Source organism: Heloderma suspectum, chromosome 3 (assembly GCF_057233095.1).
Source record: "Heloderma suspectum isolate Gila_16-S chromosome 3, 16-S_ref, whole genome shotgun sequence".
NCBI lineage: Eukaryota > Metazoa > Chordata > Lepidosauria > Squamata > Helodermatidae > Heloderma > Heloderma suspectum.
Window position 1 is genome coordinate 224,553,642 of NC_139460.1, and position 71,472 is coordinate 224,625,113.

Here is a 71,472-nt window from a genome sequence, read left to right on the forward strand (position 1 = left end):
GATGCTGACGCTGATGATTCTAGATATTAATAGCAAACTCATTTTCCAAGTACCGATCTTTATGTAGCCAAACAGCACCATCCATGCCCAAGAAGTGGGTGTGAACAGGCTTGGGGGAACCCCAAGAGTTGTAGAAGTCCAATAAAGGTTTAGGGAAAGTGTGGGGCCCAAAACAGCCCAATAGGAACTGAACGTGCTCAGTAGCCAGAAAATGCGGAGTGTCTGGGGGAGGAGCATGGGCACGGGAAGGGAATATTCTGCAAAGGGGCATGGTTAGCCGGCTGGGACCCTAAACAGGAGCACTCCCCACTGCAACATTTTGTTGCAGGTCCCACTACTGCGAAGCAGCAGCAGCAGCAGCAGCAACATTTATATAATTCTTTTGGAGTGTTCAAAGCAATATTTACATACATTTGCTCAGTAGCAGAAAGTACCGGTATAATAATCGTGATTTTTAGAAAATGACAGTCATTAAAACTTTTTAGATAGTTTAGGCCAACATCGGGCAGCGTGATCCTTTCTAAGGCAGGCCGAGCATCGACTCCCTGATCTCCTGGCTTATTTATCACAAACAACTTGGTCTTCCTCTGAATTGGGTTTAGTTTATTAGCCCACATCCAGCCCATCACTGCCTTTAGGTTCCTGTTCAGCAATTTTACTTCCACACTAGGGTTGGAAGAAAAGAGGAGGTATAACTGAGTGTCATTTACTCTAAATCCTTGTGTGACCATAACTAGTGGATTCATGTAGATTTGGAAGAAAGAGAAAGATGTTCTACACGTCCTTAAGAGAGATGCTTTCTTTATTATTACTTAAAAACAAAAAACACCTAAGCCCTGTCACTGGAAGTAGGTTTCAGGGCTTAGTCCTAGTTGTCCCTTTATCTTTTTCATCATTGTAACAGCCTTGTGAGTTAGGTTGTTATAATTTCTAAATCATAGATTCAGAACAGAACACCCCCAACCCCAACCCCATTATTAATTCAGTGTGTCCAAGGCTGCTCAAGAAGTGACTCCACGATCAGCATTTGTACTCGGACCTCCCAAGCCAACATGAGATCATCCTGGCTCTGACACAAACTGCTGTAAACCTTAAGATGAAATCATCAATGGAGAGCGGAACTCCGTGAGCCACCAGTGAATGTGTCATGCTGAAGAAGTAATAGTTTGTGTTGCCTTTCTGGGTTTTATTAGCGGTGTGGGAAAAGAGTTTTTCTGTGCTGAAAATCAGCCTCAATCACTATCAAGAATGTGTTCAGGGAAGCAAGTTGTCTGCTCTTCCCAAAGGCAAAGGCACCATCTGGGTTTGGTTTGGTTTGCATGGGCTGCAGCAACACAGAGACAGGAAAGCTGCTATTGCATCTTTCCCCTTGAGATATATATATAGAGAGAGAATGTGGCCAGGGCACAACAAACAATGCCTAAACAATTAGTAAGATTGGAAGAAAGAAAAGTGGCCTCGTGGAAGATGCTTTCAGTAAAGAGGTCACAACAGGACAGTTCCAATTTTTAAATACTGAGACAGTCGTTGTTTTATTGTGGCAGCTGGACAGTGCCAGGAAACTAAGGACGGACTTTAGTGCCAGATGTTGGTTCCTATAAAATGTCCATCAGGAAAACCAGCAGATAAATGTTTAGCACTAGAAACTCCCTTTATGTCTCTGCAAGGTATGGCACAGGGCTGGGCCAGCCCGCCACTAGGCAGAACGAGGGAGCTGCCTCAGGTAGCAGATGCTGTCGGGGGCAAGAAGCAGCAGCAAGGTGTTGGTGGACAGAACTGTGGGTGCCACAAGGCCTGTGCTGCACCACCTAAACTAACCTGCTGCCCTCAGGTGTAGTGGAGGATGTGGTCCTGTCACCTATATTGAAGTAAGATTCAACGATCAGTCTGGTTGGCTTCTGTATGCAGAAGCCATTTTGTCAATTGGCGCAGGCAACGCAATGGGCATCACCCATTGGCTCTTATGGAAGTCAACATGGAATGGAGACCCAGCAGAGAAATTTCACTATGTTTTATACATAAGCTCAGACACATGTTCTTTCTGATTTCATATCTACAGTGGTGAGAAAAAGTTTGTGAACCCTAAGGAGAATGATGTAAATTCCATAGTTTTACCATGATAGCCTTCGTGAATCAAAACCCGTCCTTTTCTAAATATCCAATATTGTTTATATTAACCAATTCTGTGACTTGTGAAATAAACGATGTATAAGGGTGCAATCCTATGGGGATAGGCAGCCGCCTATCCAATGCAGGGTAGGAGAAGCAAGGAGGGGATAATTCCTTCAGCACTTCTCCTGCTCTGCATTTGTGGCTAGACAGCCGATTTTGGCTATCTGGCCACGGGAAGGCAGGGCAGGGGAGGATGCTGCTGTCGTACCGGCATTTCCACCTTCCCCGGCCTGGAACACCCCCCCCAGAATGCCCCATTTTGGCTGCTCCACACTCCTCTTCTGAGCGTGGAGTGCGGGGTTGTTCCATGCTGCCTGCAAGGCAGGGCAGAAGGGGAGGAAGGTCGGTTCTCTGGGAACTGACCTTGTAACGCGGGCTCCAAGATCGGTTCCCAGAAAACCATATATCCTATGGCTGTCTAGCCACTGACTAGCGGCCATAGGATTGCTCCCTAAATTAGGCAACAATGAGTACTTCAGAGTCAGGGTATATGCAAAAGTAAATGAAACCCTGGTTGCATCAGTTCAATTAAAGGGAATAATTAGAATCAGGTGTTTAAGTAATAAGGTAGATCTTCAGGTGTGAGATTGGGAGGCCCCACCCTATAAAAAGGTCAGAAACTTTGCGAGTGTGGTCTTCACCATACGGTTTTGTGGAAATACGTTATACCACAATCAAGAGACATCTCTGAGGACCTCAGAAAAGCAGTTACTGCTGCTCATCAGCCTAAAAAGGGTTACAAAACCATTTCTAAGGATTTGGGGCTCCATCAATCCACTGTCAGACAGTCTACAAATGGAGAAGGTTCAAGACCACAGTCACTCTACCCAGAAGCAGTCACTCTACCCAGAAGCAGTCATCCTACCAAAACCCCTCCAAGAACAAACTGGTACATCATCCAGGAAGTAAAAAAGAACTCCAGAGTAACATCCAAGGGTCTGCAGGCCATTCTCGCCTTGGCTAATGTGAGTGTTCATGACTCAATGATCAGAAAACGACTGAACAAGAATGAAGTTCATGGGAGGATAGCCAGGAGGAAACCACTGTCCTCTAAAAAGAATATTGCTGCTCTTCTGAAGTTCAGTAAAGATCACATAAATGATCCCCAGGACTTCTGGAACAATGTTCTCTGGACAGACAAGTCAACGGTAGAACTTTTTGGCCTTAGTGAAAAACATTATGTGTGGCGAAAAACAAACACTGAATTCAAATGGAAGAACCTCGTCCCGATCATCAAGCGTGGTGGTGGGAATGTGATGGTTTGGGTCTGCTTTGCTGCCTTAGGACTTAGATGGCTTGCCATCATTGACACAACCATGAATTCTGCAGTGTATCAGAAGATTCTAGAGGAGAGTGTCAGGCCATCCGTCCGTGAGCTGAACCTGAACCGAAAGTGCGTCATGCAATATGACAGTGATCCTAAACATACAAGCAGATTGTGACATAACCCTCCCTCAGGTCCATCTGCCTCCACTTTGGGTCAGCTGTCTTCTCACAAGCTTCAGCTCCTAAATTTACCAGATAAAAGAGACATCCAATGTGCCTCATTGGTTCCCTTTACCCAACCAGGAGAAGTACCCAGGAAATATGAAGACCATTGATGGCGCAGAAGGATGAACAAGACATGGGATTTTATAATTTAAAAACAAACAAAAGGTTATTTAATATAAGAGATGTTATATAAACAATCACTTAGTTCTCGGTCTTACCCTGCCTTCTCTGCCCCTTCTAAATTACCTCATCTCTGTTCCCGCCTCCTCCTCTTGCCCATTCCCCCCTCCCTCACCCCCTTCTGCTCGGTTCCAGTTTCCTGCTCTGGTCAGTCTCCCCCTTGCCTTCCCAGCCCTTTTGTTTTGCTTTAGAGAAGGAGCGAAAAATCAAAGCGCTGTGTCTGGAGCATCCCCCACCCCTTTAAACTTTCTTTCTTGCCCCTAAAACAGGTGCTTATGTGTGTATCTTTTCATCTCTGCCTGACTGCTCCCTCCAGGATCATCTCCTCCTCTCCTTCACACAACTTCCTGCTGGTGACACCCCCCCCCCCAAGGGCCGGCTACATGCCCCATGGGCAGGACTAGGGTACCGAACCCAGTACAGGTGTGGAAACAGCTCCGTACTGGAGCCGAAGTAAACAGGAAAAGTCAGACTATAAGCAGTCTCAGAAGAAGTGGTTTTTGAGCGATAAAATATGGCACTGGTGCTAAATGGCCACGACGTCATGGAAGCACAGAGACCTCACCGTGCAGCCAGGTTGGAGTAAATTGCTGGTGGAAACACACCCTCAGTCTCCCCCCCCCTCTCTCTCACACACACACACACACACAAGCTCTTCCCACCTTTCACTTGCTCCCTAACACTCTATTAGCCCTCACCTACCTGGGTTATATGAAACAATATAGGGACATACATCATAATAACAGGCATATGCTATACAGATGTACAAAAGAATGGCTGCAGAAGAAGAAATTCCGTGTTTTAGAATGGCCTAGTGAAAGTCCAGACCTAAACCCCATCAAAATGTTGTGGCAGGACCTGAAGCGAGCTGTTCATGCAAGGAAGCCCACAAAAGCCACTGAGCTGAAGCAGTTCTGTAAGGAGGAATGGGCCAAAATTCCTTAAAACTGATGTGAGAGACTGACCAATAGTTGCAGGAGGTCATTGATGCTCAAGGGGTTGCCACCAGGGGCTGAATCTGAATCTAAAGGTTCAGATACTTTTTCACACATGGAACACTTAATCAGCTGTGGATAAATACATCTTGAAAAAGCATTGTGTTTGTGTTTCATTTCTTTTCTCAGGTTATCTATTGTTCTTTATTTAGGGTTATGGGGTTAGATTAAGATCTAATAACATTTTAGGATGGAAATATGTGGCAATCCTAAGGGGTTCACAAACTTTTTCTTGCCACTGTATACCAGATCAGTTTTTTCTAGCTCTCTGGTTGCGTGCTGCTGTAGTGGGGCTGGTGCAGCAAGGCCATGAAACACCTGTGGTTTTTAGAGTGGTCTGTGGGAGGCAGTGGTGGGAAACGTATTCTAAACAAAAGCCAAACTGGCAGGAACCATCTCAGGCAGCCTTCTGCAACCTGGGGCCCTCAGATGTGTTGGGTTGCAACCCCTGCCCCCGTGCCCAATGGCCGTGCTGGATGGGAATGATGGGAGTTGCAGTCCAACACATCTGGAATGCACTAGGCTGGGGAAGACTGATCTCAGGTATGTCCAAGGATGGCTGCTAAATTCATGCAGGGTACCGGCCAGCTCTATGCGTGCATGAACTGAGTGCACACCATAGGTAGGACAGTCCCCAAACCGGAGGCAGTCTTATCCTTTAGGAAACCTCCCCACCTCATTGCAAACCCTCTGACCAGCCTCCAAGAAACTCCAGGCAGTGTCCAAACCACAGGGGAGCTTGAGGGCCCCCAGATTCCTTCCCTTTTGTGCTGGCTGCCTTAGCTACCTTTTAGAGGGCAGTGGGGAAAGGGGAGGGATGCTGGGGCTAAATTTGGGGGAAGTCAAGGAGGGGGCAATGGTGCATTTCATTAAGCTCCCCCTCCCTCCCTCCCTCCCACCCACCCACCCACCCCACAATTCAAGCACTGACCCCAGGGTTTGCTAAAAATGTAGGAAGCTGCCTTAAATCTGGGGCTAGATCTACACGAGTGCTTTTTATTGGTATTGAAGTACACTGATAGCTGTTTGGGCACGTTACACATGCCGTATACTACTTTTCTAGCGTTATTTCCTGCTTTTTATTCCGTATTATCCAAAATACAACAGATGTCATTGTGTGCCCTATGAGGCAGCAGTGTGCAAGAGGGATACAGTGTCACCATCATGAGATCGTATCCATAGGACACGAGGTGTAAATCTTTGTCTGTGGAGCCCAGTATTGCAAAGTTTGTTTTAAACTTTTCTTCCCACTGCAGAAGCAACTGGTGCAGCCCTCCAATCCATGACCACCACTCTGAGTTTTTTCAGTAAGAGGGGGGGGGGTATGAAGGAAAATATGGCTGTCTTACTGCTGTTGTTTATTCGGTCAGTCGCTTCCGACTCTTCGTGACTTCATGGACCAGCCCACACCAGAGCTTCTTGTCGGCCGTCGCCACCTCCAGCTCCCCCAAGGTCGAGTCCGTCACCTCCAGAATATCATCCATCCACCTTGCCCTTGGTCGGCCCCTCTTCCTTTTGCCTTCCACTTTCCCTAGCATCAGCATCTTCTCCAGGGTATCCTGTCTTCTCATTATGTGGCCAAAGTACTTCAGTTTCGCCTTTAATATCCTTCCCTCAAGCCAGTCTGGCTTTATTTCCTGGAGTATGGACTGGTTTGATCTTCTTGCAGTCCAAGGCACTCTCAGAATTTTCCTCCAGCACTAATCCATCTAATTCTTTGATGAGCTTCCCCCAGGCTTTAAAAACCTGGCTGTTCAGGTGGGCATTTGGGGTGAGTTGTGTTTTTTTAGACCAGTGGTGTTGTTTTTTGGTTTTTTTTGTTCAGTTGATTATGTAAATTTGTTATTAGTATTGTACGCCGCCTAGAATGGCAGGGTAGCCGGCCAGATGGGCAGCTAATAAATGAATTTTTTAAAAAAAAATCTACCCCAGCATTGTATTCCGTGCTGGCTGGGTAATGAATGCATGCTGAGAGTCGTAGGACTTTTTATCTGTCTAAACATGCATAAGATTGCGCGCCCTTATTCATTTAAATCCAAAATCCTTGGTCTAAGCACCGCTGCCGTGCCGTGCCGTGCCGTGCCGTGCCGTCCCGGGGGGGGGGGGGGCTAGCTGCTGTTGTTGTTCAGTCGTGTCCGACTCTTCGTGACCCAATGGACCATAGCTGGCTGGCAATTCCTCGCTAACTGAGAAACGAAGCAAAGGGGCGGTCTTGGCCAGAGAAAACTACACTTCCCAGCATGCCGCGGGACGTCAGGGCGCAAAGCCTGTCCTCTCTCGGGTCCGACATTCCCCCACGTGGATTCAATATGGCTGGGTTCGTGGATCTGAATATTTCCCACTTGCCGGACAAGGAGTCGTTGCAGAAGTTGGTGGAGTCTGCTGCGCACCGTGAGTCCGAAGCGGCGACCGGGTCAGGGTGCGAAGCATCCAGTGCCCTGAATAAGTCCCGAGCCTGGGCGGCCTGGCTGAGAGAGGAGGCGGCTGGCAACTGATTTGCAGGATGTCCCCGTCGCCGTCTAACACCTAAAGCCCCCAGCCTGGCCAAGAGGTCGCGGATTCCCTGTACTGACCATTAAAGTGCCTCGCCTCTTCCTTTCTTTTTTGAAGATAACGAGCCATGATATGCGGGAGGGCGGAAACAAGATGTCTTTCGGCCACTAAAATCAACAAAGAGTCTTGTGGCATATTGAAGACTAAGGGTACAGTCTTATGCATGTTTAGACAGAAAAAAGTCCTACCACTCCCAGCATTCCCCTACAACAAAAGTTATAGGTCTTTTTTCTGTCTAAACATGCATAGGATTGTGCCCTAAGTCATTTATTCTGGCATGAGCTTTAGTACGCTATATAGACCACCTCATCAGATGCATGGAGCATTACTCCCATCTGCAATATGGAAATAGTGATACTAGTCTACCTGTCAAGTTTGTTGTAAGGATTGCTGAAATGATATCTATGGAGCACTTGGAACAATCACAAATTGCTACATAAGTGATAATTGTTATTGCTGTGAACAGCCAGTCAGAACTGAATTGGTCTGGCCTGAATTTCATTCCCATCTACGTGCTTGGGATGGGGAATACTCTGCACATGCTCAGGGGACCACAATCCTTGCATTAGCTTGTTTAAAAAGCTGATTACCATCATAGGAAGGTTGACTGTGATGACATCTGTGAATCTGGCATAGACTAGAATGGTCCTGATATTATCTACTTAATATAGGTGGAGAATGAATATGTGGTAGTGAAGCTTCATAGGCAGGCAATATAGGAAGGATAGAAACAAAACACTGCAGTCTGGGAGCTTTTTATCTACAGAATGTTTTTAGGAATACATTAAGAAACAGTTCATCCCTGCCCCCTTTTCACTGAAAGTGTCTTCTGTGGCAAGATCAAATGAGGCGCTAAGGTGCAAGTGGTTAATTTCTTCTGTGCATATACAAGAGAGAATTCTTTCAGGCTTCTTTTTGTTGGGTACAGGCAAATCCTGATATGCCAGAAATGAACACATTTAGTTTAAACATGTCAGGATTTCTGTTTCCAGTGGAAACAATTGGTCTTAAAATTGTATGTAACATGATCCAGGTTCTTTAATAATTTTTTGTATTTGAAAATAAATATAAGTTGTCCCTAATTTGCCGCTTTCCCCTCTCTGGTAGTCTGTCCCAACCTGGTGCCATCCTGATGTTTTGCCCATCAGCCCCAGCCAGCATAGCCAATGGTTACGAATGCTGTAAGCTGTAGTCCAAAACATCTGGAAGGCAAATAGCTAACTAGTCTATGTAAAAAATATTGAAAGAGTAACTGACAGAACTGTGGGATCAGGTCAAAGGTCCATCTAGTCTAATATTCTTTTTCTGCCAACAGCAGACAGATGTTACTGGGAAGTTCACAGCCCCCCTCCCCCATATATGAAAGCTCAATTCCCCCAAACACGGCTGATGGTTTGTTTGTTTTAATGGTACTATCGATTGAATTGATTTTATTGTGTGCTGTTTTGTTTTGTTTTAGTTGGCTATTCAACAGTAGCAATCAATTATATCGTTGACTATGAAGAGAAGAAAAAGGTAAGGCTCCTTTGAACGAATGCAGGGTGACCTTCCCCAACCTGTTGCTCTGCAAACTACAGTGCCAATTGGCCTGTGGAAGTGTATCGCTTCACATCCTTCATCTTTAGCTGGAGGTGACGGGCCTTGCAGTCCAACACATCCGCAGGGAACGAGGTTGGGAAAGGCCGATCTAGGGACTCATACAAGTGATGGTCTCTATAGGCCATGGACGTTACCTTCCCTACAACAGCACAATGCACTAGTTCCAATCTGACAGCAGTGTTGTGATTGCTGTGCAACCCTAATAGAAAAGTGTGAAGGTCTGAGGCCTGCAGAGGCAAAGAGGAAAAAGGTCAGGCTTAGCAGCCTGGAGTTTTTTTGTTGGGAGGGGGTATCCCTGAGAGGATTCATTCCATTCCCCCAGTTAAGTTTCATATCTTCAGGTTTGAAGCAGTACTTTTGGTTTTGGGGGAGGAGGGTATAAAAAGAGGGAGTTGGAAAGACCAGAGCATCAAGAGTCAGAGTCAGGCAGACCAGAGCCTGAAGAGGGAGCAGGAAGGAGCAGCTTGGAGAAGTCTCTGTATAGCTAGGGTAAAGGAACTTGCGTTTTGCAACTTTTCTTTTCTCCTAATGCCTTTTGTATCACTCAGCTCGGTTGTGATTTGCTTGCTTTAATTTACCAGCAAACTGTTGTGGTTAAATCCCGTGTCTAGAGTGTCAATCACCCCATGTCTACAGCCTAAACCCCATGTTACTGGGAAGGGGAAGTTTAAAAGAAGGAAGGTGAGACTCTTAAGGAGGCAGGAGATCTTTAAGGAGTTGCTCAAGGGGTCCAAGTAATAAAGGGAACCCTGACAAGAAGATAACAGCAGGGGGAGCCTGTTTCTTGCCTTTTTTAAAAAAAGGAAATGGGTGTTGTAGCATCAGGGGAGGGAATGCAGTGCATATCCTTTAAAGGAAAAAGTACACTTTTTTTTAAGGGCTGCATCACAGATGCATGTGGCAAAGCAGATAATTCCTAATGTGTTGCTGAACTAAGAAAAACAAGTATTTTTAAGTGTGCAGATGTGGTGGGAAGATTGTGTCTCAGCTGTTATGTCCTCAAGTCTGTACAGATCTTCCCCTCCACCACCACCACCACCCCAAACATATACTGACTGTGCACAGGGGAATGTGCAGACTGAGCCCCCATGCATTCAGCATTGAGTGCAAAAGGTGCCGATGCGTGTACAGCTGTGCGGGTTCCTTTTATAACAATGATGTGGTAGGGAGCCACCATTCCTTGCTGTGACTGTGGACTTTGTCCATTTTCCCTTCCTCTCTGGTATATTTTTGTATTGAGGTCAGCTGAGGATCTCTGAAGTGCAGACAAAACTTCACAGTTAATCTCGGTGGGGAAGTTCTTTTGAGTATGCAGATTCCATAGCTCTGGTGAAATGAGAGGGGCGGGCAAAGAAAAGGCCCATGGGCCCATCTGAGCACACAAAGGGGTCATGGACATTATGGGCTGAACTCAGCCCCATCCCATGTGTTAAGTGAATATGTGAGGGATGAGCAAGTGAATGGCTGTTATAGCCACTAGTCGATAGGTGCTGATGGCAATTACATCCAAATATGCACACTTATATCACATACGTTCTATGAGTTATACATGAGTTAAAGATAAAGTGCCTTCCAGATATTAGAAGACTCGTTCTGGGGCTTTTAAGAAAACTCTGAAAACCCAGCTTGCTAGATATGTAACCGCAACAGAATGTGTGAATGAGCATGCTAAGCACATTTGAGCCATCAGTACGTATCAGTTCTATTGGTTTTAATGAGAGAAAGATTGGTTTTAATGAGACAAAGATAAGCATGTGCTCAACTTGCTTTGAAATTGTCTAGATTTCAAAGATGTGAAGTCTGCTTGGATTACACCCAGTGTATGACACATGCACAGGAAGACGAAAGGAGAGCTTCCATGGGTCTGAAAACTTACAAAGTCTGTAGAAGCCCTAACTTTCCATGGTTTTGTTAGGATACCCTAATCCAGCCTTCCCCAGCCTGGTGCCCCCCTGCCAGATGTTTTGGACTTCAGCTTCCATCAGCTTCAGCCACTATGGCCAAGGAATTCCATGAGTTGTAGTCCAAAACATCTGGATGGCACCAGGTTGGGATGGCTGCTATAATTGCATGTTTACGTGGATAAGGTGTTAGAAGCAAAAAGCTGATTAAGGCTGCAGTGTATTCCTGTTCACCTCGGAGTAGGCCCCATTAAACTCAGTGAGACTTACTTCTGAGTAAGGATATAGGATTGCTCTGTGTATCACTTCACAACAAAGGCTTAGGTAACCTATTAATCAGAAGCTGTGTAATTTAGGCCTGTCCAGCAATATTACAGCCAGGTTTTTCAATCTGTCCAGCACAGTGTATAAAAATATCTCCGGCTTTGTTTGGTTTTTACTTTACTGTGTGGTTTAAATATAGCTCCATCTGCATTTGCTTACATGCTCCTCATAGCTACTAAACATTTTTGTGATTTTCCAGGAAATTGTCAAACCAATATCTCCCGCGGAATTGTTTCCAACCTTGCCTCTTGTGCAGGTATGTCCAGACACGTTTTGCAACTTGTTCTAAAATGCATATATATTCTGTGAACGTTACTGAGGATGTGATCCTAAGTTCACTTCCTTGAAAGTGAATCCCACTGAATGAGTAAATGTGGCCTAGTCTACACATGCACCAGATATGAGGGGGCAGAAACCTGAACACATTTAGGCTGAAGTTGGGAGGTGCCATTTTTTTTAAATGCTCCCCTGTGTGAAAATTCCCTGCAAATCAAAACCGTCTAAGAGCAAGGTTCTAGACCAGCCTGTTATCTGTTATACTGACTCTCTATTTGTAGGGAGGTATTGTTTTTTGTAAACATGATCACGTTTTAACGTTCTCCTCTTCAGCTCCAGTTGGATGAGGTACATCCGTGCTGCCACCTCATTATCACCCCATTCTGTGGTAGGTTTTGGTCAGGCTTATGTTTGGGACCAGGGTGTAGAACTCTATGTGAATATTTTTCAGACTTGACCCTACCAGGTTAAAGTGACCACAATAGATATTCTGAGTGCGCTGGGTTACATTTCCCCCCCACGCATCTCTACTCAGGAGTAAGCACCATTGAATTCAGTGGGACTTCCTCCCAGGTATGTGTATATAGCAGTATGCCTGCAATTGCACAAACTTTGATCCCAAGACTCAACAAACTTTGATCCCTTGTTCCATCAAGGGAGAGCTGTTCTATCTGCTCCATGCACGCATGCATGCACTTCACCTGGATACCATATATGGTGGCGCAGTTTAGGAGACCCTGCTTAGGGCGGAGACAGCTACTCCCACCAAGGGCAAGTTTTTCTTCTGCTCTGCCCAGCCCCCTGCTTGGGAACTCTTATTAGGAGCCTTGCGGTTCCTCCGCCTCTCCTTTGGCGTTTTTGCTTATTGGTTTTTGCTTTTGAACCTGAGGAAGGATGTGGTTGGGCTTTCAGATTTTTTTTAGTTTGAAAGATTCATTGCAACTTTGTTGCTTTAAATTTGTATTTTACTGTATTGTTGGAATGTTATATTTATATACTTTTGTGAGCCACCTTGGGGGGCTTTTTGGCCATAATGGCAGCACAGAAACAAACTTTTAAAAAAGAAAGAAAATCAGCCCTCCCCTTTCCTTTATTATGGATCGTAGAGGCATTCTCCCAAGAAGGCCCCAGACGCCCCAGTGTGCATGATGGCTTTGTTGGAGTTCTTCTCTTTTGTGCTGCAGCTCCTCTCTCGCATGCTGCAGCTAAGCCGGGGTGTCAAATGTCTTTCAGCCTGATGGCCGGATTCAATTTCTGAGAAGATCTTGGGGCCCGTGTTCCAGTCAAGGCTGGAGCCAAAGGCAAAAGGGGATGAGGCCAAAGGCAAACAGGGTGGGAGCAAAAATACCAGCATGTTTTAGTTAAAGCTAAGGAGAGGCACTGCAACCTTTTAGAAATTGCAACCTTTTAGAAAGGGGCTGGGTGGGGGCGGGGAGAGAAAGCTGAAAGGCCAGGAAACCAACAAACGAGCGGTGGTTGAGGGAAAGGGGTAGGGCTATTTGGGGAACCCCGGAGAGCTGGATCAGGGGACCCCAGGTGGGCAGGATTTGGCCTGTGGGCCTGACTTTCAACTCCCCTGAACCAAGGCCTAGTTTATCCAGGATGTGGGCCGCATGAAGTTCCCTTTCCCACAGAAGCTTTCCAGGTGTGACCACATTTAAATGCATTTGCCCAACGATTGAACATGACCAGGCATCCATGGAAAGCCTATGCAAGTCATTACAATCTGGACCAAAGCCAAAGCAAATACAGGTGAGCCACGGCCGTGCACAAGCAAGGAACTCTTCCGGAGCCTTTGCTGCTGCTTCCCTGAGAGGCGTTCAGTAGCCCTGGGCCTGTGAATGGATGAGTGGAGCTGGCACTCTGGAATCATTAGTCCCTGTACTCAGTTCATCGCATGGCCCCTCTTCACCATTTGTTGACCAGGACCTTTAGGGGTGGCCCACAAGCTAATCCTGCTCGCTCATCCCCATGAGCTGCCTCTGTGTAATGCGGAGAGAGGCGAGAAGCTGTGAAACAGGAAGTGTGGGTCAGATTTGGAAGCACAAGGGAGAGGTGCGATCAAAGGCATGATGTGCGCTTGTGAGCAAGGAGAAAGAAGCAAAGCAGGTAGCAGAGTTGCTCAATTTATTTCATCTATTCATTGCATTTATATTCTGCCTTTCCTCCAAGAAGCCCAAGGTGGCATACATGATCCTCCTCGTCTCCGTTTTATCCTCACAACAGCCCTGTGAGGTAGGTTAGGCTGAATGCCAGTGACCCGCCCAAAGTCATCCAATGAGCTTCATGGCCAAGTGGGGACTAGAACCAGGATCTCCTGCGTCCCAGTCCTATGGTCTTAACCACTACACCACACTGGCTGATGCAATTCAATGCAACTCTCCACTTAGTTGCAACTTAAGGGTTGTTCCTTGGTGGGGGAGTCTTTAGTAGCGGGCCTTCCACAAGTACATGCTCAACATCTAGCAGGGAAAATCAATTGACTTTCTAGAGGAGGAAAAAAGTCCTTGAATTGTTAGAGGCTCTGTGTAAGGGCCAGTTACGTGAATGTGAGCAGTGCAGTTATGATCCTTTTGTCTAACTGAAAATAGATCTCGGTTGCCAACACCTCTTATGAACTGAAGAAGGGCAAAGATACATTTTGCTTCTGTGGCGACAAGAGGGTTTGTGTAGGCACCAATTTTGAACGCCATGCTGTTCTTCAGTTGTAAGTTAATGATGAGTAGGAGGCATGTTGCCTAGGTTTCTGCTTCACTCCTTTCCTCATTGTCTCTTCTTTACAGGGGAAATCCAAGCCAATTAGGATTTTATCGCGGCTAACACTTGTTGTTTCTGATCCATCACATTGCAATATTCTAGTAAGTTTATAATGCACTTCACAAGCAGTTTTGTTTCATGGTAAAAATAGTGGCTTAGGATCAGTTGTGCTTCATTGTAATAGATGACAGCTGAGGGGCTACTTCCAGAGTATAGTGCTGATCTGTGGAACTCTTTTCCACCAGAGGTAGGAATGGCCCAAAATGCATAATTTTGTTGTTATTTTTAAAGGTCTAATCGTATCTGCAGAAGATAAAAATACCCATGCATTTCACTAATGATGCTCCAAAATTGGCAGTGCTGGTAGTGGATAGCGGTCAACAGAGCACCTCTGCCACTCTTGCAAATGCCCACAAAAGTTACTAGCCCAGAAACGAATTTTATTACTCCATCCGCTAATGCATCTGTTAGTTATTTGTGGCACAAATGACATACTGGCAATCTGAAGGAAACAAAACCCACAAGCTGCCACACCTAGTCATTTGGTGGCATTTACTTGTCCCAGGCAAATTTCCAGGTCAACTCTGTGCTGTGCTACACCCCTTGAAGCAGCTGCATCTAGCTACTGTTGGAGACATGATCGTGGGATTGATTGGCCAACATACTGGAAGACGCTTGCAGAAATTTCGATCTCTTGCTCGTTTCTCTTGCTGGGATGCCCATGAGTAGATCTTGCATTGTGGAGAGACACCCTCCTGTTCCCCATTTTAAGTCCTAGTAAGAACTTAATTTTAAAAAAATTACTTGGTGCAATTAATGATATGAACTCTTGCAAAGATACCGTTCCTTTATTTTAGGAGCAAGCAAATTATTCCACACGCTTGAAGGATGCTATAATCTGTGGGACAATAGCTTGTGCGCAGATACATTTCCACAGGCCTTTTAAGGATGCCACACCCAACAAAAGACCTGTGGAAGTATGTCTAAATACTCAGAGTACTCAGTGCAGGTGAAGTACACTATAATTTGCTTGCTCCTAAAATAAGGGATGGTATTTTTGCAAGAGCTCATATAATCAATGACACCAAATAGTTTCTGGCAGATTTATGGCTGGCTGGGGAATGCTGGGGGTTGTAGGACTTTTTTCTTTCTAAACATGCATAGGATTGCACCCTTATTTCCTTTTGTCTAATGCTACCATTTATAACTTACTCCATTCACTACTGAAGCTGTAGCAACTGAATGAGGCTGGTGTCTCCTTCATCCAGATGAATTTCCGAACAAGGTATAGATCAACAAGACCTCTTTAATGCATAACCCAAAATATTCAACATCTCCAACTTCTCTCAGAATCCTATGATGAACTTTCAGTCAAAATATGTGAAAGTCCCTAATATGGGAACTTTCCTTTTTATTAGTGGTGCTTGAGTAATCATCAGCACATAACCATTATATTTTCAACCTCTTCTTGCATGGGCTCAAAACTAATATGCTCTGGGTGTATTTTGAAGAATTTAAATCCTCTTAAGAATTCTCTTAAGAGTCTATGTTCTGCTCAGAATTATTTGAAAGGTCGCATATCGGCTTCTACAGCTTCAGTAGCAAACGGAATGAGTTACAAATATTGTCTATAGAATTGTTGTTTGACCATGATGGGCACATTATACCACATGAGTACAAAAATTCCTTCTTCCTTTTAATATGGTTGGTCTGATCAAGGTCTCCTATGTTGTGCTTTGTTTCTCCTTGCACCTAGAGAGCAACGTCAACAAACATAAAATTTTACGATATCTTTGCTGTATTTCCTAAGAATGGGAAACTCTTTCATGTAAGTTGGAGTGTGTGTGTGTGTGTGTGTGTGCGTGCGTGCGTGTGTGTGTGTGTGTGTGTATATATATATAGAGAGGGAGAGAGAGAGAGAGAGAGATATTTCAGAGAATGTGAATTGGAATGTACTAGGTGCAATGCGATATTGCAATAGTAATGAAAGAAATAGTACTGGTGATAGCAAATACCCCTCTGTGTTATTTTTTCCTATACTATAACTACTGCAGTGGAGTAAATCTGTCATTTTGCAGAGCGGTGATTGACACCCAAGGATATTGCCTGAAGTGAAGCAACTTTCCCCAAGACCCTTCCGAATTATTGACTTGATAGAAATGTTTTAAACATAAGCTGTACCCACCAGATGGTGCTGTTGCCTCTGCTAAGGAAGGCAGATGTGAAATGATAAGGAAAATGCGCAGGCAGTCGTTGAGCATTCTTCCCAGCTCCCCTTCACCCCAAAGGTTCATTATTCTCTATGTATGGCCTTCTCCATCCTGGCGGCCTCCAGATGTGTTGGCTACAACCCCCGCCATTCCAGCCAGCATGACCATTGGCCATGTGGTGGATGTTTCAAGAATAGAATTAGTCATGCTTTTTTCCTGTCTGTAAAGTTGGTTCGGGGGGTGAGCCTCTGGGGGGCCTTAAGCCAGGTGCTCCATCTCACCCTCTTATCTACTGTGTGCTGATAATACTGTCCTACCTTGTGTGTGAAGCTCAAAGAACCCTCCCTGCCAATAAATGCTATTTTTTATATATATTATGAGAAGGGGCTGCACCCTTTCCAAATTCTCTCCAGCCTATCTTTAGTTAGATTTCTGTCTTACTTTCTCTTGCCCCTGGTGATAAGACTTCCTGCTCATAGTTCTGGGGCTCCTTCACAGGGTTTGAGGTTTATTCCTAGCACCACTACCACCCCTGCCTGCACCAGGGTGTTTTGAAGAGAAACCTTCCTCATTGTCTGGCTCTGGAATTATTGCCTCCCACCTCCCAGTAATTGAAAGTACTGACAGCTGGCTTTGGCATTTCATGTGCCTGTTGTGCAGTCTGTGAGATACTGTGCAGCAGAGGCTGGTTTGATGAACATCGTTCTGCTTTGACCCAACCAAGCGGGAAGCCATGCTACTGTGTAGTTCCAAAAGAATATCCTAGCTCTACAGCAGGGGTGCTGAACCTCAGGCCTGGGGCCCCATTCCGGCCCTCCAGGATTCCCCAAATGGCCGTTCCCCCTCTCCCCAGCCACCAATCATTTGGTAGTGTCCTGTCTTCTGTGCATTTTCCCCCATTCTAAAAAGCTGAAGTGCCTGTCCTGAGGCGTAGTTACTGGCAGTCAGAGCTTTAAGTAAAATAAGCTGGTAGTTTGGCCCTGCCCCGTTTGCATTCAGCTCCGCCCCTTGCCTCTGGCCCCACCGCCTTTTGCATTTGGCCCTGCCCAACAGTGGAATGCAATCCCACAAAGCTTCTCTGACACTGAATTCAGCCCTCCGGCTGAAAGAGGTTCGACTTCCTGGCCTACAGCCCAGTAGTTAAACCCCCAACTCTTTATAGTAGAACTTGACTCTCTGACATGAGGGTCATTCCCCACCAATGATAATTACTTTCCTGTGAGCAGTTTTGCTGCAGGGCAGCACAATGCTAGTACGTGTGGGAGAACATCCAGCCACTGGAGGCTGGTGGCTCTGATGACAGTGGGGTGGAGAATCCACTCCAGGTTTCAATCAGAACCAGTCAGAGTTCTAAAGGAGCTATCCAAGGTGCTTCCGCAGAACCAGACTGAAACCTGGAGACTGAAACCTCCACCCCGCTGTCATCAGAGCCACCAGCCTCCACTACATCTGGTGTATATATTTATACATGGGAAAGTATTTCCACAAGGGACTCCTTCAAAAAAAAAAGTTACAATCTGCTTTCAAATTTGTGATGCAGGCAGCTTGCACAACCTTGGATGTAGACCTTGTGTGCATCAACGTAACAGAAAAGCTACCTTTCTACATCAAGAGACCATCTGTTAATGTGGTAAGATGGCCTGAAAATTAGTACTCTGTCCTGACATTTTTCTTTTCTTGTTTGTTTTGCTTTTCTCCTTCTTTTTCCTTGCCAGTTATCAGCTTTAGCTTCTTTGGAGGAGCATGTCGGGGGGGGGTGGGGTGTCTGTGCACTTAGAGTACTTTTCTGTTGTCCTTCCCTAAATCGGCGCCTTCCATATGTTGGCCTACAACTCCAATCACCCCCAGCCAGGGTGACCCTTGGCCATGCTGACTAGGGATGATGGCCGTTGCAGTCCCAACACGTCTGGAGGGCACTGGGTTCAGGAAGACCGTTGCAACTTATGTCCAGCTACAAGTTTCCAGTGCTTGTATGAAATTGGGGCCATAGGACGACAGCCCCTTTTCCTGCATCCTTGATTTGGTTATGGGCTGGTACAGAAGAGTGGGAGCTCGTTTGGCTGGCTGGTAAAGAGCAGTCTTGGCCCTAGCTCTCCTCAGAGCTTGGGTCAGAGATGAGGGATGTGAATAAGTAACTAGGCCTCAAGCCTGCCTTCCCCTCACCACTCAAAGAATTGCTAAGAACCAGAACAACCTGGTTCTGGCCCGGTTTGTGCTGTGGGATGACTTGTAACCCAAGTGGGTGTGCCCCTCTTCCATGGGCCTAGCCTGGCCTGCTTTCCTAGGAAAAGATGCTCCCAGCCCCCAATACACACAGTAGCATGCCAGCTCAGTCACCATATTATAACATTTTCAACAAAGTCATCCTCCACTGAGAGCCACACTATACAGAGTAGCATGTAGCTGAGGGTTCACTTTTCTTTACTCTAGTGTAAGTGTGAGGGGTGATTCTGATTGGGACCACCACACACTGGTGGGGGAGGATTAAACTTTCCCCTCCATACACAGTTTGCATCCTGAAATCTTCCCCACAGCAGAGCGGGGGGGGGGGGGGGTAGCAAAAGAAAAAAGTCTCCATTGGCATCAATTGAGGTTGTTTCTTTGTTTTTCTCTGCTTTTGCTCTACGTTAAAAAAAAAAAAGTTCAACTTGCACACCTGTGGCGTTGCAGGTGGCTGGTAGGGACTCGGAAATCCAAGTGCATCAGTGTGGAATACCGTGTCTTTTTGTGTCGGGTGTGTCTGGGGGAGGCAGTCTATTTTTCTAGAACAGGGACTCCCTCCCCCAGGTTGCCTCTGTTGTACTGCAGAGACAAGAAAGGAAAACACATCAATAATAAACAATAGCTGCACGCCTTAACTGTGTCACTCCCTTCAGCTCAGGTTGATTCTTTTTCTTTCATGTGAAGGCAATAGATCGAGGCATATACTTTGAACTCCTTTATGTGCCTGCCATCAAAGACTCCACCATGAGAAGGTACACGGTTTCAAATGCGCTCAGCCTGATGCAGATCTGCCGTGGGAAGGTGAGGCTGGGAATGGCTGCGTTTGCTGCACGTCTTTCCTCCTGGGTCTGTCTTAAGCATAAGCAGCTTGAACCTTTTTTTTTTTTGGTCTGGAGTGATCATGATAAATTATTTTTGTCTGCAAACGTGGTCTGCGTTCAATAGGACTAATCTGTTTCTAATGAAGATGGAAACATTTTCCTTGCCGTTTCTCAGCCTGTACCTGGAAAGCTGTATCAGTCCGGGAGGAGATCAAGCGCTGTGCGCAGCTATGTCTGCTGCGGAACAGATGGTTGGTGCCGTCACCTTTGACGGTACTGATTGCTGGTGAGGAGGATTTGGATCTGTCCTTCTGCCACCCCCTCAACCAACTTTCCCCAACCTGTGGCCCTCCAGATGTGTTGGACCGCAACTCCCATAATCCCAGCCAGCTTGACCGTGGGAATTATGGTAGTTGCAGTCCAACACATTTGGTGAGTGCCAAGTTGGAGAAGGTGGCCCTAAGTGGTGTTCTAGCCACACTGAAGTGCTGTTTGGGTCTTGAAGGAGGAGTTTCCAGGAAGAGGATACTTTTCCACCTTCTCCTGCTGGTAGAAAGAAACTTCAGCCCTTCCTTTCAATAACTGTAACTTTAAAAACTGGTGCCTAAGTTTACATGTTTTTCTCCTCCCTCCTCATACAAGAACATAGGAAGCTGACTGATACTGAGTCAGACCTGGGGTGCATCTAGCCCAGTACTGTTGACACTGATTGGCAGTAACTCTGGGGTTTCAGGCAGGAGATTTCCAGCCCTACCTGGACATGTCGGGGATTGAACCTGGGACCTTTTGCATGCAAAGCAGGCAGTCTGCTGCTGAGCTATGGTGCCTCCACAGTCTCATCTTCCTTTTGTGTCATGTCTTTTAGTGTATGAGACTGAAGACTCCTTTAAAAACTGATCTCTAAGCCATTCTTGGGAATCTTTTTGGCTGAAGGGGTGGGGGTGAAAATGCTTTAAAAATTAAATATGTGGTGTGGGGAGGATTCTAGAAAGTCCCCCCACCACCACTTCCTGAAAATGCCATGTATAGGTCAGGGAGGGGAGTATTTTAGCCTCATGGGGTATATTGCGCTCGCGCACGTGCGTGCACACACACACACTCACACACCCTAATCCAGACCTTCAGGATGCTATAAGTTCTTAAGGACCTTCCCCATTACTTTATTCTTCAGTGGACACCCCAGACAGTCTGTGGAAGCCACTAAGCATGGGGCCTCGTTATGCTGTTGTTGCCAGGGTGAGGACCCCTTTCCTCTTCTTTTGTACTGGCAGACTGATACTTTTCTGCACTGTTGGGGAGTCCCTGAATATGCTGGCAGTCCTATCTTCCTTGCATTTGTCCCTGTGTCTCTCCTCAGCTGATAGGCACCAGGCCACCCACATTCAGCACTGGAATGGGATGATCATGCAAGCTACAACACCAAACGAGAACGGAGAATTCCCACGGTGCACGGGGCAATGGCGCCTCAGGTGTACGGAGGAGATGGAAGTGGATCCATACTGAAAGATCAGTTCCGTTCTTGTCCCCGTTGCCAGGAATGCCACCCACTCTCGGGCTGTGTCTAGCTCTCTCGGGCCCTACCTGCATTGTTTGTGTTGAATGGTGACGGAATGCCCATTCCTAACAGCAGACCTCTGTAAATCAGTACTGTGGCACGCTCTTCACGGTGGAGGCTGGCGGTTCTGATGTCATTGGAGCCGTGAATCTGTTCTGGGTTTCGGTCAGAACGCTAAAGGAACTATCCAAGGTGCAGAGCAAAACATCGTGGATAGCTCCTTTGGCGTTCTGACTGGTGCTGGGTGAAACCTGGAGCGGATTCACCGCCTCACTAACGTCGGCACCACCAGCCCCCACTGAATCCACTCACGGTGGCCTCATCTGTCCCGGCATGTTGCTGTTATTCCTAGAAATGTGTTTGTCGTTATGATAGTGGCCTCTCCTGCTATTAAAATGAAGAAATAAGCGAGGGAGTTGGAAGTGGTCAAGGAAGCAAGCCTCGGTGCCTGCATTTCGAGACACAAATGGAGTCTCAAGCAGCTGCTTCCATCTTAAGCATCATCAGAACTGGGTTTATGTCTGGGCTTCACAGTACTGCAGGATGAGGTATTCAGGGTAGCATTCAGCTTCCTAAACATCTAGGCTTTTCTTTAAAACCAATGTATTCCATCAGCAAGCGAATGGAGCAGGCAGGAAAAGGTTAACTCCTTCTTTTCCTGGAAGGCGGAGTCAAACATTTAAATAACTTCCCAGCCTTCCAGGGAAAGGGGAAGTTAACCCTTTCCTGCCTGCTTCACTCAGAGTCCAGTTTCCTGTTCTGTAGCTCTTACAGGCAGATGTGAGATCACTGAGATCTGAGTGGGGGCGCTGAATAGGATTTCTAGTGAATGGGGCCCTGCTCGCTGGGGATGATGGGAGCTGTAGTCCAACATCTCTGGAGGGCACCAGGTAGGGGCAGGCTCAGCGAAAGCAAAAGAGACGTCTGCCTTGTTCATTACTTCCCTTTTTATCGATAGCGGATGCCGTGATTACAGTCAAGCATAGCATGAGGCAGGATATGGCTGAAGTTTAATTAAATAAAATATGCAAATCCTTTAGTTTTGCATAATTTAGATTGCAGAGTTCAGATTCTCTTGGTGTAGAACTTCGAGAACGTGTTTTATTTATTTGTTACATTTACATTCTACCATTCCACTGTGAAGCTGTAGGCAGCATACACGAGTCTCCCTCTCACCCCAGCTTTCCATGTTATCCCTGCAGCAGCCCTCTTAGGCTGGGAGACAGGGACCAGCCCAAGCTCAGCCAGGGAGCTGCATCCCGCGCCGAGATTTGAACTCTCGCCTCCCAGGTTCCGCTCCAGCGTTCTAATTCAGCCTCCCCCCACCTGTGCCATCCAGATGCTTTAGAGCACAGCTCCCATCACCCCCTGACCATTGCCCAAGCTGCCTGGGGCTGGTGGGAGTTGGTCCCGCACATATCTGGATGGCACCAGGTTGAGGGAGGCTGCACAGCACCCTGGCTGATCATGGCTCTGTCCCAGCATCTTGAGTGGTTTTCCCCAACCTGGGGGTTAGACTACAATTCTCAGCATTCCTGGCCATCCCAGCTGGGGCTGTTGGGAGAGGAGAAAGAATGCATTCAGCAACGTTCACTCAGACTGGCTGGATTTTTATCTCCCCAGGATAAATAACTCTTGCCTTATTTCCCAGGATAAATAACTCTTGCCTTATTTCCTAGAATATAATTCTATCCAGTGGAGCAGAAATGGTAAGAGTGTATATGTGTGTGTGAGTGTGTGTGTGTGTTCTGTAAGGATTAATAGATGCTTGAAATGCATGCTTCATTTTAAATTATCCCCGGTATTTATCTCTTGTTAACAAAGCACCATTTGCGCACATACCTCTGCCTGCACGCTCCATTCTGATGGCACACTTATAGACAGCCTGTGGGCTGCATGCGGCCCTCGCAGGGCTTGCATGCCGCCTGTGTGGGTGGGCAAGTTGCTCTGCCGCCCCCAACGGGGTGTGCAGGGAGAGACATCCGTGCCTGCCTCCTCTCTACCCCATAGAACGTGCTTCCCCCCCTCCTCCACCAGCCCCGAACAGCGCAATCCCTCCCTGCCTTTCTCCATCCCAGCAGGGAGAGCCTTTGGCAGCCAGGAGCGTGCTGGCTGTCCCCAGTGCAACCCCAGTTTTCAAAGGGATTGCGGTGTCTGGGGAGGGGTGGTTTTAACCTCCCTGCCCCCACATGCTGAAAAGTGCGGGGAAGCAAGAGTGAGTTTCTCTGTGTCTGGAAGTAGGAAAAGTGTGTGTGTGTGTGTGAGAGAGAGGGGGGCGTGGGAGGTGAAAGGCTGTGTGTGTGCATCCCTAGAGCCTTCACTGCATGCAGCCCTTGGGGCCAAAGGAGGTTCCCCACCGCAGTGATAGCAGAATGTCCCAAATTGATTCATTTATATAAACCCCTGGCCATCTGGTGATACAAATAATTGTAACGTGCAACCTGGCAACATTAAAATCAATGCTGGGAAGTGGATTGCGCTCCTAGCCTCCAAGTTTTGACTGTGCAGCCATTGTGCAATGCCCTAACCCTGGAGAATACAATTACATATTTATTGCTTAGCATCTGTATGTATAATGGCTTTGTTCTGGTTTCTGCTCTAGCCTCTCCAATTGCGAGGTCCATATGATGTGGCTAACTTGTATCCTTTACAAGTGTGTGTGTTAAGACAGTTAAAGCTCCCCCCCCCCCTTTGTGGTCACTTTGTTCTAGCCTCTCCTGCTGAGGAGTAAACTGTCAGCTATAGAACGTTGGCAAATGGCACCAATTCTGTGAGAGAAGTGAAAGGTCAGTTTGGGGAGAAAACTGCACACAGAGCCTAGAGACAGGAGGAACAAAGTGCAGATGGCAGGAGACTAGGCTGCAATAGTGCTAGGAGGTTAGCAAAGCTGGCTGAAGGAAATGGAGGAGACTGAATAAGCAGTGATCAGAAAAAGTGAGGATTTATCCAAAGGCAGCCTTCCCCAACCAAGTACCCCATGTGTTGGACTGCAACACCTATCATCCCCATGTCCATTGACTGTAGTGGTTGGGGATGATGGGTGTTGTAGCCCAACACATCTGGAGAGTGCCAGGTTGGGGAAGGCTGGCATATAGAGGGAGGACTGTGAACCATTTAGTTCAAGGATACAGCAAGGTCAAATAGGTAGTCTGGGATTGGGAATGGCAATGGATTTCACTTTTAAAACAATATATGATCCATACTCGAACATAATGGTGAAAAACAAAAATTCAACACACAATATTCCTATAATAGTGGAAAAGGGCTGTCAACTAACAGAATGCATTCCAATAAAATTTAAGAAGTTTTCACTCTGTATCAGACTTCTTGATACTACTTACCCCTGGATAAACCCAGGTAGACCAGGTTAATTTGCTCAAAATCACAAAGCTCTACAATTTAGGGATTATTTTTCCTGTTCCAGGACTTGGCGTATAATGTCCTAGCACAGAGGTTGGCAGTAGAGGTGCCCACCTGATGTTTGGGACTACACATCCCACTAGCCATAGCCAGCATGGCCAATGGCTGGACTATGGAAGTTGTAGTCCAAAACATCTGTAGGGCACCAGGTTGCCTAACCCTGCCCTAGCAGCTACAAATGTGTGCAATAGCAAGAGGCTCGACTATAAGGGTCTAAATATTGATTCAGTTCCGATGCTGGGTTGGTGGATAAAAGCACTAAATGAACAAAAAGATCTTAACCACCCACCAAACATCAGAACGGAATCAATATCAGATGCCTGTGGCCAGAAAAGGAGCTCATGGGCTGAAATTGTTCTGCAAAATTCAGTGCCATGCCCACCTGAAATGAAAGTATTATTCTAACGTACAGCTTTGTCAGGCAGGTTCTTCTGAACTCTCCCCCAGGGAACTTAGGTAAAAGAGAAGCGATCACCCATGGCTGAGTTCGGATTGGCATGTGTGTGTTAAGCTGGCTCGGCTTCCAAGCACAGCTCTCTGCCCCTTGGTACCACAGATGCTCTTATTGATTGATAAAGAAATGGAGCCTTGCCGCGCCTTGAACCTGTGTTGCGGCCCTCCTTGCGTGTGGAGATCCTTAACGGAAGTGCCAGAGGGTGGCTGTTTGGCCTGTCAGAAAGCAACGCCAAGGCAGCGGTTTCAACAAATGGCCGAGCAGCTCTGCTTCATGGAGGTGAGACAGAACGGTTCAGCTGTGCTTGGCTCAGCCTCTCAGAGTAAATACTGTTCATCGTAAACATTGTAGCATAGGTGGCACCTGGGGTGGGGAAGGAGGGAACACATGCACATGGCCTGAGTAGCTGATCCCCATAAATCCTTCTTGTTTTGCTGGGGGGGGGGGGGGTTAAGGGTGATGTAAATGGTTATTGTATATGGATATGTTTCATATGCTCTTTTTTTCTTTTTCTCTCTCTCTTTTGTGGTCTCTCCCCCCACCCCGGTTTTTTGTTTTGTTATTGTTATTTTTGCAAATAAAAATTTAAAATAAACTAAATAAATTATCTTTTAGAAGTAGCTCATCTCCACATCCGATTGCTGAACGCCTGTGTTTACTGTGTTTACTGAAGGGAAATGTATGTCTTGCATAGAAATCCTAACTTGACAGTAAGGGTGCAATCTTATGCACATTTAGACAGAAAAAAAATTCATACAACTCCCAGCATTCCCCAGCCAGCCTGGCTGGGGAATACGGGGAGTTGTAGGACCTTTTCCTATCTAAACATGCATAGGATTGCCCCTTAAGCTGGTAATTTTAAAATAGGGCTGGAATTCTAAATGTGCTTTCTTGAAACTCTGTCATAATCAATCAGACTTCTTTCAAAGAAAAGGTTTACTACAGGAGCATTAATGTGAAATCTTCCATTTCTTTCTCTTTCAGAGACCTACACCTAGCTTGTCCCTTATGTGCTTTCCTCCCCATGTATATTTTTCTAGTGCTGCCACTGATTGTAAGATTTGGCATTGTCCTGCACATTACACACCCCACATTATCCCGTATTTTAGGGAGAAATGCAAGTCTTTCAAGCATTACTTGAATCATTATTGGGAAAACGGCTTCTTCCAGGGGCAGTTATTGTAGATCCAGTGGTGCAGTGGCGCCAGGGCTCACATGGTCAACCAGGTCTTTTTGATTACATCATCTGCTATCACCACACACACACACACACACACACACACACACCCCTCAATCTTCTCTGACCTTAGCTACAGTCCTCCCAATAGTTTGTAGTGGGGTCATATTGAAGTGAGCTATCCCTGATGTAATGCAAAGAGTTTGGGTCTTGAATGGGCAATTAAGGCGCATTAGTTTTACAAAAGGCTTGCTCGTGGTGGAGATGAAAACTGCTAGAACTGTTGATATGGATCAAGGCAGTTTCCTGCATTTTTTGGGCTCTCCTTGGGGTGTGGCTGTGCACTTCAGAAAATTTGGACGGTGCCAAGTTGCCCACCCCTAGATTAGACAACCTAGCTCTGAAAATAGTTGGACCTTAAACAAAGTAAAAGGAAAGCATTCCTTATATACCAAAATGGTCAGAAAGATGTGCTCCTTTTAGAATGCAAATAAGAAAAGTGTCCCAAACTGCATACTGGGAAAGCTCCCCCTCCCCATTTTCATGGTGCCACTCTTGCTTTTTTATGTATTGTCTTCTCTATACAACTCGGTATCCCTTGAAATAACTAAGATGAAAGAATGAATTAAAAATAATCTCAAGCTTCAAATCCGTATGCAGTACCATGGCCAAAATGTTGAGATCTTGTTACTGTTTTGAAATTAATGTTTGCGCACTTACGTTTTATTCATGGAGTGGTTTAGATGCTGCTGGTGCTAATAATCTGTTTCAGAGTACACTGTGATGCACAAGATTGTATATAAAACATAATCTTAGATATGCCTTTTTCGGGGGGTGGGGAATCAAAGAGAAGTCTTATGTCTGTACACATCTTGTTCTAGTGATCATTCCTGCACTAGTATAAAACTTTACATATATGATAGAGCACATCTTCCAATGTATCTTGTTATAAGGAATACTTTCGTTGTAGCTTGTCATTTAAGACTTTGTTGCCTAGCACTGTTGTTCTGAATGAGCACTTACTGTGTAAGCATTCTGTCTGCTTAAATGGTTTTAAATAGGCTCTTTGACCCTATAGGTGTGCATAGCTGGGAAGTGTGCAGACTGGTTTGCACTGACCTAGTTTCAGTGGTATCCAATGTGAACAGGCCTGTCTCAACCTATTAGTTGCAGTGTCATAATAACACCCCAATATATAGGCAGCCTAGTTGGTTTTGGTTATGGCTCACATACCCATATGTGGTAGATGGCTGAGTCACATGCCACGATGTACCATGTTTTTCCCACTTCTCATCCACCAAATAGCCTTGTTTGGCACCAAAATGCTGCATCTGGTGATGACGGCTGTTGCCACTGCAGTAGCCCCAACTCCCACAGCTATGCAAGTGTGATTTTCTTGGTTGAGCTTTTGCTGGACTGCACACAATGGTGCATGTCCTTGCATGGCATATCCAGCTGTGCCTTGTTCCAGGTGCCGTTTGCAAGCACATCAGCTTGTGAGCTCAGCTCGTATTACATTTCCCCCTTTTTTAATTTCAGAAGCCAGGAAGACTGCTTCTGGAGTGGTGTACACGAAGAAGAAACCTCGGACCCCAGAAGATGATGACTCCACTCCAGTCAGTAAAAAAGCCAAGACGGCTTTGTGAGAAACCAGTTCTTTTATGGAGCGCCTAGAGTCCCACCCACACCTCCATGCTGCCACACTTGAATGGCTGGATGAGAAGATGTTGCATTATGCTTAAATTCATGGTGGTCACGTCACAATAGGGTTTCTTGGTGGGGGACATTGGAAACTGTAGATAATGGTGTGGGACTTTGGGGGGAGGGCGGAGATACAGCTTCTCAGCTGCCCAGCGGAAGGTGGCAACGTAAAGTTTTCAGTCCATGGGGGATCATGTGTATACCTGTGCTTTTTATAATGAAGACATTTTACCAAAGACTCCTTTTATGTCCTATTGCCATCACCAATGTCCAAAACATTGCTAGGAATGGAAATCCCCTAGCTGCGATTGTAACCTGGACTGCTTAATCATCCTGACATCTTTTTAATCAGATTCTGTATGCACGCTCAAATGATCACGGGAATTTCCTGAATGGAATTGTAGTGATAATTCAAAGGCTACAGATGCAAGCTCTGGGCAGCAGACCTATAAGTGCATCATATTGTTTGTGTCCTTGTGAGGAAGCTGCACGCACAGCAGGGAGAGTCCAGGTTGCTCTAAGTTTGCCAGCTGTTTCTTACCTATAGCTACAGTAGAAAGAGCTGACCATCTGGAGCGCTTGTGTCGCTTGTACTAGGAGCACCGTACTGCACAGTGTACAGCAGTAGCGATGATGGCCTTATACAGGTCTGACATACCAGCTTTAGTTTGAGATGGGACAGGGAGGAGGGTGGGGCAAATGTTGTGTGTTTCGAGGGCAGGTCAGTGAGAAGCTGTCACTCAGAGAGGATTGTAGGATTCAGCTGCCGAGCTGAAAGCAGCGGTCTTCAGCTCAACAGGAATAGGTGATCGAAGACTGGCCTGGCCTTTCTGTCTCATTATCTTAGAATGTCTATTCTACTATGTGACCGTCCTTTCTCTTCACAGTTTCCTAAGGGCGATTGTAATTGGCTGTCTCGCCTCTCTGCAAAAGCTAAAGCTTTTCTTTTTCGATGTTAAATTGAGGGTCCAGCTAGATGCCACATGTGGGAGAACTCAAGCCACCAGCAAACAGATAACATAAAAATGTGTGAGAGATGATTTCATGCAAAGAAAGGGGGAGGGGGTAGAAGGAAGGTGCCACTGTTCTTCCGGCTGGATTCCAAGGCCAGAAAGCAAACCATGCAGGGAAGGAAGTGTGTACAGGCAGTTTTTAGATGGGAGGGTTCAGCGCCCCTTCCTTCCTACTGTTCCTCCATTTCAGTTCCCCCTTGCCCCCCAACAACAACCTCCTGCTTCATACCTGTTCAGCACATCACACACTTTCCAGCACGTGGGTTGCACTGCTGAAACAGCTAATTAGACCCTGATAACAAGCTAGCAGAGAGCTGATAAGGGCTTGCGTGGTGGTCATGCCATGTCCCAAAGGCCAGCTGATTTGTGGACATTGATAGGAAATGCTGTTTGTAGTCCGTAGCCCTGAAACCACCAAGCCTTCAGTAGGAAAGTTAACTAACGTTATTGGGATTGCTTGCAACTTGAAGCAGCTTTGGCAACTTGAAGCAGCTTCAAAAATATTTCAGATTTATTTTGCAATTGATGTACATAGCCTGAAACATTGCCTCAGACATGGCAGAACTGGCCTGGTTTGTCTTTGATTTTTTAAAATAAATTAGAGATCCTTAAAAGATGTTTACTTTGCACTCTCTCTCCCCCTCTCTCTCTCTCCTGCCACCAACTTTCCTCCTTTAATTTGACTAAGAAATTATTTTTGTTAATCAGTTTAAAATTCTGTGTGCAGTAACGGTTGATGGAGGATCATAGAATCGGGAACTGAGCCAGACACTATGGCAGTTGTTTGGGATGTGGTCATCTTAGCTCACCTCAAACTGTTGAAAATGTGACCTTTAAAGATTTTTCCCAGCCTAACACTTCTGCGACCCAGTTTATACCTTTCAAGACACCTTCTAAGAAAGAAGTTGAAAAGAATTGTCTTTGTGTATTAAACATTTCATCCCACTTCTCCATCCCACAAGGTGTATTCTGATAAATCAGGGGTGGGCAACGTTCAGAGGTCTGAGGGCCAATTTTGCCTGCCCACCCCAGAACTCACCAGGGGGGCTGCACCCCTGTCCCTTACTGCCATACCACCGAAATTCAATGGCACAGGGAAAAGTCACCAGTTTTAAGCAGTGGCAGGCTGGCAGCAAAAAAAGGGCCTATTTAGTTTTATTTGAATGCTAAACAGGCCCTTTTTGCTGTTGCTGCACCACTGAATTTCAGTGGCAAACCACTGTTGTTGTTTTCCACTGCCACTGCGGCAAAATTGGCAGCAGGGGAAGTAGGCCACACAGAAAGGCAAGGGGAGTTCTATGTGTTCTGCTTGTTTTCTGCCCCTGAGATAAATAAATAACAAATGCATGCAGTTTTGAAAAGAGCCATTCTGTTGTTTAAGTCTTAAATAGGATTTAATACAAAATGTACATAAAAAGCCATACAAATATACATCACCTTTCTTCCATCATCGCGCTTTGAAAATAACACTGCCTTTCTTGTGTCTCTCCTCTTAATCTGCATCACTTCCTGCTTTGAACTCTGGAGTTCAGTTTCCACAACATTGGTTTAAAAACTCCGCCACTACTTCCAGTAGATCTTAGTAGAAGAGCAGAACCATTCTTTTTTTATTCCACTTTACTTTCCCCTTCCTTACCACTATTCTCCAACCTCCACTCTTTGCTTTTAACAGCTTACTCTGACAATGGCAATTCAGCAGAAACTGGCTGACAAATAACTCCCCATTGAACGAGAGCTTGACGGGAAGCTGCTAATATGTTCTGAAACACTGTTGTCTTGTATAAAAAGGTGCTTTATGCTCCTGGCTGATTTAGATTACCACATCAGTAACTCAGGCACTCTCTATAACAGCAGTACCAACATGACTTATTGAAAAGATCAGCCCAGAAAAATAGCCAAAGAAACACTATCCAAGGAAAGGGGAAATATGGAATACAAAATATAAACAGGAATAAATAAAGCGTCTTGAAATCAGTGGAATCCTAACACACAAACCAAGCCTATGAAGTATTTTGTCCCCGCTCTTGTTCCATGTGGCAGTAACAAGGGCAGCAAAACAATGAAGATGACATCGGTAAAGACTGCCCATCATTTATAATGGTACTGCTCTTTGCATTGATAATAAAGCCATTTCTGCCAGGTAGCTGTCAGTCCATTGAAGTTTTGAGTCTAGGTTTCAAAATGTGTCTATAGGGGTGCTCTTGTAAGAACTCTCCTTCAGGCTGTTGAATATCTCTTTGGTGCCATTTTGCCACTGCAGCACAAGATCCATTGGTGTTTTCTCTTCCTGTGTAGGAAAGTTAGAGAAATTAGATTAATTTTCTTGAAACGTCACCTTTGCTCTCCTATATTTCTGTGACTTGGCTTCCTTTCAGTGGTGGTGGTAAGAAACTCTCATAGTAATGTGCCTAGCCATGTGTCTTTGAAGTGACAAAGATTTTCAATTAGCAGATTTTTCTGACTTTGAGGGTGCAGCTTTGAATGCAGTCTATGGGCACTGAATATACATCCAACACATCCTTATGGTAGATTCTTGCCCCATCTGTCTAGCACGCCTGTCTTGCCAGATCACACTTATTCATCAGATCTCAGATCAGATTCATCAACCAGTCAGATCTGGTAGCACAAATGTTCAGGTCTAGAAAGTCAGTGTGGCAGCAAAATTTAGCCAAGTATAAATCAGCAAAAGTTAATTCCAACCAAATCCTAATACAATCAGTGGGACTTTGTGGGTTGTAGCCAATGTTAGTACTATTTAACAAAAGACCCATTGAGACAAATGGGACTTAAGTTAGACTAATATTGGATACAACCCACCTCGTAATTTATTTTATTAACTTGTACCCTGCTTATCTTAATAAATTCAAGGCAGCTTAGCTCATAAAATAGTAAAACAATATAGCTGTCACAAGCTAGTCCCACTGCAGTGGTCCCAATTGCATTTAGGACCCATTTCTATGAGTCAGACGTGCAGGAGTCTATGCAGTCTTGTTTAAAGGGATCCTAAACTCTGCAGTGGCTCTTTTGCTAGTATGTAAATACTGTACACATTCCATAGCCAGAAGGGTTAAGTGGCCAAAATATGGATTAAGAACCCCTTTGTGTGGTAGTGATTTTCTTGTGCCCCATGTCTTGTATAACATTCCCTAAACTGTGACAAACTCTTGCAGGATTGTGTCCACTACAGGGGGAAAATACAGTGGAAATACTGGTGAATAGAAAATTAAGGCGAAATCTCTCTTAGCCTATTCTTTATCTCTGTTTTTTCTGCATGTAACATTATGATCATTTGGAAAAAAGAATGATCATTTGAAAATCCAGATGCTTTTTAATTACAACATGTTTATTTTGTAAGGTTTTAATAGGAGCAATGAGTGAGTATAATGTTGACATTTGTTCTGTCTATGCTTCTCTGTCGTTGTTTCTGTAATATGTAGGGATGTCGGAGAAATCCTCAACATATTCAAATGTGTTTGAATTTCTATTAATCTGATCTGCATATTCCACAGTGGACTGGCCTTCTCCAAGTTGCAGAATTCTGTGGACTGGGTTTTTACTTTGGGGGGGATTTGCGCTAATGCGCACTTACGCTAATGCGCACTTATGCTAATGCGCACTTACACAAGTGAAACAAAAGTCTCATACATCTCTAAAAGAAATTTGATTTTATCAATGAGCGGATGATGGAACAAAAGATGCCAAATGATCTTCAAAACAGACGGAACAGATTTAACAAAATCCATATATCCCCAGTAAAAAGGTAGGAATTCTCTTGCTGGAAAAAGGTAAATGGAGTTACAAACTACTTACAGCATTCTTTACATTTAGGTTGGCTCCATACAGGATCAGGAGTCGAATCATTTTATAACGATTCAGCCTCACTGCATCATGCATAGGAGTATCACCCTCCTACAAAGGGGAGAAGAAATGAACATAATGGGCTCTTCAGACATAATATTGAAAGTTCTTAACAAATTATACCAATTATACCAACATTTTCCAACCAAGTGCAATTATAAAAGATGTGTGCTGTCATGGTGTTGAGCTGGAATGGGTGGATAGAAGTGCTATTACTAGTCTCTTTTAGAGATCACTGTCACCCTCCAAAGCGTTACAGTTTCTGTATGGAGGAAACAAGTATTACGTGGGTTTAAGACAGAGGTGAAGGTATGTCCTTACTTGGCCCCCATTATGCACTAGATGCTGTACAGAAAACTTAGGCAGGCTAGTAAATAGCTCCTCACTTGTGGCAAGTAATATAAAGCAGGGACACTTCTATAAACCAGAAAAAAAAGTTGGTTTTGCAGTCTTCTAGCTTTTTTGTGGGCCAGAAATTATTCAGGAATGTGAGCTCACAAAACAATTTGTGGACTAATTTTTATTAACTTTTGACACATTTAAAAGGATATGTTAAAGGCATTTTTTTTTTTTTTAGTGATAGTGGTGGTGTGGATTACGGGAGGAGAGAAGACTAGACTGCAAAACTGTCACAGCCAGCCAGGTGATAGCATTCCAGCCAGTGCTTCTAGTTGCAAGTCAATTGCTGTTTATCAGCACTGAAAGCCATTAATGTATCTTACCAGAAAACTGTAATCCTTGGCCCAGCATGCTGCGTGGAAGGTGACTGTGCTAGGCATGTCTATTCATAATACCCTTGATGTCACTCTGAGCAGCATCTCACGTCTCTCTCCCTGCTGAACCTGTACCATTTTTAATACCCAATCCTTATAAACTCCCCCCTTTTTGGTAAGCTGTGCATGTAGTCTTTCAAAAGAAAAGTTATCTCTACATTCCCTTGTATTGCACAGGAATGTTAATTGATATGATTTGCATTGGTAAGCTACTGAGAGAATGCCACGCTGCTCTGTGGGCCTTCAACTTAAAGGCTCTATGTCAGGCAGGGGTGGAGGACCTGTGCTCCTTCCAGATCCTGCTGGACTACAGCAGGGGTGTTGAACCTCTTTCAACCTGAAGCCTGAATTCCATTTTGGAGAAGCTCTCAGGGGCTGCATTCCACCAGTGGGTGGGGCTAAAAGGGCGAGGCCAAAAATGCCAGCGTATCTTAGTTACTGCCACTATCTAAGCCTTAGGAGAGCCGTTTCAGCCTAGACTGGGGAAAAAACTGCACAAAAGTCAGGAGACCACCAAACGATTGGTGGTCAAGGAAACGGGGATGGGGCCAGGGAAAGAGGGTGGAGCTATCAGTGGAACCTCAGGTGGGCCAGATTAGCCATGTTGGCTGGGGCTGATGGGCACTGGAGTCCAACAATATCTTGAAGGCCATGGGTTCCCTAAACCTGCTCTGTGTGAACAGCCTAGTGAGGTTATAAATCCGGAATGGGCTTACTCTGTCTTTGGCGTTGAGATCTGCTTCGCAGGCAATGAGGTGTTCCCCGCAATCGTACTGGCCTGTCCTTACTGCCACATGCAAAGGACTGCTGAGCAACTAGTAGGCAGAAAGAGACAGGAAGACGCATCATCAGGAGAAGCCAAACAGTACATACCAATATGAGAAACAGACTTGGATCTCAAATAGAATCTCAAACAACCAGCTTCCATCCAAACCCATTTTAATTCCCCCCATCCACCTTTAAAAAATCTAACCTTGTGCTGAACAATAATAAAATACCTTGTCTCTAGCATTTCTGTTTATTCCTTTGTTGAGCAGGTACTTCAGGACTTCAACGTTGCCCCCACGACATGTCCAATGAATCGCTGTTGATTCAAGCTGTACCAGAAGGAAAAGAGCAAAATATCTGAGATTAAAATAACTATTGGGATAATGAACCTACAATCTGCTTTCTACAGAATCAGAATAATGGCCTGTCTTTCCAAATACTCCACTCTCTGACTGACAACAGCTCTTCAGGGTCTGAGGCAGACAGAGGCCTTGCCCAGCCCTGCTATTTAAGATGCTTTCCACCAGTGGATGCTGGTGGCTCTGATGTCAGGACCAGCCAGAACTCTAAAGCAGCTATCCAAGGTGCTGAGTTCTGACTGAAACCCAGACCGGATTCACCATCCCACTGACACCGGCACCACCAGCCTCCACTGCTTTTAACTGAAGATGCCTTGGAAGATCTTCCAGATGCAAAGCATGGGCTCTAGCACTGAGTTATGGACCAAATAATAGCACCTGTGGCAGTTACTGGACTTAAGCAGTAGTTTCTAGTGGCAAAGGCTCTCCTAAGTTATGCTTATTTAGGAACATAGGAAGCAGCCTCATTCCAGGTCAGACGTATTTGGCCACCTACCTCAGTATTGCCTACTCTAACGCAGCAATTCTCCAGAGTCCTGGCCACAGAGGGGTCTTTTCCATCACCTGCTACCTGATATTTTCAATGAGAGATATCACCAGTTGACCCTGGGACCGTCCCCAGGCAAAGTTCTACCACTAAGCTACAGTCTCTGCCCAATTTAAAAGCTGCCTCGTGGCAACCACAGAGCTATTTACTTGAATCTTTCCTGGTGTAATTTCTGTTGCCTCTGCAGTGACCCTCATACTGGACTGTCTATATTTAGGGATATTAGCCCGTGTGGTGTGGCTTTCTGGTGAGTGTTTAATTGCACATGTAAAGGGCCAGAAAAGCCAAACCATGTGACTGGAACTCTACATGTACTAGGCTGGCATGGGAGTTGCTGGGGAGGTAGCAAACATGCCAGGAAAGGTATGGAAAAAGGGGACTGTGCACCATCTCAGCACAAGCAGACCCTTACAAGCCCAGTGATCTTATATCAGGGCCCTATTCAAGGGCCCTTTTTGTAACTGTGCAAGGCCTGGTCAGTTCTGCATTGTGACAATGGCTCCTCCACCATTCGCAACCCAGCAAGCATTCTGTCGGCCAGCTCACAGATGGCGCACATACAGTGCATTGTTGTGAATTCTCGACACTCAAGTACTCAAAACTTGATGATCTCAGCCAAAGGTGTGAACTATCTCCATTGAAAAGCCTTGTATCTGAGATTAAGGCAAGGTGATTTACACCAGCAAGGCATCATCTGTTGCTACAGTGAATGAGTGATGAGCACATATGTGTGACCTAGCCCAAAACTCTCCCCCGCCCTCTGTGTGTGTGATACACATGGTGTATGCTTACCATATCTTGGAATTCAAGCTGGGCTCCTGCTTCTACTAACTTTTCCACAACTGCCAGGTGTCCTTCTGAGCATGCTCTGTGCAAGGCTGTGCGACTATACTGAAAATTGGAACAGTAATACAGCAGTAAATCATAAGCTTGCTTATTTTTCATAGATCAGATATCAAGCGTGTCAAAAAGGTCATTTTCATGCTCTTCCATTCTCATTTCATTATAAGATACCAAACAAAACTTAGCATTTATATACTGCATGTTGAATGGTCAAAGTCAGAGATGACTCAGGGCAGTTTGCTGCTTAAGGTGACCTTCACCTAGCAAGATGGTGCCCTTCACCAATTCCATGTACATAAGCTGACCAGCCTGGCAGTTGAATTTTACTTCAATGCTAGTGACAGGACAGCATGCTCCACTGTATCTGAGGGTAGCAGGCTAGCTTAGGGGGAGCACAGGGCAGGACACGTAACACAGAGAGAGCTCTGTCCTCTAGCACCTCACAACCACTCTGCACTCCCAACACCAGCCTCCTGAGGCAGCTGCCTCCCTCTGCCTAATGGTAGGGCTGGCACATCATATATGGTTAACCCCCTAGCCCTCCTCTTCACCAAAACAAATCTTGTGCATGTCAAATTTTGCATTTGCTTAGGTCATTCCTTATTACCCTTTCCTCTCCCCTTCACTGAAATTTAAACTCTTCTGTAGCAGGGACTTTTCTTTTGCTTACATTACCATGTTTAGGACGCTGTGTACGAATAATGCTAGATAAATCATAATTTTTGTCATCCTTACAACAACCCAGTAAAGGATGTACTGATTTATTTTCGTTTACTTCTTTGTTTAATGTGTGAGCAACCCTTCAGTAATAGGAATCGCCAAGCGGCATGCATTTTAAATATAATAAATTCATAAAGGCACAAGCAAGATGGCAACCACAAAACTCATAGCAAAAAACACTAAAATCAGCAAAATTATGAGACATGCTGGAACGTTCTGGGGGAAAAGGATTTTGCCTGGCACCAAAAAGTCATCCAAGTAAGGCACCAAGTGAGCTTCTGGGGAGTGGTTTCCAAATGCAGAAAGCCTCTATAGGGCAGCCATTTACGGTGAGAGATATTGTATTTCTATTTAAATTATAGTTATCATTTCTAAATGAATGCATCTACATGTAAATTTCCATATGCAAATTTTATGCAAATTGTGTCCTCTTTTTAGGTGGTGCAGTTCCTCTTACTTGGCAATGCATAAGTAGCCACTCTATAGAGCCTTTGTGCTTACTTATTTTCAGATGCTTTGAGCCCTAAAATCTGATTTTAAAAGAAGTCCCCTTCCAGAGATGAGGGGCCTACCTTTTTTTCTTTTGTCAAAAGTATGAATCATACCTACAATTTGACATTGCAGATTGATATGTTCTGAGTTGCTTGAATTCCCAACTCATGTATCTTGCAAATACTACTTTATGCAAGATGCTATATTGGAGTGACATGACTTTAAAAAGAAAAAGAAAATGAGATAATTTAGGAGCATGACCCAGCCAAGATAAGCATTGTTTTGAAAGTCCCATTAATTTCAATGAGAAATTAAATTAATTTTTTTTCTCATTGGAATCACTAGGACTTGGAAGTCCTCCTGGATTATATAGCTGCATAAAAAGCTTTCTTTACTTGCAGCCATTGTCGTTCAGTCCTTATTGTAAAAGGCACTTCATTAACGGAAACCCACATGTCCGTGTTTACAAGCTGGATCTAAATCACAGGCCTGAGACTCACAAAGGTTGGTGGTGCACTTTTTCAGCTTATATACCATTTCAAATTGCAGGCAGGGACTCTCCTAACGAAATCCTCCATATGTAAGAACCTTCCATGCATATAGAGCATTGGCACATGAGGAAGAAGGATTCAAGCTGACATGCTAGAATTCTCCCTCTCACATGCTCGTTTTCTGTGTTTCTCTGATTATTTCTTACTAGTTTAGGGTTCTTTACTAGTCTAGGGTGCAATCCTATGCATGTTTAGACAGAAGAATGCTAGGAGTTGTAGGATTTTCTTCTGACTAAACATGCATAGGATTGCACCCTTAATTTTTTAAATATTTTAATATTTTGATGTTTCATTAGTTGTATTATTGTATTGGTCATTATTTTATTGCTGTTTGGGGGATTTTATGACTGGGTGGTATATTTTATGGGTGGTATATAAATTTAATAAAGAAATATAAGTAAAAATATTGCTGAAGGTCCATTTAAAGATGCAATGAATGCTATCCTCTCTTGGACTTAAGGGTAAAGCTATGAAAAGTTTAAGTGAAACCTGCTACAAAAGGTAATGGTAAGAGGTTTTTTCTTAGTTTTTTTTTTTAATTCCAAACTTCATATATAATTTTCGACGAGGAAGGTATAGCTACACTAAAAAGTGGTTTGGTAGTCACTGGGAAACTTGAAAATGTTAGTGGGGTGGGAGGTTCACAGTCTTTAAAAGACAACCTTCAACCCCTCATCAAAAACCTCCTCACAGGATCCTGTGGGGAAAACCATGACTGTTAAACTAGGATCAAACCAACATAAGTAGATGTGCCTTATTGCAAGTTTGGGATAGAAATCAATCAACGTTATACCTCATCACAAGCATCTGGATCCCCTTTGTCTGCTAAATACTTTTCAATTATTGGCATCTTGTTCTCCAAGGCAGCCTTAAAAAATGTAGGAACATCCACAGGTCCTGTCTGAGAGCAGAAATACATGTTAGATCAGTACAGTTTGGGGGAAAATGCACAGAATGGCAGAGAAGAATATATGTTGTCACAGAACTTACTATCACTTCTTGCTCAGGCTCCTTCACAACAGGCACTTTAACCTTCTTGATTTTTTTTCTTTTCTTCAGCTGAATAATTTTTTCAAGATCTTCCAAGCTTTCAAGTTTTGGTCTCTCCTCTAGTTTCTTTTTCTTGAGCTAAATGAAAGAAGCAAATAATGAGGTGGCTTCAGACAATTGACCACCTAGAAATTAGGGTAATTAGAAGCCCAGTAACATCAGCTTCAACATATGGATCTCAGGGATCCTTTAGGCTTCCTTTCGCACAGAGATGGGGAATATGTGGCCCTCCAGATGTTTTTGGGCTGCAACTCCTATTAGTTGTGCTGGCCAGGGGTTAATGGAAGTTGCATTCCAACAACATCTGGAGGGCCACACATTCCCCCACCTCAGCTTGAGCAGTAGAAATCATCAGGGGAGGTTCTGCTTCAGGTTCGAACCCTTAGGGAGGTTATGTCAACACAAGCTTGTGACAGGGACTTCTCGGTGGTGGTGCCACAATTCTTAATATTGTTGCTTCTGGTTTTGCATTATAATATTGCTTCCTCTGCCTGTTGGTCCACTATTCATGTTGTGATATTTTAATATTTTATTGTTGTTTTCATTTTTATTGACAAAACACTTGCAAAATGTATGGTTTGACAGCCTTCAGAGAGAGATGCGATGAAGAAATAAAAAATGCATGGACTGTTAATACAGATATAATAGTCCTCCATGTGACTATTGCTGCTGTGTGATGCAGGTGCAAGCATAGAGAATGTGGTGCTTTGTTATCCAACGTGCTATAGTTTTCCATGTGGACCAGCATTTCCTTCCACACATCATTTGTCCATTTCAAGACATTCAGGCAGGGTAAGGCAGCCACCAGCCCAGTCCAACCCTTGGATTATCTCTCTCTGCATGAATAATTTTTTTAAGGCAGTGGGGCGGGGCAGATGACATCATGAGGGTGGGATTTTGGGGTGGAGCCCCATATTTCACCTGGGCTCATGTGGGCAACATAATGTACCAGTTCAGATTATCACTTAAAACGCTTCCCCTACTTTCACCTACCCAGCTTCATATGAGAGAAGGAAGGCTACACTTTCAGTTTGGAACAAAGTAAACCACAGTTATAAATTACATCTGAACTGTGTTTTGCTCTACCCAAGTTGGTTAAATCAAACCAGAGCAAACTGTGGTTTCAGATCCCAGTTTGTAAACTAACTCTAGTTAGAACAAACCACACTTCCTCAGATTTGGACATAACATGGAACTGTGCTTTCTTTTAGGTAGAAGCGGAAACTTTCAGTCTCCTCCCCCCATAGCTCATTCCTTATCACCTAAACCATTATTTAGGACCTACATTTTAGGTGATCACCTGAACTGGACCATAGTGTGCTGTCTAGGGTGCTGAATGAGAGGACCTGATCCCTATAAAAAGTGGATATGCCCTAATTCAATGTTAAAGCCGCCACCACAAATTGTATTGAAATATGCTACTGGTCTTTAAAATGTGAGGTCAATAAGTGATTAAGAAACAGCCTATACACAAAGCAAAGAGTTATCTGTTCCATAGGATTCATTCTAGTTAGTGCTGTTTAGGAATATATGTTAACTTGTATTTAAAGCACAGCCCAAATCTTTCATGCAGTGTAGCAGCTCAACAGACTCCTTTCACAGAACAAGGTGCTAATGAGCATGACTGTTAAGTGACAGAATCTATCCCCGAGACGTAGAATGATTATTGCACTGGCAGATTCTCCACATCTTTTCTTTTTTTTTAAAGTGACTCTTCATAGGGATGTATGAGAAATACATTTCAGTTTGTTTTTGACCCAAATTTACTGAGTTTGTACCTCCCAGAAGCAAATGCCGACCTGAATGCAATCTGCAGTCAAGGTCTGTACATATCCACATTTGTGATGCAATTTGTGGAATGAAAAAAATGCATTAAAATGCATACATTTGAAAGGTGGATATGAAGAATGCGTACTTTTGAAAAATGCACATAAACATGCCTTAATCAAAGGGACAAAAATGTGCACATTCAAAAATGCACACAACTGATGCATACCTTTGTGAAAATGTGCACAAGAATACACATGAATTTCATGCAAACAACAACAACAACAAAGCTCACCATCTGTATCAGACTGTGAGTCAGAATGAGCTTCGAGGTGGAGTTTGGAGGACCTTGGTGAGTCCACGTTTTGCTGATTCACACATCCCTACTCTTGATCAAGTTGTTTCAAGGTGCACCGTTATTACAAACATCACTGAAAGTGTGTTGGAGGTGGGGTTGGGGGCAGGGAAGGGTCTGATCCCCAAGCCTTTAAAATCTATGTCAGATTTGGATCATTCTTGAATTCAACACTGTGTTTTAATTCCTCATTTGAATAATCCATCACCACTGTCGCTATAAAATGCTAATTTGCTAGCTCATGATAATCTGTTACTTCAGAGGCAAAGTCTGTGGATTTAAATGTTACTAATGTCTTTCCTAATTTCACATAACTTTGGGGAAAGGCTGGTGGAATCTTACTTCTCTTCCTACCCTAGACATTGGTTTTATTCTCACTGAGCAAAATAATCATAGGTGTTGCCATGCTTAAAATGTTGAACATAACTCTAAGGGCACTGCACTGAAGGGTTACAAATGATTGTATTTTGTAAACTAAAAGCCAAAAAATGTTTTAATGGTGGGAATACTCAGATAATTGTATCACAACTAGGGATGTTGGAGAAATCTGCAACAGAATCAATTGATTTCAGATTTCTGTGGATCCAACCTGCAGATTCCACAGCAGACTGGACTAGCTTTTCCTAAGTCGCATTGATTCCGTCGACTTGCATACAGGTTGGGGTTTTTTTTAACCTTCTGGAGCTGTATGCAAATTTAGACATAGAAAAATATGTAAAATGAAAAAAACTGTACAAAAATGCATATTTCCCTATAGGTGAAAGCATGAAATGCACATTTGGGGGGATCTGCGCATTTGGGGAGGATTTGTGCAAATGCAAATTTGTGCAAATTCAGAAAATTGGAGGGGGAATCCAATTCCATCAATGGGTGGATGATGGAACTAAAGACACCTGACAATCTGCGAAATGCTGACAGAACGGATTCTACAAAATCCGTACATCCCTGATCACAACACATACTTGGCTAATGAGGGGTCATAGCTCAGCAGCAATACACTTGCTTTGCATGCAGAAGGTCTCTGTTTGAATCCCCAGCATCTCCAGTTAAAGGAAAATACATCTGCCCTGAGATTTTGGACAGCTGGTGCCAGCTGGCCACTGGTCTAGAGAGGCAGCTTTGTACATTCATATGATCCTATAGATCTAATTATCTATGAGCGGTACATAGTTTAGTTTGTGCTGATGCAACTACAGAGGCATTCGAGGAGGGGGAAAAGATCATATATCTATCGTCTGATGCTAGTACGAGCTTCATGACAGATATATCTATCAATTAGCTATCATCACTCCCTCTAATACTGAACTCAGGTGGGGAGTGCCAACAGGACTGGGGCCAAAACAGGGCCACTGAGAAACAAAAAGGAGGTTATCAGTATGCTCGGGGAAACTCTAAATGGCCAGTGGTCAGGGATGATGGGAGGTGTCATCCAAAACACCTGGAGAGCACCAGGTTGGACTAGACAAAACTTGGTTGGATCAGCAAGGCAGTTTGTATCGTCCTCCAAGTTGAGGCCATTCATTGGCACAGAATATTTGCCTCCAACCATTCAGCCTTATATGTTCACTAGACTGGAGTATAACTTTGACTAGTTTTCATTATAGCAGAATAAACCACACAACATGTAACAGTCCCAGAAAGAGCAGAGTGCAGAACTGCATGTGTGAACCTTGCACAGAGGTCTCAGAGGGCCAGTGCAGCAACCCACCATGTCAGTTTCCCCTTTGTAATGTTACTGAGCATGCTCAGCAGCAGCAACCAAAGCCCTGTAGCGTGAGCGTTTAACTGTTGCCCTAGCACTGTAAGGGATGCTAATTGTGCTAAGCCATATTGGGTATGTACATCAGTGAAGGCCTTCTCTTTGTGCCCTAGGTTCTCTACAGGGAGCGTTTTCAACCAATGTTCTGCAGCTTAGTTCTAGTCCAGTGATTTCCTGCCAGATCACTGCTTGAGAACTCTAGTTTCTCCTGCCCTTAGTGGAACTTTCTCTTCTCAGTAGTGAGTGGTCGGACTGCTTCTCACTGCAGGATGACAGCAAAAATGCAAAATAGAGAGAGGCTGGTCTTGCTTTTTACTGTTATATGGGTGGGGTTTTCCCCCACCCACATAACGTAGCCTAACATAGCCACATAACATAGCCTGGCACAAGCCACAGCATTTTGGCCTATCACCTGTCAAAGGAAAGACAGTGTCTTAGAATAGCATTGGGAGGAAGGGCCTGGATCATATGCCTTTTTAGACCATCATTACTCCCTGCACTTAGTTGAATAATTGATCCATGAGTGTAATGTGGTTTGGGGAGTTCTGTACAGCTGGCCACCTGAGTTTTGTATTGGGAAAGATGATTAGATGGACAGCATAAAGGGCTACTTTCTGCTAACCAAAAGGAGTGCTGGCAATGTAAATCAGTCCAGCTCAAGCAGCAGTTTCTAAGGGCTCATTCATAGGCAGCAAATTATATTTGTAAAACTATTGGGGGGGGGGTCAAGGAGCTACCATTGAACATTTTGCCTTAAACACCAAAATACCTTGCTGTGTCTCTGACCAACTGTCCATCTAGCCCAGGCTTTCAGCCATGATTGGTAGCCATTTTCCAGATCCCCAGAACTACATTTTCCCCAGCGTTGCAGCTTCAGATACTCTTAGTTGAAGATACTCTGGAATTGAGTCTGGGACATCATGTATGCAAAGCATGTGCATTGCCCAGCCCAGCCCTTCTAATTTCCTTTAAGACTCTAATTGACTAATTCCTGGTTCTCAAGTTATAATCAGGCTACGTCAAGAGTCTTAGGAGCAACTTGGCAATGTAATATGACCAACCCCATAAGTACTCCCATCAGAACCTGGCTATCACTTTTCATTTTTTGCATGTTTCTAAGTTCCTCCTGATGTTACCTTACTTAGAGGACCAACTCAGAACATTAGAGCTACAGAAGTGCAAGAAGATACACAAGAAATAAAAATTTACCTCAGCTTCTAGCTCTTTCTCCTCTTTATAAGTCAGATTGCGTCGTGTCAACAAGGGGTCTGTAAGTGTCTTCAGATCCTCTTGTTTCTCTAACCTCACAGCAGCTTCATACTGTCCATTTTTGAAGTCCTCTGGGAGGAAATCACCTGTTGTCTTTTTGCCAGTCACCTGTCAAAGGAAACACAGTGTCTTAGAATCAGAGAGTTCCAAACCCTTGCTTCCTGATAAAACGGGAGAAAGCTTATGAAGAGAGAGTGGGCAGCTCCAAAGAAGCCATTAGAAAATGGAAGTGAAATGAGTGCCCAGCATAGACTCAGCATTGATAAGGAGAAAACTATGGGTGAGCTGGTATGAGTATTGTTCACCATATTCCAAGTGCTCATGGGAACTGTAAGAATGTTTACAGCCAGCTTCTGTGAAGGAAGGGCAAGCTGTCAGGTTCATTTTAAAACCCCACAAAGGCCCCAGAGACAGCATTGTGGGATAGGCTGAGGACTGGGAAGAAGTCTTCAGGTAGGAGAGCTAAGTTCTGAGGCAAGAAGACTGAAGAAAGAGTGTAGAGTACGTAATGGACTGGGAAAGAGGAGCCTGAAGGATTTACATGCTCAGGTGCAAAGTTAGAAATAATAAAATAAATAATTTATTTAAAAGCAAATACAATATATTTTGCCATAATGGAGAAGACCGACTAGGTGACCTGGGTGTCTGCTCAGTTTGCTGTCAAGGCGTTAACTGTTGATGGGCAACTGCAAGGCTGCTGCTGCTCTCCCTCCCGATGGTCCTCTGACTTAAAGCCAAACTTGAATTGGATACCTCTTCAAATAGAGGACACCTTCAAATAGAGAATTGTCCTTCGCCAGCTCTCCAAAGCAGAGAATTGTCCTCTGTAAAGTCAGACATCTGGCCACCCAGTGGTCTGCCTGACTGGGCATGGCAATTTGGATTCAAAGAGCTACTTTGGGCACATTTATTTGTTTGTTTGTTTATTTATTTCTATACCACCCAATAGCCAAAGCTCTCTCTACATCCAAGAGTTTAGCTGAACACAATGGCATTTTAACACACACACACACACACCAATTGACTGGTAGACTCCCTCACCATCTCCTTTTGAAATTCTCCATGTGGCATAGGAGCCTGCTGCTGGGAAACGCAAGCCCAAAGGGCCCGTGGGCGCAGAAGATGAATTGTGTGGTCCTTTGAATCCAGGCTAGCTTTCTTTTTGCCTTGCTCACAAACTACTTGCTCAGAACTCACCACTATGTTTACTTGGTAGAAGTCCATATTTCATGAAGGATTTATTCAAACCCTTTTTGGATCAAAATTTTACCACACAATCCTGTACATGTCTACTCATAAGTAAATCCCACTGAGGTAAGTCAACAGGACTTTGGGTGCTGCCAGACAAGGCTTTTATTATGTAATTGGTTTGCCTCATTCACAGAACTTTACAGGGGATCCAGATGTTGTCATCTTCAATTTGTAACCCTCCCATGTTTTCCCACAACTTCTTCCAGGGTTTTTTTCTATACACACACACACACACACAAATCTTTAGTTAAGGAGGAAAATAGCACATGATGCCTTTTGAATGGTAGAACTAGGAGCCCTCCATCTGGAAGCACCCTTACTCTCAGGTAAGCATATAGGATTGTACCTTAATCAGTTTTTATCAACTCCAATTCCAATAGCCAAGAATCAATAATCCTGGTTGATGTCCAAAAATTGTTTCATAAACTAACCCCTCTAGTAAACTAATGAAATCAGTAAATGTCTTGCTTCTTGTCAGACTGGACACCTACTCGATGATGCTACAGTAATTCTAGGAAGTGCTCTCATCAGACCCTTCTTGGTAAGCAATCATTTCAGAAGGCTCCTTTCTATCTAGTGTTTGTTTCCTTCATTGCTAATTCTTGCCATTAATAATACAGTCATAAACATTAGAGGTGAGAAGAAGAGGATTAAGTCTGGTCACTCAACCCTTTTTTCAGATTCTTTATTACCCTCCCTGGAGTTGCTCCCAATTACTTCTGAGTCCAGCTTGCATGCCTGACAAAGAGTAAGCATAGTTGAAAATACCTTCACAGGTTTGTTTGCCTAGATGCTAATTCAGATACAACTGACAAGAGTTGAATAATGTGTGATATATCAGACTAATAGCTGTGAATCCATCCATGTTCCCACCACAGCAAATAGTTTTATTTTGTTATGAACTGCCTTGAAGGCCCCATTGTGGCAAAAGATGACATATAAAAGCAAGCTTCCCTTGACTCTACTAGGTTAGGACCAAACCCTTTTTTAATCCCACACAGAATAGTTTACAGGGGAAGCGACAGAATGATGTGCTTGTGTTTAAACAGACTCATCCTGCATCCATTTCTACCTATATTATCCAAAAGTTAGACCATCTTCTTCAGTAATAATACTTAGTATTTGCATTTGTCTTATATGCTTAAAACACACATCACTTCAGTAATCCTTACATCATCCTTGTAAAGTAGGCCAGTATTATTATCCTCAAAATATCACACACCAAGGCTATAAGATAGCAGTTTGCTTAAGACAACCAGGCAAGCTCACAGGTGAGTTCAGATCTGCATCAATATCATCATCATCATTATTATTATTATTATTATTATTATTATTAAAGATTTATTAGCTGCCCATCTGGCCAGCTACCTGGCCACTCTAGGTGGCGTATAATACAAAGAACACAAAATGTGGATTTTCAGCTCTTAGTTCACATTCTTTCCACCACAAAAACTCATCAATACAAAAACTGCAGCATGGGTTAAAGACCAATCAAAAGGAACAGCCCAACTTCTCATAAGTAATACAATTCACTGAATACAGAGACAGTTTACAAATAATGTGATACCCATGCACTATTTAACTGGACACAGTGCAAACTTTAGAATAACAGCAATTATGAAAGGTAAGTTTATAGTATATAAAGTTTATACATACCAGCTCTTCTACTCTTAGCATCATCATAGTGGCTGTTGGCTTATCAAAGAATGATTAGTTCTGTATGGTACTCCTTTAAGGGAAGATGCCTCCCACACTACCCAAGGCAGCTTTACTGAGATACCCCAATCTAGTTTAGTTTATATATCTCTGCAAGAACTTCTTCTGAGTGAGATAATCTTCCAACCTGGGAATCCAAGCAAACCCTCAGCCCCGCCAGCTCTGAGATAGGTGCTTTCACATTCCAGACATGTTAACTAGCCAGATCTAGTATCATGGGTAGGAATGGGGGGGGGGAGGAGGGCTTGGGAGAGAAGAGGGATAAGTCTTGCAGTGTAACCACACTGCCTATGTGAATCAGTGTGAAATACAAGTGCTTCATTCCATTCTCAATGACCAAATAGCTCAGCAATGCTAGCCATTCTGTCTGTCCAGTGCCCAGTGGGACAGCTGTCTGTAGAGATGCCGCACTGTATCATTGTAAGTGACTTTCACAAGAACAAGAGACACTGGGGAAAGGACAAGTGAAACGCCGTTCTCGTAGCATCATTTTCGGATAAGCTAACATGCCATCCTTTTAGTTATGGGAAGCAATTCTTTTCATTATATTCTATTCCTGGCTTGTAAACAGTTTTGGAGGGAAGTGATTCCCCCACCCCACCCCCTCTGCTCATCGTGATGGCACTTTTCTATATTTGTTGGAAGGAATTTTCTGAAGGGATTATGAAGCCAGAATGATGTCTCTGGTGCTAAAAAGGCTCAATGACACGACAAGTTACCATCAGTATAAGAACTCCAAACCAGCCAGCTTTGCATTTTCCCTGGAATCTGTCACTGCTTATAAACAGAATAACCAATGATGGTCCATAATTTTAAGGGGGGGAATTATGCTCAGTCTTGAATGTTGACTGCCACTGAAATCTGAAAAGATAGGGAAATCACAGTGATCTCACAAAGTTGCCTCTAGTCTAGATGATGCTTTTGGAATGTAGAATTTATGCCAGGGTTTTGCCCTTAAGGAAAAGGTATCAGATGTACAAACGGCAATTGAATGACTTCACTATGTACCCTGCTGAACATTTTAATCAATCCTTGATAAAATTCCTTTCAGGTAAGTCTGTCTGTTACCACCGCAGATTTATTCATGCATTCACTTGTTCATTTATTGCATTTATAAATCACACTCTGCCCAAAGGTGCCCGAGGAACTGTACAAACCATAAAAACAAAATATACATCCTAAAACAATTGAACAATAACATACAGTTCTCATAAACTACAGTAAAAGTAGAAAAATGCTCCCTCTCCCCAATCAATAGGAATAGCAGCAGCTGTAATTTCAGATGGGGAACCTCCACAACCAACTGTCTGTGAGTGTGAGCCCAACTGCATGTTACAATGCAGCCATAATACACATTCATCTGATAGCCATTTCCCTGCTGCAAAGCATCCTCAGGAAGGAACAATTTGCCATGGAGTGGTGGGAAGAGGATGTGTTTAACAGTTTCCCCCTTACTACTTTTTCCTCCACGCTCTCACCCCTGCAGTCACTTCCCCTCCCCACCAGCAGCCCAAGGGACACAGACACACATGGTATGTGTCATCTGGCAGGGGTAATTCGGGTAGAAGTCAAAATGGCTAGGCAAAAACTGTGAGTACCATTTCTACAAATCAGGTCCTACTGAGGATGCTCCGTAGCAGAGAAGCAGCCACTGGGCTAACATTATACAAGGCTGCTTTGTAAGATGTTCTTTGGGCCTAACAGAACTTCCCCTCAACTTAGGGTGACCCCTTATTTGTTGCCAAAAGAGAGGAAATACATCACCAAGACAACGACAGAAGAGGCCACACAAATGTGCATAACATTTGCACATTCAAACTGCATGTATAAGTGCAAATGTAGAAATAATGACTATAATGTAAATGCAATAGGTACAGTCAGGGCCAGAAATATTGGAACAAGGATAATTGTTTTGGCAGTTGGCCTCTGTACACCACCACATTGAAGTTGAAAGGAAACACACCCAGATGGGAGCGAAGTCAGGACTTTCAGCTGTAATTCAAGGGGTGTGACAAAAGTGGGGCACTAACCATTCAAGAAGGACAGCCAGTGGCATACACCCCCCCCATCATTGGTGGCTCATAAGTAATAGAATGAATGGCTGACAAGCAGCTGCATGGCCAGGTGTGGCCTGTTTCCTGGGTACCCCATGACCAATCAAGCAGATAAAAGGCCTGGAGGTGGTTCTCAGTGTTACATTTGCATTTGGTAGCTGTTCACTGGAACTCCCATCATGAGGTCCAAAGAGGTACTCATTTGAGTGAAGGAGGCCATCATAAGGAAACAAAATAGACCCATCAGAGAGATAGCAAAAACATTGGGAGTGGCCAACACAACAGTTTGGAACATCCTGAAAAAGAAGGAATTAACTGGCAAGCAACAGCAAAAGGCCTGGAAAACAACTAAAGGGGATGACCGCAGAATTCTGCTCATGATGAAGAGGAACCCTTTCACAACATCTAGCCAGGTCAAGAATGCTCTTGAGGAGGTAGGCATGTCATTGTCAACATCTACAGTCAAGAGACGGCTTTATGAATGTAAATACAGAGGCTTCACAACAAGGTGCAAACCACTGGTAATGCTCAAGAACAGACAGGCCAGATTAGCCTTGCCAGCAAACACCTACAAAAGCCTGCCCAGTTCCGGAATAAGATTCTTTGGACTGATGAAACCAAGATTAACTTGTACCAGAATGATGGGAAGAGAAAGGTATGGAGAAGGAAAGGAACAGCTCATGATCCAAAGCATACCACATCATCTGTCAAACATGGTGGAGGCAGTGTTATGGCATGGGCATGTCTGGCTGCCAATGGAACCGGGCCACTGGTGTTTACTGATGACCTGACTGCTGATAAAAGCAGCAGGATGAATTCTGAAGTGTATAGGGCTATACGTTCTGCTCAGATTCAGCCGAATGCTGCCAAACTGATAGGATGCCGCTTCATATTGCAGATGGATAATGACCCAAAACATACAGCAAAAGCTACCCAAGAGTTTCTCAATGCAAAGAAGCAGGATATTCTTCAATGGCCAAGTCAGTCACCTGATCTCGACCCAATAGAGCATGGTTTTCACTTACTGAATACAAGAGCAAAGGCAGAAAGACCCACAAACAAGCAGCAGCTGAAGGCAGCTGCAGTAAAGGCCTGGCAAAGCATCTCGAGGGAGGAAACTCAGCATTTGGTCATGTCCATGGGTTCCAGACTTCAAGCAGTCATTGACTGCAAAGGATTTTCATCCAGGTATTAAAGGCGATCCTTAAGTTTGAAATGATGATGGTTTGTTCCATTACTTATGAGCCACCAATGATGGGTGTGTGTGTACGCCACTGGCTGTCCTTCTTGAATGGTTAGTGCCCCACTTTTGTCACACCCCTTGAATTACAGCTGAAAGTCCTGACTTCGCTCCCATCTGGGTGTGTTTCCTTTCAACTTCAATGTGGTGGCGTACAGAGGCCAACTGCCAAAACAGTTATCCTTGTTCCAATATTTCTGGCCCTGACTGTATATCTCACCACACTGGAGAAAACTGACTAGATGACTTGTGTGCCTGCCTGCTCAGGTGCTGAGTGTTGATGGGCAACTTCAAGGCCGCTGCTCTTCTCCCTCCTGATGGTTCTTTGAGTTTAAACCAGACTTGGACTGGACACCTCTTCAAATAGAGGACTGTCCTCTGCCAACTCTCCAAAATAGAGGACCATCCTCGGTAAAGTAGGGCATCTGGCAACTCTACTTCAACCAATGGCAAAAGCTGTTTCAAACAAAGACATTTTCACTTGCTGGTAGAAATGAAAATGATATTAAGCTTGATCAGGCAGACGGGAGGGCAGCAGTATGGATGTTGAGGTTGTTGGCCTCTTTTAGTCCCTTCCATCTAGTTCTATGGTTCAAAATATAGTTAGTCTGTGTAATGTCAATCCCCCACCCAAAACAAAGCACTAGAGAGCTAGTGTGATGTGCTGGTTAGAATATTGGTCTAGGACCAGAAAGACCAGAGTTCAAATCCCCACTCAGCCATAAAGCTTACTGGGTCATTTTGAGCCAATCTCTCTCTCCCTCTCAGCCTGTCCTACCTCACAGGCTTGTTGTAAGGATAAAGTGTGGAATGAGACCATATATGCCTCCCTGAGCTACTTGCAGGAAGGTCAGGATAAAAATGTAAACAATACAAATAATGTTGGTTTCAGCCTATTAAGTCATCTGGTTGAAGGTGGGGTGACCTTCCAGGTGTTAGAAAAAAGGAGACTCCATAACCGTTGGCGTCTCAAGTTACGTAAGAGCCCGAGTGGCGGGAAAATATAGGCGGAGCAAAAAGGGAATCATACTGACGCGCTCATGACTAACAGCTTGGTCAGCTGTTAGTGACTGTTTATTGGCTATTGACTTAGTGAGCCGATGTACTAACTGTTTCATTGGTTACTGGTAAGAACAATAGAAGCGATATGATATAAAGGGCTTTTGCACACGTGTCTTGGGGTCCAGACTGCTCTGCACCCGTTTTGCAAAACGTTCAATAAAATAGTGTTGGATCCACTGCTGCCTGCCTGGCATCCTTTTCTTCTAAACCGAAAGCAAGGACTTTTTATCTAACAATTTGGTGCCGTGACTCGGATCCTGCTTCGGGGCGTGTCCCCTTCACGCTGAGCCGAGGGGCCGCGGAGGAGAAGTGGCCACAGGCGGTTGTTTTACACTGCCTTCTCCTCACGACGGTGGCGGCAGAGGCGCCTGCGGACCAACGCCAGAGGAAGAGGGAGACGTGATCACTCCTTTTAGGCACCGGCAGTGGATCAATAAGCAGCTGGACGCAGCTGCGGGCGGGACAGAAGAGGCTTTTGGGGTAAGTGAAACAGCTTACATTAGGGGATAAACGCGGGACGGTGGTGTGTTTGTGATTGTGTGAGACGCCTACGGGCGAAGCGAGTGGGGAGCCCCGATCTGCATTTCCTTACCCCGGAGACGGGCTAGGTCAGAGGAGGGCGAAGCGCAAGAATTGCTGATTGAAATTCCCACTGTCATGGGCGGGTCCCAATCTAAGTCTGCGAAGAAGTCCCATACGCCCTTGGAGTGTTGTTTGCGCAATTGGTCACGTTTTAAGCAGGATTATGGAACTAAGATGACAAAGGATCGTCTTGTCTTTTTTTGCACCCGGGAATGGCCAATATTAGAACCCAAATGGCCACCCGAGGGGTCTTTTGACCCAACCTTGGTATCTGATGTGCGAACAATAGTAGCACAGAGAGGAAGTTGGGACCAGTTCCCTTATATTGATTCGTGGGCACCTTGTGTGCCCCTTGGCGGCAGGCCCGCTCCATGGGTTGTTAAATGCATGTCCCTTGCCCTTCCCATGGTGGTCAAAAGGAAACCACCAAAAGAAGGACCACCCAGGGTCGTGGCCACAGCACCGGAGGACCTACTGCTTCCTCCTCCCTATGGGACAGCCGTCGCAGGGCGACCACGCCTGTTGCAACCACCACCCTCTCCTGAGGGGCCCGCCCAGTGGTTAGATGCCCCCGAGAAGGACCCCTCTCACGAAATAGTACCAGAGGACCCCACCCCTCTAGGTGAACGCCAGGACACTCTCCAAGATCGTCTATATTCCCTAGAGGAAAGATTGGAGGTCCTACAGAGAGAAGCAAAAGGGGGACCTAACTACAACCTGCGAAAGGACCCCCAACCACCGGTGAAGTTCACCTTCCCCATCAGAGAAGTCCCCGACCCTACCGCCCAACATCCTCAAGGGACGATGTTATCAAGGGATGATAATAAATCAGATTATACATCTGATTTGTATAATTGGAAACAATTTAACCCCTCCTTTGAAGAGGATCCCGGGCCACTCCTGTCTCTGATGGAGAATGTGAGGCTTACTCACAACCCCACATGGGACGATACACAAATGCTATTGAACACCTTTTTTCTCAGCCAAAAGCCAACCATCCTTGCGGGGGCACGAGCCAAGTATAGGGAGGAAAATCCCCAGGCAACTGAGGAGGAGACGGCGGAGGTTCTGCCCACAGGGCGACCCAATTGGGGGGTGGCCACAGCGGCACATAGACACTTACATGCTGACTATTTTCGACTCATTTTAGCGGGCATGAAGCAAGCCGCGAGAAGGGCCCCCAATTTGCAAAAAGTCCTGACTCTAAAGCAAGACAAAAACGAACCTCCTGCCGTGTTCCTCCAAAGGCTGAGGGAAGCCTTCGCTAAATATACTGACATTGACTTGAATGATCCAAATAATTTAAGGATCCTCACGACTCAGTTCGTGGGAAATAGCTGCCAGGACATCAGAAAGAAGTTGCAAAAAGTTGAAGGAGGGTTGGCAGCTGACCTAGGAGTTTTAGTTGAAGTAGCTCAAAAGGTTTATGAGTGGCGAGAAGAAGAAGAAGGAAAAGAAAAAGACAAGAGGAAGGCCAAGCTCCTTGCTGCGGTTCTTAAACCTGACAAAGAGGGAGCTAGAAAGGGGAGGAAAGGGGGAAGGAAAGGATCTCCCCTGGGGAAAGATCAATGTGCCTTTTGTAAGAAAATGGGGCACTGGAAGCGTGACTGTGAGGCTTTGAAGCAGAAAGAGAGAGGGGAAAATACGGGAGGAGCAGAGAGAGTTCTGTATGAACAGGAAAGAGATTAGGAAAGACCGGGGCCCGGCCCCCTCTTAGCCGTCTCTGAGGCAAGACGGGACCCCATGGTCAAAATAAAGGTTGGGGGCCGCTCCTACAAAGCCCTTGTGGACACAGGGGCCGCCCTGTCCGTCCTCCCCCTCAGTAAGCCCCAACGGGAGGTGGGGGGTTCACCACCATAATGGGGGTCGAGGGAAGGGCAACCCAAGTGTCCCTCTCTCGTCCCCTGTTCACCAAGGTTGGGAAAACACACCTAGAACATGCATTTGTCTGTACCCCCTCCTGTCCGGTGGCATTGCTAGGAAGGGACTTATTGACTAAACTCCAAATTGAGATTGCTTTTACTCCTGACAGAAGGATGGAGATACGGCTCCCTAAACAGCAGAGTAGTAACTACCAAATGGCCCTTTTGAAGGTTGCAGAAGAATCCACCCCAGAGGCCACCGAGGACTGGAGCCTAATAGAAAACAGAGTCAACCCTCTAGCTTGGGCCGGGATTGGAGGGGCCTCTCGTGCCAAGTCGGCAGCACCATACAAAATTCCCATCAAGGAGGGAGCAAGGCCTGTTCATGTGAAACAGTATCCCCTTTCCCGCCAAGGAAAGGAGGGCCTACAACCAGTAATAACAAAGCTCCGAGAAGAAGGCTGGCTCATTGAGATAATGTCTCCCTATAACACGCCCATCATCGCTGTGCCAAAAAGGGGAGGGGGGGCAAGGGCTACCGCTTAGTGCAAGACCTCCGGCTCATTAATCAGCAGATCGAGGCCCCCTATCATGTGGTCCCCAACCCACACACCCTCCTTGTAGGAATTCCGGAAGAGCCCGCCTGGTTCACTGTCATAGACCTAAAAGTCGCCTTTTTCAGCATCCCCCTCCACCCTGATTCAAGGCCTTTGTTCGCCTTTGAATGGGAAAGCCCAGAGGGGGGGTCAAAAGTTCAATTAGCATGGACAGTCATCCCTCAGGGGCTCAATCTCTCACCGGTCGTCTTTGGCCAGCAGCTCCAAAAGGATCTCGAACCCTGGGTCCAGCAGCACTCAGAGGTGCATCTCCTCCAGTACTGTGACGACCTCCTGATTTCAGCCAAGGCCAAGAATGCGTGCCTGAGTGGGACGGTTTCCCTCCTCAACTATCTAGCGGGGGGGGGGGTATAAAGCGTCAAAAGAAAAAGTACAGTTGGCCCAACCAACTGTAAAATTCCTAGGCTACCACATAACTAAAGGGACTCGGAGCCTAGGGCAAGAAAGAGTCGAAGTCATCCGTGACACTCCTGTCCCTAAGTCCCCCCGCGAATTGAGGGCCTACCTGGGGCTGACCGGATTCTGCCGACTATGGATAGCAAACTATGGGGAGACAGCGCGGCCGCTGTATGAGGCGCTGCAGAAAGATAGACTGGATAAATGGAAATGGACTAAGGAAATGAATAAGTCTTTTCTCAGCCTTAAAGCTGGTCTTGTGTCACCACCTGCTCTAGCCATACCAAATCCCAGCCGGCCATTTAGACTTTATGTGCATGAAAATAAGGGCATAGCTTCGGGAGTGCTTTGCCAGCAAAAAGGGCCCTCTTGGAGACCAGTGGGATATTATTCCAAGGTCCTAGATGTTGTAGCATGAGGATGGCCAAGTTGCCTGAGGGCAGTGGCGGCAACAGCTCTGATCTGTACCGAGGCCAAGAAAATGACGATGGGAGGACCCATTGAAGTTTGGGTGCCGCATGGAGTGCCACAAATTTTGGGATCAGGAGGAGGAAGCAAATTTCTCAACCCAGCCCGGCATTCCCGATATGAAATAGGTTTACTAACAAACGAAAACCTCACTTTTAAGGCTTGCTCTAGCTTTAATATCGCCACACTACTGCCAACATTACTGGGCACAAACGGATCGGGACTCCCAGATCATGACTGCCTTGAAGTATTAGACCTAGACACCAAAGGCTGACCGGACCTTGAGGATGAACCAATAGAGGGAGCCAGAGATCTGTTTGTAGATGGATCTAGCTATATGCTGGATGGAAGGCACTACACAGGAGCGGCGGTCGTTACTCTAGACGAGAGTGTGCATGAGGAAAGGCTGCCTCCTCATTTCTCCGCCCAATCCGCTGAACTGGTAGCCCTGACAAGAGCCCTGCAAGCCAGCAAGGGAAAGCGAGTAAATATTTATACCGATAGCAAAAATGCCTTCGCCGTTGTGCATGCTCATGGGCAACTGTGGAAAGAGAGGGGATTCCTTACAGCAAACGGATCTCCAGTGGCTAATGGCGGCCTAATAGTGGATCTTCTGGATGCCCTCCAGCTACCCTCACAAGTAGCTGTTGTCCACGTCCGAGCCCATGGGAAAGAAAAAGAGGAAAAATGGAGACAGGGAAACCAGAAGGCAGATGAGGCCGCAAAAAGAGCAGCCAGAGAGGGAATCCAAGGAACATTCCTCATTCTACCCAAAAGAAAAGAGCGCCCCACATACTCCCCTGCTGAGTTACAGATGGCACAAGAACACGGAATAAGTCCCTGCGACGACGGATGGATCCAGATGACAGATGGAAGACTGCTTCTTCCACAGACCCTGCAGAGGGTTGTTCTAGAGCAAGTTCACCATTCTCTTGGACACCCTGGAGCATCAGCCATGATCGACTATTGCAAGAGGCTGTTTGTCTCCCCTGGCTTAACTGTATGCGCCCACCGACTAGCCGCAACCTGTGAAGTCTGCCAGAAAACCAACCCTCCCAGGGCACCCCCTCCTCCAAAAGGAGGGCGACCATGGGCCTACTATCCTTTCCAGAGGGTGCAGATTGATTTTGCTGAGATGCCACCATGTAGGGGTTACAGGGATTTGCTTGTAATAGTATGTCAAATGACAGGGTGGGTAGAGGCGTTTCCATGTAGGAACTGCCAAGCTAAAACTGTTGTTGCTAAATTGTTACAGGAGGTGGTGCCCCGGTTCTCCCTGCCCGAAGTTATAGAGTCCGATCAGGGCTCACATTTCACCTCAGTTATTACACAGGGGCTGGCACAAGCTCTGGGAGTAGAGTGGCATTTACATTGCCCCTGGAGGCGCCAGGCAAGTGGACAAGTTGAAAGAATCAATCGGAGCCTCAAGGAGACTTTAACCAAACTCCAACGAGGGGTGAAGCTCACTTGGGTTGAGGCTCTGCCAATAGCTTTAACGAAGCTTCGAAGGATGCCAAGAAAGGACATAAAATTGTCCCCCTTCGAACTGATGTTTGGGTTCCCGCCTCGGGTACACTGCGGAAGGAGGGAGGAAGTCAAGTGGGAGGTGGGTGATCAGATGCTAAGAGATCAGTTGACTTCTCTACAGTCTGTTCTTTCACAGCTACGAGCTTATTCCGTTCCGTTTCAGAGACTGCCGTTAGATGCACCTATCCATCTCTTCCAGACGAGAGATGAGGTGTTGCTGAAAAAGTGGAATAAAGAAGCTTTAAAGGAAGGGTGGGAGGGGCCTTATTTGGTGGGACCAACCAGCCACTCGTGTGTAAAGCTTGTGGGTTCTAGTAAATGGACACATTGCAGCCGGATAAAGCCATTTAAGCGACCCTTGCTTCCTTCTGTCACCTGGAAAGAACAGGAGGACATGGGCAACGGTCCTTTGCTCCCTGGCACCCCTCCGGAAGCTGCCAGGGACACAGGCGAAGAAGCCATCCAGGAGCCACAATCGCCTGTAATATACAAGTCACAACATCTGGGAAAAGCTCGGGTTCGAATTACAAAAAACTTGTAATATGAAGCAAGTATTGTGGGTGGTGTTGGTAATGTTAGTTAAAGAAATATTAACGTGGATGGTGATACCTCAAGGACTTGGGCTTGACAGCTTTAAGATAAAACCCCGAAATGTCACACCAACACCCCTCAAACCACTTCTGGTACAGATCCCCGAGAAAGAGAGGCGTCCCTGGAGAACCAGGTTAGGAATTCCAATAACAGAGGAAACTGATAATGTGTGGTTAGAGTGGATAAAGTATATAGCTAAGTCTTTAAATAAGTCTGACTGTTTTGTTTGTGCCACAGGGAGATCAGTAGCAAAGGTCCTGCCCTTTCCACTGGGATGGGACACTCCTTCCCTCCTCACCTGCGTGATCCGTTTGTTCCAACACCCTGATGCATGGGGAGAGGAGGAATGCCAAACCCTCAATAAATTATACCCCCCACTCAAATTAAAGGATCGTGTCAGACCTTCCACAGTCTTCCTGCAAAGAAGAAACCATACCGGATGCATACACCGAAACCTTGCAGACACAGAGGGGCGTATAGGGAACCTGACAAGTAAAGTAAGATGTGTTAATTCCACCCGCTTTAGGAATAATTCCCTTTCAATCCCACGAGCTGATCTCTGGTGGTATTGTGGTGGTCTAGAGTTGTATGAGGTATTGCCCTCCAATTGGTCCGGAGCTTGTGGGTTAGTTCAGTTGGCAGTCCCCTTTTCAATTGCATATCATCCAGCAGAGAAGACTGGCCAACCCCGGCAGAAACGATCAGTAACCCCTTTTGATGATCAAATATATATTGACTCCATAGGAGTACCAAGGGGGGTGCCAGACGAGTTCAAAGGAAGAAATCAAATTTCTGCAGGATTTGAATCTACCCTGTTTTGGTGGGTGACCATTAACAAAAATGTAGATTGGATCAATTATGTTTATTATAATCAACAGAGGTTTATAAACTATACTCGAGATGCTGTAAAAGGATTGGCTGAGCAGCTAGATGCCACCAGCCAAATGGCTTGGGAAAATCGGCGTGTTCTTGATATGATGTTAGCAGAAAAAGGAGGGGTTTGTGTCATGCTAGGTGGACGGTGTTGCACCTTCATCCCTAACAACACTGCCCCAGATGGCACGGTAACAAGGGCTTTGCAGGGCCTCACCGCCTTGTCTGAAGAATTAGCCGAGAATTCAGGGATTAACAACCCCATGACTGCCTGGTTAGAGAGATGGTTTGGAAAATGGAAACACCTAGCAGCCTCAGTCCTTATTTCGCTTGTAGTGATGATAGGAGTTTTAGTGTTATTTGGTTGTTGCATTCTCCCCTGCGCTAGAGGCTTATCCCAGCAGTTAATTGAAACCGCTCTGTCAAAACAGATGCTCTTGCTTTATTGTGCTGATAAAGAAACTCCGTTTTAAATGCTTTAAGACGTGAATAAAGACTTAAAGGAGGGAATTGTTAGAAAAAAGGAGACTCCATAACCGTTGGCGTCTCAAGTTACGTAAGAGCCCGAGTGGCGGGAAAATATAGGCGGAGCAAAAAGGGAATCATACTGACGCGCTCATGACTAACAGCTTGGTCAGCTGTTAGTGACTGTTTATTGGCTATTGACTTAGTGAGCCGATGTACTAACTGTTTCATTGGTTACTGGTAAGAACAATAGAAGCGATATGATATAAAGGGCTTTTGCACACGTGTCTCGGGGTCCAGACTGCTCTGCACCCGTTTTGCAAAACGTTCAATAAAATAGTGTTGGATCCACTGCTGCCTGCCTGGCATCCTTTTCTTCTAAACCGAAAGCAAGGACTTTTTATCTAACACAGGCAACTAAGTGGAATTCATTGAAATGGAATGGAATGGGTCTCAAGTGGTCAAGGAAAAACAAGTTATAGAATGACAACATGCTATGTATGTAACAGTGGCTTTCTAAGGTCTTATCCTCCACTGAACTCACGGGTTGTAACTTGAAGCTTTTCCAGGCATGCCTTCCTCTCCTTCCTCAATCTATACAACTTCCCAAAACAAAGCTTGAATATGATTTTTTCCTGATTCTTACAACATTGGAGACAGTGGAGGGTGGCCCTCAGAACTCTTACAAAAACGACACGGACCCTAAAGTAGTTTAAATGCTCTCCTGCACCCTATTGCCTGACACAAGTGTTTAAATGACGAATTGGTTAGATCTGCCTTCCCCAGCATGGTGTCCTCCAGATTGTTTTGGATTACAATTCACATCATCCCTGACCATTGAATATGCTGCTTAGGGATGATGGGAGTTGTAGTCCAAAACATCTGGAGAGCATCAAGTTAGGCAAGGCTGCGTTAAATTAACTCCCCCTCAATCCCCAATTCTGTGTATGCACTATTCTTTGTTTACTCTCTTTCATACAACTTTCATTTGTGACTGAGGAAGATTTAAAGCAGATGATCATAACGAATGATCATAACATTCGCTTTGTGCTTCTCTTTGAGCTTCTGCTCTGGAGGATCATCCAGTAAGACACTGCCCAACAGATGCTTGTGACAGTCACACAACCACATCATCAATAAGAGCTCAATAGCAATGAATTGCATTGAATCAGTTAGTGTTTCTTTGGGTTGATTGCTTGATGCCCTGCATTCAGAGGTACATCTGGGGGGGGGGGAGATTACAGGGATGCATGCTCCTTTTTTCTCCTTCACAACAACCCTGTGAGGAAGGTTCATCTAAAAGAAAGACTGGCCAAGGGATTCAGCAAGCTGACCCCAGGATGAGCTGCTCCAGATACAACAGTCTATCCACATTGGTTCTAGATAGTCCAGCATTCTGTTCCCACAGTGGCCAACCAGATGCCTATGGGAAGCCCATAAAGAGGACATGAGTGTAATAGCACCCTCCTGCTCATGTTTCCTAGCACCTGGTATTCAGAGGCATACTGCCTTTGATCCTGGAGGTAATCTATAGCCAACATGACCAGTAGCCACGCATAATGTTATTTTATATATTTTAGAGCTGTGCACAAATGACCCCTTGAAATTCTCCACCCTATTTGCAGTCAGAGAATTTGAAGGGACAATTTCACCAAATTTCTCCAGAGGGAGGAGAAATTCTCAGCAGTTTCTCACAGGTAGGACTCATCATTGGCAGACGTTGTCACACACCTCTCTTTTTTCAAAAGGGATCTTGCTTTGTTTCTTGTGCTGACCCTGCAAGTGGCAACAGCATCAACTGTGTTGGCAGGCTGGCCCCCATTTTGCATCCACCGCACAATGCAGGTGTTGGGAGGGCAGTGTTGTGTCTAGCTCTAGAGAAGAGGTCCCCCACACCACTCACAACTGGACTTTTAAAGCCTCCATGGGTGCCAATGCAGCCTGATAGCAGCGAGGGGACAATCTTTCAAGAGGGGGTCACAGTATTGGGAAGGGGAGGGTTAGCCCTTCCTTCCCAGCAGCACCCATCCCCAAAGTGCCCCCCTGTAATTAGGCCATGGGGCAGAGGTTCCCCATTCCTGGTGTAAAAGATTCCTGGACTATGAATCCCAGAAGGAAAGGTGGGGTGGTCTGTGAAGCCCGGCAACAGGCATTCAGCCTGCTTGTGGAAGGGCTAAAAGGAAGGCGGGTGCAAGCACATGCACTAGCGTAGCCACTTAAACATCACCAAAAAAAGAGGGCAGACAAATTTGCATGACATTTGCGTAGGCAACTTTAGGTGCATGGGTGCAAATTTAGATAAGATAACGGTCATTTACATAGAAATACATGACGTCTCACCGTAGTGGAGAAGACTGACCAGGTGGCCTGTGTGCCTGCTCAGTCTGTTTCCCAGGGGCTAGCGGCTGATGCACAGCTTCAGGGCCCCTGCTGCTCTTCTGGTTTCTGAAGCTTCTTTGACTTTAAACCAGGCTTGGACACACCTCTTCACAAATCTTGCCCCGTTTCCCACTCCTGCGCACTCAGTCCCTGACCTGCTCATGTTGCCAGGGGACACCTAAAAGGGGGCTTCTACTCACATTGGCCTGCCTGCAAATAGAAGCCTCCACGCCACCTGGGACCCTGATGGCGCGTTTAGGGTCTAAGTGGGCAGGGACAATGGGGCCACAGTTGGCATGCGTACCCCCCCCCCATTTTAGTCTTCATGTGAGCATCCTGAACGCCTGCATTGGGCTTGAGGTTTCCTTCAAATTATTGTTGGAGGTGGAGAACTGTGGAGGTGTAAGCACTTCTTGAGCATGAAGAGGGAATGCTTGGCTGGCCCAAATCATTTTGCTGCTTGAGTCGAAGGACAAAATGCCTCCCCTTCCCCTGCCATTACACATGCAGATGCTGCCCATTGAACCTTGCTTCAGCCCTGGCAATAGGGCATCCTCCAGTGTACCTGATGGCACAGGGCACGCTGTGTGGCACACAACCCTGTTTTTCAACAGAGGGGAACAGCCAAGGAGCTCAGGAAGAATGCCGGGTGTAATGTTTGGTGTTCTTAGACATAAATAGAACACTCCCAATACGAGGCTGCAAAGACAGCTTTTACTGAGTGAGTCACATTACATACTTGCGCTCCCCCTTACAGTATCAGGCGCGTCCTTTTATACTAATCAGTGTAACACTCAGATGAGCCCCCACATACAACACAACCAAATACAAACACATACTATTATACTGGGGAGGATACCGCCACTGCCCACCCCCCGCCCAGCATCTGCCACCTGAGGCAGTCACCTCACTCTGCCTAATGGCAGGGCTGACTTTATTATGAATAATGGGAGGCAATTACTTCAGGCAGGCAAATTCCACAAAGGTGGAGGGGGCACTTTGCTGCCTCTCATCTCGTATCTCTGTCATTTTCTCTTAAAGCCTTGTGGTCCTCCTCCAGAAGCTTTGGCCTACAACTCCCACCAGACCTAGTCAGCATAGCCAAAGGTGTGGGAAGCTCAGAGTTCTAGGCCAAAACATCTGGAGGGCCACAAGTTGCCCACCCCTCTTTAAAACATGAGCCCTTTAGGCCAGCGCAAATGGCCATCGACTTGACTTTTCACATCAGGGGCAAACTAGTGTAGACTGCTGGCCCTGGCAGAAACACACGTGGATTGCCTCTTGGTGGATCAGGGCCTAGATTCTCAGCTGCTGCAAATTGGCAGAGCTCTGCCTGAAGTGTCATGCCAGTCTGCTACTTGGCCGTCCCCTGGAAAGAGACTGACAGTCATCCTGCCAGCATAGTAAGGAACCTCAACGATGCAGACAGCGGAGTCTGAACAGGGTGATTCGACCCGCTGCTATTGGTGGATTAATCCTGGATCTGTATTTGTGCCCGCAATCATCACAAATATGATAAGAACCAGGAAGGGCACATAGGAGCCTTCCCTTTACTGTAAGCATTTTGTTTCGTGTTACTGACTGGATAATTTGAGTAAGATGACTTGTAAGCAGGTAGATCTCTGAGCTTCAGAGGCAAGAGGATGACTTCCATGTTATATAGCTGCGCTGATGTCATGGTGTTTGAATTTGGTTTATATTAAGATTCCTTTGCATTTGTGGTTCATTTTGAATCACAGATACTACTTAAATCCTGAGACAGTAATAGAAAAGACAGATAAAACTACGTTTGCGTAGCTCTAATTATTATTACCTTTATACCAGCATATCCAACTACGGTCACCTCACACTAAACCATTCCGAGGGTGCCTATCTGTCCTCTTCTACATAGGACAATCCTCTATTTGACAGGCTGCCAAAGGGCTGTCCTCTATTTGAATGGCTATCCAATCCAAGTCCTTCCCACTCCCCCAACCTCCTCTTCCTTCCTTCAAACCCCATGTACATGGCTGGAACAGGAAGAAGAGAGGTCCCTTCCTGCTCCCTCTTTTCAATAGTGCTAGGACACAAGGCCCCAATAGCCCTTAGAAAAGAGGTTTTCAAGTGGTACCGCAATTCAGTAACCCTTAGGAAAACTACATTTCCCAAATGCTACTGGGACTGGGTGGCTGGGTGGGAAGAAAAGAGGGGGTCGGGGGCTTTGAATTTGAACAGTCTGAATTTAGATTGGCTCAGAAATGAGCTGAACTATTTCCCAGTTTGGGGAGAAATGGCTTAGTTTATTTCCAAGTTAGTCTGATATATGAGTGGCTCACACACTTCTAATTGAGCCTATTGTCTGTACACAGCTCCTATTGAGCACAAAGAAAGAAAGAAAAATCCCCTTCCAAATGAATAAAATTCTATTAAATCTACCAACATGGTTCAGCAAATTAGTGGTGATGATGTGTCTGTATATCCAGGCTATTGAGGCAAACAGCTAATAATAAAGGAAACAGAAAAATCTCATATCCTAGTACTTGTCGGCTCTGAACAACAGAGTCCTCTTGCATCAGATCCTCAGAATAGAAATGAATCACTTCTAGTTGCATCATTTACTATAGGATTTTAAAAATAGATCTCCAGAGATTTCAGAGATGACTCCTTTTTTTACCATAACTGTAAGTAGTTTGCTATTTTATCTTTGAAGGTTATTGTGGTGTGACTGCTTTCCCTTTAATAGCAACCTCACAGAGAGATTTAGCAGGTTTTCCCAGCCACTTCTCTTCAAGCCAGGAAAAACTTTGCCCACTTAATCTCTATGTGTCTAGGACACTGTTAAAAGCACAAGAGCAGGTTCCATTAAAGAAAGAAAGGAAGCCAAGTTTTTGTAAGCCTTACCGTAAGGTATCAGGGAGGGACAGGCAGCTGGCCCTACCATAAGGCAAAATGAGGCAGCTGCCCCAGGCAGCTGATTTAGGGTGTCATGAAAGGGCAGCACCTTGTCAGTTATTCAGAGAGCAATCCTATGACCCTGGGAAAGCAGAAAACCTCTTTCGAGGTTGGAGACAGTGCTCCTACCTCGGAAGGGGGAGTTGGAGATCCGACCCCAGAACCCTCCCCCTTGCAGCCAGTGTGGAGAGAACTGCGCTGGCTGCCTCTCTGAGGTCGGAAAATTTACCTTGGAGAGGGGGGAAGGGGGGGGGGGTTCTGGTGGGCGGGGAGGGGAAACGGAAACCACAAGCCCAGGATATGATTTATCCTGAGCCACCATCAGCCTCCTTCCCTCCCGCTCTAAGGTGCCAGAATGGAGGACATGGAGGCAAAGTTCACCTCTGCCACTCCTTCTGCCCTGCCATCTTCAGCCCAGCAGGGCACAGAAATCTCAGAATCCACGGAGTTTGGGGGCTTCCAAGCAGCAAGGGCACAGTCCATAGGACTGCACCCTTAATGTATTATTATTGTATTTTTACTGCCAGGGCTGAAGCAGGGAGGTGCTGGTGCAATATTTTTTTTGCCACACATACAGGAATGATTTGGTTTGCTGCAGCACCTCAGGCAACAAAATATCTTGGGCCAGCCCTGGTGGAAGGAAGGCATCCAGCAACAATGTCAGTGGCACCACTCAATAGGAATTGGTTAGAGATGAGAGGGGTGAGAATTAGGCACAAAGATTATTGGAAAGAAAAACTAGTAATTAATGTTGGAGTAAGTGGTGTAATGGACAGAGCAGGAGTTGGCAACCTGGTGCCCTCCAGATGTTTTGAACTACAACTCCCACAATCCCTTACCGTTAGCCATGCTGGTTGGGGCTGATAAGAGTTATAGTCCAAAACATCTGGATGGGACCAGGATGCCTACCCTAGGTTAGAGTGTTTGTTTATATATTTATGGTGTTTCTATACTGTCTCTGAAGCCAACCAAGGTGGTTTACAAAAAATTCAGAAGATATAAACAAGAGCCAAATAAAACCATAATAAAACCCTAAAACAACCCAATAAAACATGAAACTCTCACGAAGGACTCTGGTTCAAATCCCCACTCACTCACAAAGCTCACTGCATGACCTTAGGCTGGTTAGTATTTTTCAGCCTGACCCTACCTCACAGGGTTGTTGTGAGAATAGAATGGAAGGTACAACTCTGAGCTCCTTGGAGAAAGGATGGGGTAAAATTTTAATTAATAAATATAATAAATGTTACTGGCAGTGAAAAGTGAGAAGTTACGTGTTGCATGATCTGGGTGATGAACAAGGAAGTAGGAAAACTGCGGTAGCTGCCCTATAGGACCTTGCTTTCGAAAAGAAAGATGCAGAGGACTCGGTGTTAACACTGTCATCTGAATAAAATTCATGCAGGTTGCTATGCAACCTACAGGTTAGCAACATTGGAGAGAAGGAATGATGAGAAGTTTTTGACAGGGTGTGGGGGAACTTAATGGTCTCAGAGAGTATTGTAAGAGCAATGATTTTGCAAATGCCAGATGTTGGTTAATACATTTTAGACAGCAATAACCAGCTCCATTACCAGAACACTGCAGTGGCTTCCAATTTTGTCAGTAAATGTGGGCTCAGCAGTTTCTGAAAAAGAAACCTCTTCAGTTAAAGTGTTTAATTTTTATTAATTTGTGTCAAAATATTAAGTACATTCCAGCCTAAAGGCTCTGAAGAAGTACTGTTTCTCCATAAGAACATTGTAGTTAGGCTCCAATGCCTAACAGAACAGATATATGCTCTGTTTGGATGTAATGGCAGCTTTCGGTGGCAATTCCTGGGTTAATTAACCCATGAATTGCAGGGATGTGTGCTGTGCATGAACTGCTTCTGGTTTCTGGCAACAATCTATGAATGCCATATTCGTAGGTTGTTTCCATGACATCCAAACCCAGGCACATCCAAACCCAGCCCACAAACAACCCCAAGTGCCCAGGTTTAGTCATTATGGAAATAACCTACGAATGCTGCATTCGTAGGTTGTTGCTGGAAACCAGAAGCAGCTTGCATCTCCACAATTTGTGGGTTAATCAATCCACGAATTGCTCCCGATAGCCGCCATTATATCTGAACAGGGGCATACTCATGTTAGCCTAGGAGTCTACCACTCTATCAGGGCTGGCCCAAGATATTTTACTACCTGAGGCAGAGCAGCAAATGGTGCCCCTACCCACCCAAGTCAACGTGCATAGTACCCAATGTGCATAGTACAATGTGCATAGTATTTTGGCACATGAGGCAGTGAATCCCACAAGCACCTCTCCTCATCCCAGGCAGTAAAAGTACAATCACAATAAGTTACATAACTAAAAATGTGCTGCCCTTTCACTCTGCATAATGGTAGGGCTGGCCATGAACTCTGTTTATATGTTAGTAAACTGTAGGCAACAGTGACACCATGGCCAAGGGGGAGGGGAAAATTTGTAAAATCTCTCCGACCCTGACCCCATTTTGATCTATGGTGTTACAGAAAGGATCTGGAAGTTTCAGAAGACAGGAAGTTCAAGCATCTGTGCATTCTCTTCAACATGTTTCTTCGTATCATCCAAAGTAGAACGTTTGCATCTGCCTCACAGTGAACCCATGAGCCTCCAATGTGTGGACAACTTGCTTATATCAGCATGAGGGAGAGTGTGGAAGTTCTGTTTCAGACAATATGTGAGACACTTGTGCTTCCTGTTCTTATCACATTCCATCCTGTCTGAAGCCACTCATACTGACGTGAGATGAGATCGACAGACAGCTCTGTGACAGCCTCAAGTATAATGAAGAGACTAATATGTACAACACAGTGTAACATCTTGTTAAGCCCCAAGTCACTCTCCCACAATCTGGCGACCCCTAGATGTTTTGGACTTCAATTCCCATCAGCCCCAGCCAGCATAGCCAATGGTCAGGAATGCTGAGACTAGACTCCCAAAAAACTGGAGGACACTAGGCAGGGAAGGCAGCCCTGAATAGCAGGAGGCACCAAGGGGAAGATAAAATTCAGAATTGCCTTGAATACTGATGAGCATATCATATGATTTGTGACTTCAAAGTAAAAATAAATGCTGTTGATTTTCTCACAAAACGGTAACATCTTGTATTCTGTTCAGAGGAATGCTGCTGTGAAGACAGTGCCAATATTAGTGGACTATGGGCTTTTCATGCTGGATCAGAGCTGTTTGTAGACAACAATAAAACCTGTGGCTTGTGCCATGTATTCTGGGTTTTCCTTCCCACCTGCCTCCAACAACACTGTTAAAATACCTATCTCTAAAGGAATCCTGCTGTTCAAATTATGCCAGAATCGTCAGTTCTTTTCAAAGACTGCTAATCTTCCACAGCTTGTGCCTTGTTCAAAACGTTCCCATAGGGAAGAATTGCAGTGGGAAATTGTGAAGAATCGCATTACCAATTTGGACTACAGCAGAACACTGGGAAGAAAAAACTGTGTGCAGCGGTGTAGTTGATGCAGCTAAGATTAAGTTACCGATTCACCACACTATGGTAATAAATCCAGAATAACTATCTTCCCTGCCCCACCCCTCTAAGTCTGAACAATTCCATATTAAAGGTGAGTTGGATTAATTGCTTTCCAGCATTATAAACAGAGATCGGGGGCAGTAGGTACTACAGCTTATACCGAGAAACTGGCTCAGCTGAGTGATCTGAAACATGCTGGTGTAAGAAAGGTCAGTTTGAAAATGGTCTGTGCCAATCTTGAAGTAGAAAGGGTAAGAAATTGCTTATTTATAGAGTACAAAGTTTGATGAGTGACCTCCAGCAGTTCAACAGGTATTATTTGTTTTCTTTCTCATAGACTTTTCTGGGTCTAAACTTTATTGGCTGATTTCTCTGTACAGCATCTTTCAGGAACCAGTTTGTTGTGTCAGGTCAGGGGAAAGGTCTAATACATGCTGTGGCCTAATAGTAGCATAACATGTTTATAGTTTTTATTTAAAAATGCCATTCTTTTTTCTGACCCATTTTATCCTATGGCAATTCATAAAGTCTGTCCCTGGGCATGTTCAGAATGACCCTGCAGGAGGAAGGGGGATGGGATAGATGGAGAGCTGGGAATTATTATGTCACTTAAAGTTAGGCAATTGGACGAAAGTTTGGTTTGGGGGGGCGGAATAGGAGCTGCTGTGTTAATTCTAGTTAAAATATATTAGATTTGTTTTTTTTAAACAGTCATCTAAGCTTAGTGACACCCTCACAATTTGTTTTCCCTGTGCCTATGTGTATATGTAGTACATTATAGGGCTGCTTCTATCTGAACAATCATTTGGCTTAATTTTTACCTGAAAATTGTTAGGCTTCAGTGCTGCTGTTTGTCTTTTACCAACCCTCCAAATCTCATAAAGGGAAGGGGATGCTGAATTCCTTGTAAGGGGCAGAGGGCCAAATACTCTTACCAGGTGAATGACAGGCAGAAATTCAATAGGTTCAACTTTACCTAGCATATTAGGATCGATGCAGCACCTCTGGGTATTCTGCTGCAGGGCCCCTGGGAGGGAGATGACAGGCCTGGTGTTATTTAGCACTTATTTTGGTTTTAGAACAGCATTTCTCAAACTGTGGGGCTTTTTAAGTAAGACATTCTGAAATTTGGCTTTACCAAAGTTTTCCCTGGCACTGCCACTCTCTTGGACTATGCAGAAAGATATTCCTTTATTGAAACTCTAGGACTTCTTGCTTGAGAGACAGAGACCTGGTTCCCACAATCACAGGGTGGTTAACAAGCCACAGTGGCTTCTTAACCACCCTACATGTGCTGTGTGCTGGAGGGATCATGTGTACAACAACCCATGAGTTCTGGGTGGCTTGTTACCCATGACAACAAGCCACCCTGGCCAGGTTTGCATGACATAACAACCTGCACCTCTGAGAGTAATTAAGCTAATCATACTGGCATGCCACTAGCATGCACAGCCAGGGCAATCAGCCACCATGGCTTATTTTCCCACCTATGATCATGCAAACCGGGCCATTGAGTGCTTTCCTTGAGATGGGTGGAGTCACACATCATGCTAAGCCACTCTGCAAATAACCATAGTGGCTTGGTTGTTTGCTAAACAACGCATGGTATACCCAACAGACAACTGGACTTGCCGTGGCTTGTTCTCGCCCTCAGTCCTTCAGCCAGCTCCAGCACCTATCTCAGGCAGCTTTGCAGCAGAACCCTGTCTTGTCTCCTTGCCCTGGCCCCCTCCCTACTCTGATCATTACCCCCTTTTCGTTTGCCACCTGGTGTGTGTTTTTCGTACTTTGGGAGTACACAAATGTGTTTCTAATTTCAAAAATTATTCAGCTCTCTATTCTTTCGCAAGTGCACAGGAGCACACTTTCACCTGTCTGCTATGTGTAGTCTTGCCTTGTCAATGTCCTTGTATGTTCCAGCTGTCAACATAAGTAAAGTAGGTAACATATAAGGAAATTGACAAGGTGAGACAGCAGATAGGCTACTTTATGCACAGTTGGCAAGAACTAAGGGAAAAATAATACTAAGGGAGTAGATGAACCCATTTCGCAGTCAAGAAGCACTAAAGGGGGGGGGGATGTGAAAGCAGTAAGTGAACCAGAGGGGTGAAGGACAATATCTCCCATTTGGCAATGTAATCCTCTTGCTTGTTGAACTGACACTTGTCAGTGTCCCCCCACTTTTCCGAGTCTCTAGCAATCCAGAAAGGACACACACACGCGCACACACACACACACACACACACACACTTTTTGTGGCTCCTTTTCAGAGCAGTTACTACAATATTTGGATTTTTAAAAAAACCTAATGGCCCCACTGAAGGTGTATTGGGTCTTGCCTAATACTCTGCATGCAGCAGCAGCCCCTGGTATTTTACCTCAGTGTTTTTGCCCTTCAGAGCTCAGGTTTCACTAAAGATTTACTAATGGTTGGTATCATTTTGAGAAGGAAGGGTAGGCTATTCTCTATCAGCTATAAATTGTTTACAACTACAAGGGAACAAATATTTTCTCATGCTAGAGGAATGCTTCCTAATGTAATCACAGCTCTCTGAGTATTAAAGTACTGCTCACTTGGGAACACATATAGTTAGGTAACTGATCTCTAGGCTCCAGCCAAGTAGCCTGGATTAATAAAAATAAAAATGTTTATGTATTATCACTTTGTATTTAATTTTCAAATGAAGCCTTATTGAATGTTGCTTGCAAATCATTTGGTTTTATGTTTTTGTGTTGTGTTGCAGACATGTAAGGTTGCAACAGGAAAGGAACATAAAGGAGGACTTGAAAACAAAATCTAAAGGGCAGTTATTAATATAACCCAACCTGGACAAGAGCTCAGTTAATATCAGCCCTATTGACTTTTACAGTTCTCCCATGTATTGTCAATGAAAACGTTTGTTTCTATGGTTTAATCGTCAGAGAATAGCCATCATTACAAGGATCCAAAGGGAGAATGTAGGCTTCACTGCAGCCAGAAGACTGACAAAATAAGATGTGAGGGGGGGGGGTGTTTGTTTTTTACTTTTAAACTATTTAGTGCTTGGCTTGAACAAGAATTGTTTGCCATTTGGAACACTGGAGATCATAAAGGAAACCTTTAAAAAAAAAAATTTCCCCACCCCTGGAAATAAATCTTGTTTGTGACCCTAAATAGGACTAATTTAAAAAACAGTATCCCATAAATGCTCACAATTATTCACCTACCACTTGCCAGCTTCCATCAATCTCTAACACTTAAAATACCTCCACACCCCACTAATCCTCCTCAAGAGCAACCAGCTGGTCTCCCACACTCCTGACACTCATTTGCCCTTCACACTAATGTGCTTATTCCTGAGGAAGCCATTCAAGTGTTCAAAGATCTTCGTGCATACATTACTTCAGTAATCTTTATAACCGTCCTGTAGGGTCGGACAGTGTTAGTATCCCCATATTACAGGTGGGGTTGGGGGAGGGTGGAAGCTGAGAGAATCATGCCTTCCTAAAACTCCTCATCAGTTTGTGAGGATCTAGCTATGGCCAAGCCTTAGCCATGACACTTCACCACACCAACTCCCTTTTGACAAACCTGAATAATCATCGATTCTGTTTCATTCAATGCCTTTGTAAAGCCCCATCAACTTTATTTCCCCTAATTTCTGTCAGGTTGTAGGTTCAAGTCATGTTAAAGCTGACCTAGGGCTAAGAAATGGGCTACTCTGCAAAATTCAAGTTTTATCTTAAGTTTTATCTTTAAGAATTTCTTTAATTTGTAAATATTTTGAAGAAGCATGTCCTCCAGGAGTCAACTGGAATCAAGTAAACAATCAGGTAAATGTATGTGCTGGTGGGATGGGCGGCCAAGGGGGACACACATTTAAAGTGCTATAATTAAATGGATTGCAGCAATTTTTTCATCTGAACATACCCAATACAGATCTTAGCAAAGCCAGGAATGGACAGATCTCAGGTTTGCAGGACCTAACAACCAGAGCCTGGTGCAAAAGAAATACACATTAAAAAAATCTAAAAATT

The 71,472-nt window shown here is 45.0% G+C and overlaps 2 protein-coding genes across 4 annotated transcripts; one reads left to right on the forward strand and one right to left on the reverse strand.

Annotated features, from left to right (window-relative positions):
• Nucleotides 1-7,110: 7,110 nt before the first annotated feature.
• On the forward strand, nucleotides 7,111-32,283 carry RPP30 (ribonuclease P/MRP subunit p30). Of its 3 annotated transcripts, none has more exons than XM_084845799.1 (12): nucleotides 7,111-7,229; nucleotides 8,851-8,906; nucleotides 11,415-11,471; nucleotides 11,825-11,879; nucleotides 14,275-14,349; nucleotides 16,005-16,076; nucleotides 17,999-18,088; nucleotides 19,366-19,482; nucleotides 22,737-22,766; nucleotides 23,660-23,697; nucleotides 25,131-25,210; nucleotides 27,648-29,768. In XM_084845799.1, exons 2-12 carry the CDS (start codon nucleotides 8,890-8,892, stop codon nucleotides 27,752-27,754), a joined length of 738 nt encoding a protein of 245 aa, XP_084701925.1. In that variant the 5' UTR covers nucleotides 7,111-7,229; nucleotides 8,851-8,889; the 3' UTR covers nucleotides 27,755-29,768. The 3 variants fall into 3 exon arrangements, with proteins under 3 accessions (XP_084701925.1, XP_084701924.1, XP_084701926.1); XM_084845800.1 differs by lacking the exon at nucleotides 7,111-7,229 and adding an exon at nucleotides 7,317-7,403; XM_084845798.1 differs by lacking the exon at nucleotides 11,825-11,879 and having other exon boundaries at nucleotides 27,648-32,283.
• Nucleotides 30,201-44,785, reverse strand: ANKRD1 (ankyrin repeat domain 1). The gene is made up of 8 exons (XM_084845801.1): nucleotides 43,874-44,785; nucleotides 38,724-38,861; nucleotides 38,527-38,634; nucleotides 35,920-36,018; nucleotides 34,452-34,550; nucleotides 34,170-34,268; nucleotides 32,633-32,731; nucleotides 30,201-31,109 (listed from the first exon to the last, which is right to left on the reverse strand). The coding sequence occupies exons 3-8, from the start codon at nucleotides 38,581-38,583 to the stop codon at nucleotides 30,999-31,001; spliced, it is 564 nt and encodes a 187-aa protein (XP_084701927.1). The 5' UTR covers nucleotides 38,584-38,634; nucleotides 38,724-38,861; nucleotides 43,874-44,785; the 3' UTR covers nucleotides 30,201-30,998.
• Between the last annotated feature and the right edge of the window lie 26,687 nt (nucleotides 44,786-71,472).

Coding starts and splice junctions, on each gene's coding strand:
- ANKRD1 (XM_084845801.1), bottom strand. CDS start 38,583: ATGCCAATAATTGAAAAGTATTTAGCAGACAAAGGGGATCCAGATGCT. Junction 34,551..35,919: donor AGCTTGAATTCCAAGATATG/GTAAGCATACAC, acceptor CTTCTGGTACAG/CTTGAATCAACAGCGATTCA. Junction 32,732..34,169: donor ATCTCAACGCCAAAGACAGA/GTAAGCCCATTC, acceptor TCCCCTTTGTAG/GAGGGTGATACTCCTATGCA.
- RPP30 (XM_084845798.1), top strand. CDS start 7,148: ATGGCTGGGTTCGTGGATCTGAATATTTCCCACTTGCCGGACAAGGAG. Junction 19,483..22,736: donor TGCAGATCTGCCGTGGGAAG/GTGAGGCTGGGA, acceptor CTTATTTCCTAG/AATATAATTCTATCCAGTGG. Junction 25,211..27,647: donor AGCAGCTCTGCTTCATGGAG/GTGAGACAGAAC, acceptor TTTTAATTTCAG/AAGCCAGGAAGACTGCTTCT.